At 45.4% G+C, this 71,641-nt stretch overlaps 1 protein-coding gene and 1 pseudogene across 3 annotated transcripts; one reads left to right on the forward strand and one right to left on the reverse strand.

Moving 5' to 3' along the window:
* Positions 1–677: 677 nt before the first annotated feature.
* Positions 678–45,035, reverse strand: BDH1 (3-hydroxybutyrate dehydrogenase 1). 3 transcript variants are annotated; one of them, XM_053564871.1, is made up of 8 exons: positions 44,820–45,035; positions 41,866–41,937; positions 31,593–31,718; positions 21,204–21,276; positions 20,033–20,143; positions 9,930–10,071; positions 3,393–3,545; positions 678–1,799 (listed from the first exon to the last, which is right to left on the reverse strand). In XM_053564871.1, exons 3-8 carry the CDS (start codon positions 31,673–31,675, stop codon positions 1,330–1,332), a joined length of 1,032 nt encoding a protein of 343 aa, XP_053420846.1. In that variant the 5' UTR covers positions 31,676–31,718; positions 41,866–41,937; positions 44,820–45,035; the 3' UTR covers positions 678–1,329. The 3 variants fall into 3 exon arrangements, with proteins under 3 accessions (XP_053420846.1, XP_053420845.1, XP_053420843.1); XM_053564870.1 differs by lacking the exon at positions 41,866–41,937; XM_053564868.1 differs by lacking the exons at positions 41,866–41,937; positions 44,820–45,035 and adding an exon at positions 39,171–39,474.
* Positions 45,036–60,965: 15,930 nt separating this feature from the next.
* LOC128567990 (importin subunit alpha-1-like) lies at positions 60,966–62,563 on the forward strand (annotated as a pseudogene).
* The last annotated feature ends 9,078 nt before the right edge of the window (positions 62,564–71,641 follow it).

Consider the following 71,641-nt stretch of genomic DNA (forward strand, 5'->3'; position numbering starts at 1 on the left):
CTGTAGGGAGCTCCGAGCTTGGGGCCCAGAGGCCAGCTCAGGATGCGAAGGGGGCGGGGCGCCCTCTAGTGGCAGGCCTGGTCCTCCCAGGGAAAGGCGGAAATGCCGGTTTGATTTGTAAGGCAGGCACTTGGGACCCTGCCCTAAGCCTGCAGTCACCCCCAGGATGGTGGTGCCTGGCTCTAAGCCAAACACCCGGGCTCTGGGCAATTGCAGGGATGGCAGGCTTCAAATCAAACCCAAGAAGTGATAATGTAGACTCTGCCTATCAGTAGCCTGACTACTTAATTAAAAATAAGGCCACAGCAGAAAGGAAAAAGCCACTCTGATCCCTGTAGACCAGGGGTGTGGGGAGGGAGGGGAGGGAGAGAGAGAGACTGTGTGTGTAAGCACCTTGTGAGACAAATAAGGGGCTCAGACCCATCCCTGGGGGAGAAGGTGCCACAGCCGCCTGCCTTAGCATCACTATTCCTGCCAAGGCTGTTCCATCAACACGAGCCCCACCCCAGGCAAAACTGAGAAAACCCAAACCACAAATAACCTGCACTCTTAGTCAAGGAGCACCTCCATACAAGTATTTTCTAAATCCTAAAAGAAATCTCTAGAATGATTCCTGTGCCCACCCACCCCCACCCCCCAAGCCAGCTGAATTACCAGCTGCTGGCCAGCCAGTCACACGGCACCATGGAAATGCAGAGATACACGGTGGGCTGGTATGTGTGGCTCAGGCAAGGACACGGTTAGTCAGAGGACTCTTGGTTGGATAAACGGATCCAAAACAGCCCTGGAATGCAAAACATGAAGTGTTGCCACAGCAGTGGCAGGGACACATGACTGGGACCATTTATAAACAATAAAAGGGTTATTTCTTGTGTCCTCTTTCAGCTAAAGATTCTTTATGTAAAAAAGAAAAAAAAATCCTTTTTACTCTTGAGGCTGGCTTAAGGATCAAATGAGATAAAATTTTTGAAGTGATATTTTGGCTTAAAGATGTAAAAGAATTGGATTCTATTCTATAATAAACCTGTTTTTAATATAAAGATGTTTCCCCAAAATCTTTGTATGAAATCAACTCCAGCTAGATGGATGTACCATGTTTGTTTTGCCCTGAGGTTTAGGGCCCCATGCCTGCCCTCCACACCCTGTTTGTGGAGCTAGAGCCACTCACTATGCAAACTAGTCAGGGAGGGTTATTCCCTCTGGTAATGAGTTCTCTTGTGGGACAGTGAATAATCCAGAAGTGAATAACCAAGGGGAGCTCCTTGTATGAGCTCCTCTCCTCCCCTCCTTCCCACCAGGGCTTCCTGACAGAGGCCACAGGGAAACTCTTCAGTGTATGTACAGCCTGTCAGAGACGGCCCCAGGCAAGTGGGTCATGATCTGCATTCGCAGCCACCAGTAGTAGTCCATGGGGTGGTAGCGGGTGTAGGGGGTGGCTGCGGTCAGGGCGTGTGTGACAGCATCAATGACAGGGGACGTGTCTGTGGAGCCACTCTCGCAGTAGGTCTCCATCTTGGCAATCTTTTCGTCAAAGTACTTCTTGCCATAGTCCCTGCGAACCACCTCGGGCAGCTCATCCCACATCTTCTTGGCGATGGCCCGGATGCTCTCAGGGCTGTAGAGGCTGGTGGCAGCGATGAAGTTGCCGGGCTCCACGATACTGACCTTCACGCCCAGCGGGTGCATCTCGTAGCGCAGGCAGTCAGAGAAAGCCTCTACCCCGAACTTGGTGATGCAGTACGGGGAGCGGGCGGGGTTGGCCATGCGGCCCAGCATGCTGCTGATGTTGACGACGCGGCCTGCGGGGGGTGGGGGGGTGGGGGACAGCAAACACCTGCTCAGCTGGCACTGCCTGTGGCAGGGGGCCAGCACTTGGAGTGTTTCCAGAGGCCTGGCTGGGACCATTTCTGAGCCACCCAGGGTCAGGGGCCTTCTCGCTCAGTAGCAAGGCCAGCTCAGGCCCACACGTCAGTGTCTTGATTTTCCCGGGGTACCCGGCTGTACCAGGCAGGACCGGGGAGGAGAAAAGAGTGAGAAGCAGGCCTGCATATCAGCAGGGCAGAAAATAATTGGCAACATTCCACTAACTCAAAAACCAGACAAAGCAGTGCCCAGTGACAATAATTTGGGGGTGAAAATGCAATGGGAGAACAAGGGAGGTGAGACAGCTGTGTCTGTGCAGATCTGAGTGCTCAGGATAGGCAAAGTCTGATGCTGGTCAGGGGGAAGTACAACCTAAATCCCCCTCCTTACCCTCACGGAGCTTAACATTCAGTTCAGCTAGTAAGATGGCCGGGAAGTAACATGCTAAGTCTGGGTGTCCACCCACTGATGGCAGTGCTAGAGATGGAGCTAGCAGCACAGAGGAGGGAGCACCCATGGGCTGCCACCATTGGAGAGACCCTTAAGGCAACCCTGGAAGGGGACAAGACAGTGCTGTTAGGCTCATTTCCCAACTCTGTTCCACCCTGGGTGAAGCCCAAAACAGCTGGCAAACAAGCACCTTTGAGTGGCAGGAGCAGAGGTTCTGAACCTGATTTCAGGGCTGGAACATGAGGGCAGAGTTTCAGGCACTGGAAGAGGCTCACCTCAGCTTCTCCCAGCCCTGGGGCAATGGGATTACATTTAGTCCAGCTGGGTAAGCACCCACAGACCTGGGAATGGCTCATCCTGGGTGTGCACCAGGAGGGACACAGACTATCCTGCACACTGTGGGGAGGCACCTTTCAGAAACCTCTAGGTGTGAAGTCACTGAAGGACTGAAGTTTTCTTTTAGAATCCTGCAGCTGCGCTTTTCATTCATTCATTCCTGTGTTTCTAGGACTTTGGGATAGATCTATGGATCTTACCCTTTTGCCACAATTGTTTGCTAACCTGGGGAGAAAATCAGAGTCAGTGACTTCTAAGGTAGTTTGCTTACATTTGGCTACCTAAAGTGGTTTGAGCATTTTCCAAATTTGTAGTCTTGATTATTATTATTAATTCTTAATACCACAACTGTCTCATTTTTTACTACAGTATAATAACCCATAGCAGTGATATGCCAAATTATACTTAACCTCCTCACTAATACCATCATGTGTACATAGAGCTTTGGGCAAAGGGTGATTATTTCCCCGGATTAAGTGGCCAGAGTGGATTGCTGTGGTAATCTTGCAGCCATTGGTGCATAGATGGCTGGCCTTTTTCTGAAAGCCTCACATCCCTTTCCAACCTGGCCATGATTCCTTTGGCTACCATCACCCCAGGCCCAGCATGGCCCCAGGATTCATGAGCTCAGACCTTGCTGGGATGTGGATGCTAGATCTGCTGGGAGAGGTATTTCCATTCTGAGCCAAGATGAACAGGTGGCACAGGTCCAGGGGCAAGCAGGAGCTCCCTCCCTCACTCACCTTTGGCCCTCCGGATGAGGGGAAGAAAGGATTTTGTCATCCGCACTGTGCCCCAGAGGTTCACTTCTGCCACCTGCTTGTATGTCTCCATGCTAGTGAACTCCACCTCCCCAAATGTTGAGATGCCTGCATTGTTAACTAGGCCCCACATTCCTGGAGAGGAAAGGACAGACCTGAGGTCACCATGTGGGCTCAGCTTCAGACACTGCCCATCAGCCTGCACCCCACTCCCCTCCCTGCTGTTGTCACTGCCTGGCAACATCCCAACCTCTTGCCTAAGGCTCTGAGGAAACTTTCTGGAGTCACTCAAGAATGACAGGAAATAGAGATACCTAAGGTGAGGCTACAACCCTCCCTTAAATCCAGTCCTCCTGTCTCATCTTCCTGACTTGATTCTCTGGGCCATCATGACCAACCTTGCCGGGACCCTCTGTCTTGAGTCTCACCTCAAACTTGCACTTCTGCCCCACTATACCCCACCTCACCCCGACACCTAAACATGTTTACTCATTCTTGCCTCGGAGTTTTCACTTACATTCTCCCTCTTTGCAAAAGCTTGGGAAACCTCATGTGTCTTCCAGGCAAACAGGACCCCTGCAGGACCACAGGGACCAAGCTGCTAGGACACACATCAAGTTAGAGCAGCGGTTCTCAACCTGTGGGTTGTGACCCCTTTTTAACAATGAAAATATATTGTGGCATTAGGAAGGCTGAGAACCACTGAGTTAGAGGCTCAGCCAAGCCTTGATCATGGGTCAGGCCCAGTCTTGCTCCACCCGGAGACCCTCCTAACAATCACTTTGTTCTCCCCCTCCTGTGAACCATGGCACTGTTTGCTGGCCATCAATGCCTAGTCCCACAGAGTTGAGTATAGGGTCGGAGGAAACGTACACTGTCACAGTATACTTGGGTTGATTGTTTCCTGCAAGGCTAGCTAAGTAAGGGACAGTTGGCTTTGGTAGATTCAGAGAATGTTAATGCTGAAAGGTTTTCTGGAGCTTATGTAGTCTATTAACTAATCTCAGAGCTAGGGAGACTGAGGCTGTGAGTTGAAAGTACAGGCTTAAGTTTACCCAGTAAGCCAGAGGCAGAGCTGGCAGTGGCAATGAGGATGTAGCATTGTTTTGAAGGCCCTCCGTGAGTTCAGTTTTGGTGGGGGTGCAAGGGCTGGCTGGGACAGAGCCTCAGGACAGAGCTGGGCCCTGCCTGTTGTGGAAACCCTCAGGGCTTAGTCTCCTGTGGCTGAAAGCCCTGTGCTCCTTGCCAAGGAGCAGCCTCAGAGCAAAGCTCCCCTCCTAGGGCCCTGAGCTGACTGTGGGAACTCAGCCCTGCTTCAATTTCCAAGTTAATCATGGAAATGAGTTTGCATAAATGACAAGTAATTGGTCTCTAGCTGCTTCCCTTCCGTGTTACCCAAATTAAAGCTCATCAACTGACCTCTGGTGCCTTCTCCTTCAATTATGGAGAACTAAGGGCATTTATTAAGTAAAGGAAATTGCTGGTTAACCAAGTGTCCATGAAGAGCTCATTCCTACTCCCCACAGCAGCCATGGGGATGCCTCCCTGCCACCTCAGGCTCACCCATGACCTCACCGTGGGCACCAGTGACTCGATTAGAGTCCTCCCGGACAACCCTCTACTCCTGTCCTCTCCCTTCAGACTTTCCCCTGGTCTCAGCCTCTTTTCTTCCCCAGAGGAGCAGGGAGGCCTCTCCCCACCTGTCATGGCTGACACCATCTTTGAAACCATAAGCTGCTCATCCTTCTGTCCCTTTTACACAACTTTAACTTTTCCCCTGCTCCTGGCTCCTTCCCTTCAATGTTGTACACATTAGGTGCTCAACAAATGTGTAGTGGGTGAATGAATGTCTACAAGTACTGGATCTCCATATCCTAAAGGACCTACTAGGACCATGGTAGCTGCTCTCCTTCCCTCCACCACAGGCTTCTGAGAACACACTCTGTATTGCCCATCTCCCCACCAAGCCAGGCTGGCTGCTCCTGAGCTGCACTCGCCAGGCTCTCCTGGGTACGTGTGAGATTCACATACCGCCCGCAAAGGCTTCACGTTCCTCAACCTCACTGGGAATAAGGGTGCTACTAATGCTCCGTGACACTGACTTCTCCCTTTTTGTTAATGATGACCTGTGCCCTCCCTGACACCTTTTTTCCACCTGCCTCCTCCTCCCCAGTGTCCTGTCCTGGACCTGCTTCTCCCAAATGACATACAACACTTAGGTGTCCACATCTTCTTCATGTTCCTAGAATTTTCTAGCTGTTTCGTGTTTGATTCATAAGGGACCATATCACATGCCCTAAAATGTGTATAAGTACAGTTCTTTTCCCACCTAAGAATAAAACAATGACATCTGATACTACCATCAACCAAAGTTTAATTAAATGTGATCTGTGAAAACACACTGCTTCTGACTTGACAAGCAGTAGTAGCCTGTGGACCCTGTCACTCCCTGGAGTTCTAAATAACGTTCCCGCTGGCATGGGTGACAGCTGCTTTCCTATACAGCCCCAACGTCACCTCCATGTTGATGGCTCCTGTGTCCCCCCAGGAGTCACGGCTCTCTCCTAACTCCATTCTCCTCCTGTCCCACTTTGCCTCAATGTTCCACAGCTCCCGGACTCACCCTAATCATAACCACACCTACCTCAGGCTCCCAGGCTACCCAAGAAGGCACTCCTCTTTGTTAATTTCACTTTCCTCTTTGACTCCCCCAGCCCCTTCACTTCTCAAATGAGCCACCAGGTACTGTTACTATTCCTGTCACAAGATTACAGCTGCCAGGCCTCAACCTAAGCAGTTTGCATTCATTAACATTCACCTGATCTTCACAACCAACTATTGAGTAGAGACGAAATTGTCCCATGTCTGGTTGAAGCAACTTAGGCTCAGAGAGGTTAGGCACCTTGCTCAGTACCGCTGAACAAACAGATGGAAGGATAGGATTTGGGCCTAGGTCTGTCAAAGCCCTCACACTTCTGCTACTGTCAGTTTTCTTTGCTGGGTCATTAGAATGAGGTTTTCCTTTCTGTTTCCCTTGCATTAGTGCAGGCCCTTATTACTGCTCTCCCATATTAACAGAGAAGGCTCCTCCCAGGTCTTCCTGTCTCACTCTTCCTCCTCCACCTCCATCCTTACCCTGACCCCTCAGCCAGATTCCCTCCCTGCTCCTAGAGTCCTCACTCTGTACTATGGTGTGCAGGGCCCTTGCAGGCTTCCCTCCCACCCCCACTCGTGTATTCTGCCCTCTCTGTGTGAACAGCCTGCCATCCCCCAACATCACAGCCGCTCCAGCCTCTGCCTGCTCCCCTGCCCCTCAGCCTGAGAGCTACTTGTGCTAAAATTCTACCCATGCTCCTGAAGTGATCAGATCTAGGTGTGAACCCTAGATAGCTCACAGAGCACTTGCCGCACTTTACAGATGGGCAAGTGGAGGCCCACACAGGTGAAAGTTCAAACCCAAGGCCAGACTTCTATTAAGAGGTGAAGCCCAGAGTAAATCTAGACTTCTTGCTCCAAGACTGAGGGAGTCCCAGATGTAAGGTCTCGTCCATCCATGGCATAGCACCCCCAGTGCTATTGCTGCTCCCAAAATCCACTGACTTGCTCTTGGCTGGCTTCTACTGACTGGTAAGTGATGGTGCCAAGAGCAGGTCAAGCCATGGCCTGCTTGCTGGCCCACATGCTCAGATAAGTGGGGAGAGCTGGGCACAGGCTCCAGATGTCCAGTCCCTCAGTGCCCTGCTGCAGGGGAAGAGCTGGTGGCAGATGGCTCCTGGGCTTTAATCAGACAATCTCCTTCATCTTGCCCCACCATGGCTGGCTCCCTAGGCTTTGGCAGCAACTGTTCCACAAAGCCAGGGTGAAGGGCATCAAACTCATCACCAAAATGTGCCCTGGTGGGGTGGGTGGTGATGTAGGGAACACTCCTCCTAAAAGGTTCCTATCTGGGTGGAGTGTGAATCAGAGGCAGCTCCTGCAGGTTGAAAACCTGGGAGGGCACCACCTGGAGTTCAAAGCTAGCATTGCCCGAGAAGGGGAAATTGCACTGGCCATGCCAGGAGAAAGACAGCCCAAAGGGGAGGAAAGGGAGAGGGGAGGAAAGGAGGAAAGAAGGGGAGAGAGAAGGACAGAAAGAGCGGGCACACAACCACATATCTTACAGATTTAGTTTCTTTTTCAGACCTAAAAATCTTTTCAAAAGATTTTTTCAAAATTTTGAAAAATCTTTTCAATAATCCTTTTCAAAGAAATGCAGTATTGGTTAAGTAAGGTCATGGTGAGTGGTTTGTCAAACCCTCTCCCAGTGCGTCATGAGGAAGAAGCAGCAGGGAGGGGTTTGTGCACCAGCGTCAGGGTGGGGTTCGAGTTTAGATCCCAAGAGGGGGGTGAGTGCCTTCCCCCTTCCCTCTGCGGCTGGAGCCCACCCTGCCAGCAGTCAGGCTAACTGGCCATTCCAGTACAGAGAATGGGGGTGGTCCTGCCCCTGGGGGTGGGAGCAGGGGACAAGGGCCCTGGGACCTGGGCAGCCTCAGCCCTGGTGCAGCCCCATTGTCTATTCAGGTCCCTGGTGACGCCCTTTCCATGGGTGTTTTAAATTACCACAAACCCACAGGCTGTAATGAAGAGGCTTTATGGCACCCATGCAGCTGTTTTCCTGCCTAATAGTTTATGAAGGCAATATCCCAGCTGCTCGGGGAAGGCAGGCAGAGGAGGCTTTACCACCCGGGAGGGGCAAAGCAGGCTGTACCTCTGAGCTGGTAATCATCCCAGTGGGACCCATCCTGCCTTCTCTTAATGGTACAGGAGCACTTAATTATTAAGCAGATGTTCAGTGACGTTGAACTCACAGGCTCTCCTCGGAGAGCAGAGGGGCCTGGGCATGATCTGGAGTGGGGGTAAGGGCGGCACTGGGCTGACAAGGTGGCCTATCAGTGACACGCTGACCACTGAGCAACAGCGCCACCCATAGCCCCTCAGCACAGCTTCTGAGGCAGCTGCTGGGGGATGACAACATGTCTACCTGACTGACATGTGCTCAGCACAGGGTGCCCAGCACAGGCTCTGGTCACACCCTACCTAGCAAAGTCACGACTTGGGAGAGCTGCTCCCACCCCATTCTGTGGGAAAGCAGAGCTGAATGAGGCAGACTCTTTCTGCCTAGGCCATCAGGGAGCTCAAAGGTCAATTCATGGAGCAGCTTCTTCATGGATGCCTCTGCACTGCCCAGCTCCCGGAAGCTCTGTCCATCACTGCTGCATTCCACGGGAATGGTGGCTGCCCTGGTTGTACAGAGCTCCTCCCCCAAAGTCCCCCACTGGCTGAACTGAAGAACACTCACATCCCTAAGCTTCAGGAGCCTTCTGCAGCATTTGGCCCTGTTGGCTAAGGGCTGACCAAGCTTTCTGTTCCTTTAACTTCTGGAGCTCTGTGTCCAACCTCTCTGACAGCTATCCCCTTCCCTCCTCTGGCCCTATGTGCTCACATTCCCCAGGAGTCCCTCTGTGTATCTCCCCAACTCCCAGCCTCACCTCCCACCATGAGCACCTGACCTCCCTGGTCATTCCCCAGAAGGGCACCTCAGCATCTCCCCAGCCCCCAATCTGCTCCTGCAGTGAAGGGTACCAGATCCAGGATAGGGGCCTCTCACCTTTCTTCATCCCGAGTCAGCAAGTCCAGCCAGCCTTGCCTTCTTAATACTCCTCAGATCCGATCTCTCCTTTCCTAACACCCACCACCCTAGTTTAGAATTCTCAAGCCCACACTTACATCCCCACTGCAGTGCTCAGAGTGAGCTTCGTAAGTCTGACCAGGCCATTCCCCTTGGGATAACCCATTTAGGGCTCCCCAGTGCCCTCAGGAAACAGGCCATGCTCCCCCACTGGGCATCCAAGGCCCTAGACAGCCTCCCTCCCCAGCCTCATTCACTGTTACCCCCCAACCAAACCTGACTCCTGATGCCACACGGCCTGTCATCCACAGCACACCCTGTGCTGTACCTCACTGTGGTCCAGGCTTCCCCTCATGGAGTAGCTCTCCTGCTCTCTGCCACAGCCTGCCCTAACTAGCCTGCTCCCACTGCACCCCTAAGACTGGACTAGCCCCTCTTTCCAGTGCTGCTCTGCCTCTCAACACTGGTTCCCTCATGTTGAAATCAATGCCCCCATAGAACCATGAAGTCCACATGGATAGACTATGCCTTGCCCATCTGTGTCCCAAGCACTCAGTCCAGCACCAGGCCCAGAGTGGGCATTCATGAGCATTGGCTGAACTGGCCTGACCAGCGCATATCCCTCCATGACACCTATAGCTTCTCAGCTCACCTCCTGGCTGGCACCCAAGGCCCTGGACAGCCTCCCTCCCCAGCCTCCAGGCTATATTTTACAATGCCCTTTTACACCAATATAGGAGGAAGAGTTTAAACAATAAAGAAAGGAGGCTTGTGGCAGGATGCCAGCAAATGGAGGGTAGTATTGAGGAAAGCCCAACACACGACCCCTGCTGCCCCAAGGGGTCCCCTACCTTTCTCAGGGTCCTTCAGGCTTGAGCGTACAATTTCCACCGCTTTCTCCACCTCCTCACTGCTGCAGACATTGAGTTGGACGGTTCTCAATCGGTCACTTTTCAGGCTGTCCAGCTCCTTGACCCCATCGTGCCCTTTGTCCTGGGGAGGAGAGAGGAGTTGGCTTCACTGCCTCCTTCCCCCCTGAGGCAGACTTGAAGGAAGATACTGCCAAGGCAAGAGCTGGCCCCAAGTGCCTGCCAAAGCCTCAAGTTTATGGACAACTGCACAGTGTTCTCTGCAGGCCCAACCATGCCTGCCCCACCTGCAATTCTACTGATCTTATCAAGCACCAAGTCAAGTGACAGACACAAAAGGATGGAAACCTTGCCCCAAGACCTTGCTGACAGGATTCTTTCTCTAATCAGGGGTTGCAAACTTATGGGAGTATCAGAAAATGGGAAGGGCAGGACCCTGGGGAAGAGGGCACAAGCCAGTTGTTGCCAGATGCTTAGATTTTTAAGCTAGTAATGGGAATTTCTATGGAAAATCTAATTGTTTAAGTATTAGCAACTCATGCACATTAAACAAACACACAAATAACTATGTGGACCAAAGCATGTCCACATATGACCAACAGGCTGCTAGTTTGGCACCTCTGTTCTAAGCCAAGCGTTCATCAACTCCAGATTGGTAAAAGGCCTGAGCTAGCCTCTAATCCCAGTCCAGTTACTCACCACCTCTGTGCGCCCAGGGGTTCAGTATTTCTGGCTATAAATAAGAACATCCCACCTGTCCTGACCTGCTCAGATTAATGGAATAAGGGAACATATTTTTAAGAAACCTGTTAAATCAGAAATCACTACAAAAATTCAGGTATTATTAAACATGAGGGAAAAAGCATCAGTCATTCAGCAAGCATTTCTTGGGCCTCTGTCCTGTTCTGGAACTATGCTAGGAACTGGAGACATAAGTTCCTGCCCCTGCCCTCAAAGAGTGTGTAGTAGAGGAGACTGATGAATAAGCAAACAATAGGCTAGGAGGCTTTGTGGGAGGTGGGAGGGAGCACAGATGGAGGGGTTGGCAAGGCCGACTTTTCAAAGGCAGTGACAGGCCAAGAGTGATGGTGGCTCAAGCCTGCTGTAATTCTAGCACTCTGGGAGACCAAGGTGGGTGGATTGTGAGGAGTTGGAGACCAGCCTGAGCAAGAGCAAAACCCCAACTCTACTAAAATTAAAAAAAAAAAAAAAAACTAGCTGGGCATCATGGCAGGCACCTATCGTCCCAGCTACTCAGAAGGCTGACGCAAGGGGGTCACTTGAGTTTGAGGTTGCTGTGATCCATGATGCCACAGCACTCTACCAAAGGGTGACAGAGTGAGATTTTGTCTCCAACAAAAACAAAAAAATCCCAAAGGCAGTGACAACTGAGGACATTAATGAGAGGGGGCCAATGGGGATAGGACACCCCAGAAGAGGCAAGAAGATACCACTAAGCCATCTGCTGCAGGCACCCTGGGTGCAGACACATGAGGTGGTGGATGTGAGGCTGCAGAGAGGGGCAGGGGTTCTTCTTGGGGGCTCTGGTGAGCTGCTGGCGGACTGGGATAAAAGCAGATGTCACTTACTGAGAGTTTACTGCGCTGACCCCCGTGCTAAGTGCTGCCGGCCTCTGCTTTACCTCACTCACCCTCGGATCATAAGCTTATATTACCACATTTCATGCTATTCCAGGACACTTTTTTTTTTTTTTTTTTTTTTTGTAGAGACAGAGTCTCACTGTACCGCTGTCGGGTAGAGTGCCGTGGCGTCACACGGCTCACAGCAACCTCTAACTCTTGGGCTTCCGCGATTCTCTGGCCTCAGCCTCCTGAGCAGCTGGGACTACAGGCGCCCGCCACAACGCCCGGCTATTTTTTTGTTGCAGTTTGGCCGGGGCTGGGCCCAAACCCACCACCCTCGGCACATGGGGCCGGTGCCCTACTCACTGAGCCACAGGCGCTGCCCAGACACTTTTTTTTTTTTTTACAATAGAGACAAAGTACTATGGATGTGAAAATTAAATATCATCAGTCTTCTGAGTGGTGATGTCTTTTACCAGACGGCTGGAGTGGCTGCCAGAAAATGAAGTGACAGTGTGTGCTCGAGGCCCACACTGCTGGTACTGAGGCACACGACCCAGCCAAGGGCACAGGGAGGAAGCCCAGGTGGTTGGTCAGCGTGTGTCAGGGTGCAAAGTTCTCTACAGGTTAGGCTGAGCATAGTAGGTGGTTAGAACCAGGACCACTCTAACCCTAGGACTGAAGAAACCACAGCATGCGATTTCAGAGGGACATGGGAGAAATGACAAAGGGACCATGTCAAATGGGGCTAAAGGCACTGGACATAATCCACTCTGGAGAGAAGACTCTGGTAGAATATGACTGAAGGAACCAGCCTGACCCATGCAGCCAAGAGAACAGAGCCAGAGCCAGGATGTCAAGTTCATCTTACAAGATTAAGAGTGATTTCTGGACTTGGCGTGGGCTTCCTGGGAGGAGGCAATGAGTGGTGGGATGTTGAGTGTGGGGAGTGGAGTACAGAGACAATGCCTCCATCAGTTGGCAGGTGAGTCTAATCTCCCCTAACAGCCCTTTCATCCCTAAACTGTCACCAAGGCAGCCTGGTTTTTCACCCAAAGGGAACCTCCCCAAAGGGCCTTTGAAGAAGCGATATGGTGTAACCCACTGAATCTCTGCCCAGCCTGGTACCAGGAATTCCAGCTACACCCACAGTCACCTTTGTACAGAGTAGCCAGGCTGGAGGCTCAATTAGGCTAAGACTGGACTCTGAAATCTCTGGGATCTGCCAGCCTTTCCAAGCAAAACAGCAGGTACTGGATTTCCAAAACAGAGTGCGGCTTGTGCTGCCATGCCCGAGAGAGCTCCACCAAAGAAGAATGAATCCCACCCTCAAGTCCACGCTGTGAGGGTGCAGAACCCACAGACACCTTGCTTTCCCACAGACAGGACATAAAGCATGTGTCTTGCTTTAATACAGTTTTCCCATGGTGGCTCCTCAATGCCCTGGAAGTGGGGCCCATGTGGTCTGAACCTCAGAACGAGTATAGATTCTAGCTTCGATGTGCGAGAGCCATCTGAACATCCTCATCGCAGGACTTTGTCAACCCTGTTACCATCGTTCAACCCCTCTCAGATCCCTGCACAAGATGTCTCCTTGTGCCTCTAGCCAGAATCACAGTGATGTCCCAGGAGTCCCTGGGAAGTCCCTCACTCCGTGGCAGTCTGGCAAGAAAGAGCTTTCTCTCAGAGGAAACCAGGGGTTATTCTTACTGTCCACAGCGTAGCATTCAGGCTCCCTCATCCTGCTCTGAGCAGCTGTTCCTGACAGCCAAACTAACAGGGACAGACACTGTCTGCCTTGCCCCCAGCTAGGCAAACTGGGAAAGGAAAGGAAAACTCCCCGACCACTGACCACCGTCAGCCTGCTGGCTGCAGACCATGGTGGCCACGCCCTTTAGGGATCCACCTGTCCTCAGGCCAAGACCACACTGTGGGCTGAGCCATCTCCCTGGCTCCAGGGTCTCTGGAGTCCCTGGCCACCGGCCTTGCTGATGTGTTGGTGCTTGTGCCACTGGTTTACTGATAAATCCACTTCCTTCCCTCATTATCCCTTTAAACCTGGATGAAATTTCAGGCGAGTCTTAGAGCTGTTCCACAAGTCTCTCTGTTTTTGGCATGGAGTCCTGTTCAGTTTGTTAATCAAATAACTCCAGTGCAGACTGGTTTAAAAATCCAAACTCTCAAAATTGCATCCAATTTAAAGCTTTAAAGGCCTCATTCTGGGACCTTTAGACTTCTTGTGGTAAACATTAACATACCATTCTGTGGCCTCCACACTCCAAGGCACAAGTAGTAAGCTCTCCCAGGAGTTCACCTAAAGCCTGCTCTTTTTACTTGAGACTAGAATATCACAGCACACCAACAACCCTTTCCAACTTGTCAACCTCTTCCACCTCGCAATATCCAGGCAGGTGATGAGCTGGTTCTGGTACAGTCTCTCAGCACTGAGGTGATCTAGCACTCAGAACAGGACACTCGGCTTGTATTCTACGTAAGGGTCTAATCATATGAGTTAGGAACGCTGGGAGAAGGGCAATTCCAGGGCACTGTGATATTTACAGGAGCAGAAAGAGGGGGCAGGAAAAAGGGATAGGGAAAACCAAGAGAGCCAGACGTCAAGAAAGAAAGAGTTACAAGCAACAGCGGTTTATTTGGTCAAGAGCTGCTGCTGGGTTGATTGTGCTTCCGTACTGAGAAGTGGCCAGTATATCCTGCAGCTACCTCCAACTACTGGCAGTGTCTCAATAGTGCCACTCCCACTTATTTCACAAGGAACCCCTGCTCATCCTTCCAGAGGGTGACAAGACACCACCTCCCACAAAAGCCTTTTCTGTGCTGCTATAAGAGCTGCTCCTGGCTGGCCCTCACTGTGAACCTGCCCTGTGTGAACCGTCTCCCTTTCACTCTGCTGGGCCCCAGCCACTTCCTGCAGTTTCTCAAGCACACCAGGCCACTCCCCACTCTGGCCTGGTGCTTGGCTGTCTCCTCTTCCCCTAGTCATCCGCAGCACTTGCTCCCTTACCTCCCTTGGGCAAGGGAGTTCCAATCTACCTTCTCCAGGTTTTTCCTCTCTCTGGAAAATTGAACGCCCCCTCCACCACGTTAACACTTTTCTCTTTGCTTTTTCTCCAGAGCTTTTATCATCCCACGAAGAAGCAATTCACTGATCTTATTCCTTGTCTATCCTCTCCTACCCCCACCACCCCCCCGCCCTTGTGGAGAATATAAGCTCCACAAGAGCAAAAACTTTTTACTAGATAAGATGTTGGAGATGCTGTATCTCCAACGGAAAATACTGCTAACTCACCATAGGTGCTCTGTAAACATCTGTTGAATAAATAAACACAGTGGTAGGGGCAAAGCCTGATCCAGGTAGGTTGATAAGAGAGCGGGAGGTAAATATGTGAAAATGGTATAAACAATCCTCTAGAGATAGTTTTCTACAAAGGGGAGCAGAGAAACGGGGAGGTTGTGCATACAGGTTTTGGTATATAGGTTTGTGTAGGTGTACAGGTGTGTGTGTGTACCAGAATGGTCCAGGAGAGAGTGTGGAATTACAGGTGCAGGAGGCTGGTGACACCCCCTGGAGCTAAGTCTTTTTTTTTTTTTTTTTTTGAGACAGAGTCTCACTATGGCGCCCTCAGTAGAGTGCTATGGTGTCACAACTCACAGTAACCTCAGACTCTTGGGCTCAAGCGATTCTCTTACCTCAGCCTCCCAAATAGCTGGGACTATAGGCACGCACCACAACACTGGGCTTGGAGCTAAGTCTTGATCAGCCCAAGGCCATGAGATCTGAAGCTGAGGAGGGCTGGCTCCAAACAGCAGGCAGTGTTTGGGTATAGATGTAGCCAGAATCCAGTCATGCAGCTCACATCTCAGAACCAGGCTGGAAATGAAGTCCCCCTTTCAATTCCCATGACACGTTAGCCAAAGTCTCCGCTGGCTCCACCTGCTTTCTCATTTGCATAACTAACATGAGATACCAGGTACAATTAGTCAAGGGGTAGACACTGACAGACACAACCTGGCAATGATCTTGTCTGGTCCTTTCTTCAAAATACCAGTAACCAAATCATAGAATCACTGCCGCAGGAGTGGAAGGACCTAAGATCACTAGCCCAATGCTATTATTATAAGTAAGAGGTAACTGAGGCCCAGGGAGAGGAAGTGTTTGCCCAGTTCCCAAGTTAGTGCTGATTTGGGGCTAGCACCCAAGCCCCTGACTCTCTCTACAAGGCTCTTCTGCAGCCCCAAGCAACTTCTACCCTACACTGTGGCAATCTGTGTAACTACACAAGCTAGCACAATGGCACAAACACGGGACATAGGACAAAGGATTAAGGCATTTTTGTGGCATCACAGTTCCTGCCAGGACTTGCTGCAGCAGGTCCACGTTATCCAGAGAACCCAGCTCCAAGCTTGAGCCCCGGCCACGGGAACCCTCCCAGCAGGTTCTTTCATACGGGGCTAGAAGGAGGAGACAATATAGCATTCTTTAGAGAAGACAGATCTGCACAAAATCTAAAACCTGCATTCCTCTCCAAGTAGCACTTTGATGTCCACAAAATTTTCCTAGGTATTACCAGTGAAAGCAGGCAAAAACATATGTGAGAGGCAACTCACTGTGGCTTTGTTCGTACAGACTGAGCATCCCTGATCCAAAAATCCCAAATGCCCCAAAATTGGAAACTTTTTGGCTGGCAAAAGGACACTCAAAGAAAATGTCCCCTGGAGCATTTTGGAATTAGGAATTTTTGGATCAGGGATGCTGAACTGCTACAATGCAAATATTTCAAACTCCAGAAAAGCCTGAAACCCAAAACATTTATAGTGCCAAGCATTTTGGATAAGAGATGCTCAACTTGTAATAGTCACAAAGTATGAGCAGCCTGTATTTAAGTTACCCTGGGGCAAGAGACTGGGAAGACTTCACCTTTTTACATAGTACACTCCTATTGTTTGAATTTATTATGACTATGTAATATTATTTTTAAAATTCAAAAGAAGTGAAGATTAAAAGGACAAACAAAACCTTCTCTGAGCTGGAATGATGTTGAGAGCATGACAATGCAAGTTACTTTATGTTTTATACTTGTTTTTATTTTTGAACAGATATCAAATTTTACAAAGGTATCAAATATAGCATAAAAATTATTATTTTTTATAAAAAAATATATTTTATACTAACAATCTCCTTCCTTGGGTTCCCATTAATTTCAAAATAAAAAAGGTAGAGACAGTAAGTTGTCCCAAACATCCTTTCTTCCCTTCTTCTATAGCAGTGGAGCACCTGACTTTTTAGTCAGACACATATTGTCTCAGAATACCCACTACATTTCCCAGCCTCTCTTGTGGCCAGGTAAGGCCACATCACTGAGTTCTGACCAATAGAATGTGAGCACAGGTGATCTATGGGCAGCTTCTGGTCATGCCCTTTAAGAACAGGGGTGTACCCACATAAGAGGAAATACAAACTAAAACTGCACCGAGATGTTTCTCCCCTATAAGACTGGCAAAAATAAAAAGCTTGAAGCACACTCTGTTGGTGAAATTGTGTGGAAATAGGCCCTCATGTACCACTGGTGGGAATGTAAAATTACACAACCCCTATGGGGGGAATTTAGGAATATCTTAAACAATAATAATATATTTTATTTACTGTATGACCCAGAGAAATCTTGCTCATAGGAATTTACCCAAAGCTAAATCCCCAACGATACAAAAATACATACTCACAAGGTTATTCGTTGCGGCATTATTTGTAATTGAAAAATGTTGAAAACAACCTAAATGCAAATGCTCATCTATAGGAGAATGGTAGAGTTACAGTCCACCCACTCAGTGGAGTACTGTGAAGCTGTTACAAAATAAAGAAGATCTTTGTGAAGTCGCATGGACTGATTTCCAAGATTTATTGTTATATTTTTTTAAAAAGTATAAAAGAGTATACGTAAGGTGCAAATATTTATGTAAAATGGGGGAAATGAAAAGAATAGAATGGACCAGACAGGAGGTGGGGGGCACTACTGTGAGTGTGCCTTTTTATATATTTTAACTTTATAGTCTTGTTAATAAGGCTTACATATTCAAAAATTAAATTACATCAACAGGAATAGGGGAAAACAAAACATAAACAAATAAATAGATGGCAATGTATTTTGAATAAATAACATAGTGACAAAGAAAAACAAGAATTGATCCAAGTAGCTTTTTTTTGAGACAGAGTCTCTGTCACCCTGAGTGGAGTAACATGGTATCATCATAGCTCACAGCAAACTCAAATTCTTGACCTCAAACAATCCTCCTGCCTTAGCCTCCCAAGTAGCTGAGAGTACAGGCACCCATCTTGATGCCCACTAGTTTTCTTTTCCTATTTTTTTTTTTTAGCAGGGGTCTCACTTTTGCTCAAGCTGGTCTCAAACTCCTGAGCTCGAGTGATCCACCTGCCTCGGCCTCCCAGAGTGCTAGGCATGAGCCACCATGCCTGGTCCCAAGAAGCTTTTAAAAATAGTACTTTGTATACTTTTAGTCAATAGCTAAAAAACATGTTAAGCTCTATTGTGGTGGCCATGGAGGTACGCTGCTCAGACCTGCCTTCTAGAAAGCCTACTGCGGGGCATTGATTGCCAGACCTTCACAGTTGCCACACCTTCATAGCCACCGCAGCGTGGATGTCACGGCCACGTGAGCCTGGGCTGCTCTCAGCCCGTGGCCGAGTGCTGGGCCATTCCCACCTGACATAGATCTCTTCTAACAGGCAACCTTTGGCTGAAGACTCCCCACAGTCCCAGCCAAAATAGCACTGCAGTCTGAAGCCCTGCCTCCCTAACCCTTCTGCTTTCCAGTTTCTTTCCACAGAACTGTATTGCAATAAAAGGTCTTCCCTGCCTTTTGCAGCTTCTTCCCCCTTTTTCCATTATGAGCATGCCCCCAATCAATCTCTTGCACATCTGCTCCTATTTTGGCATAGGCTTCTTGGAAAATCGGAGCTGATACCCCCACTTAGTGGGTTTTCAGTTTGTAGTGGTATAAATGTACCAATTCTAAAACTATTTGGTACATACCAGGGGTCCTCAAATGCAGCCCACTTAAATGCAGGCTGCTCAAATGAGTAAATATAATGATACAGTTAGGAGTCAGGGTTCCAACTGCAGGAAAAGAAAAAAACAAATGTGGAATGAGATAAGAAAGAGTGCTGCTGTGTTGAATTGGAATAGGAGGGACTGGAATATAAATACTCTTATATTTACTTAAACATAAAATAAATCATGACGTTATCGTGACATCATATATATGAGGAGATACGCATGGATAGTGTACACACATGTATATGCGTGTGATCATATATACACATCTTCTAGCTCCGTCCACAAAGATCAACAATGCCCCACACCCCATGAGCAATGAGCACACCGAATGCCCAGATTTTGGTTTCCAAATTTCATTAAAAGGAGCGAAGTACAAACACATGTCTATACAGAGACCTGTATATAAAAGTTCATAGCAGAATTACTCATAATAACCAAAAACCCAAACATTTCAATCCACATATGCATCAAGTAGTGAAGGGATGTTTAAACGATGTAGTACATTTATGTAATACCATCCAGAAAAAAATAAGAAAAAAGAAATAGACTACTGATACATTCTACAACATAAATGAATCTCAGAAACATGGTGCTGAGTGAAAGAAGGCCAGCACAAAAGGCCGTGCATTGCGTGATTCCAGGGATGTGAACTAGCCGGGGAATCTAAATCGAATGGACAGAAATCAGTCGCTGGCTAGGGTTGGAGGGGGGAGTGGAGATTACCTGTAAAAGGTGAAGAGGGAGAGTCTAAGTGATGGAAATGTTCTAAAAGTAGATTGTGGTGATGGTCACCACAAACTCTGCATATTAGGGAAACTGTCCCCCCCTTAATCTTGCAGCCTCATCTCTCAGTGCCTCCCTCCACGTGCTCTGAACTCCACTTGATGTGTCCCAAGGACACTTGTGCTTTCAGGCCTACGCTCTGGCTGTTGTTTCTGTCTGGCAGGTCATTCCTGCAGTCTGCACCTACGACAGCATCATTTATTCTCCATGACCCAGAACAAATGCCACCTCCTCTGCCATGACAGAATCGATCCTCTTACACTCACGGAACATTCTTGCACATCCCTGACAATCCTCGTTGCTCTAATTCTTCTGTTGTGTCCACACACAGCTGTCCCCTCACCACAGGACAGTGAGCTCCTGTGGGGCAGGGATCAGGTCTTGTTCTTCCATAGCACAGAGCAAAATGTCAGGCACATCATTAGCATTTGGCAAATGAATGGATGGGTGGACACATGGACAATTGGACAAAGTTATGAAGAACAAGTGAGACTAAAGCCAGTAGAAAAGGGACAGGCTGCTTTAAGCAACAGATGAGCCAGTTGTTAGGGAAGCTATTTTTTAAAAAAACCACAAAACAGTGACTATGTGTAAAGGACAGTGGTGAAGAAGATGACCCATTACTTACCTTCATCAAGCAGCCAGCAAACACAAGGAAGCCTTTTGAATGTAGATGCTTGGCCAAGGAAAACCCAAATCCAGAGTCACAGCCTGTGACCAGGACAGCTTTGCTGCCAACCTGTTGTAGAAGGTCAGACCCTATGTTAGGAATCCAGGGTCCTGAGGCAGACTGACCCTCAGGCTTCTCACCCTCTGGGAAGTAACAGTTAATGCTTCTTGAGTGGCATAGGCCTGGCCCTCCCCACCTGGTTCTTGCCGTCTGGAGAACCATCATATAATGAGAAAGCCTGAATCAGAATGAAGGGACCAGATTTTAACTCACACCCTGCCAGAAACTAACAATGTTGCTTGGGGAAATCACTTCTGCTTTCGGGATCTCAGCTTCCTCCTCTGTAATCACCATTATCATCACTGTCATCATCATCTTTACCATCAAAGCTAGTGTTTATTAATTACCTACTATGTGCAAGGCACTTCACATAAACTATTCTTATTTAACATTCTCCATGTAGCAAGTATAATTATTATATCATATTACAAGTGGAGGAACAGAGGTATTATTCCAATGCCCAATGTGGTTAGTGAAAGAGCTGTAATTACATGCAGGGTGGAGATCTCAGAGTCTAAACCAGGGGTCCTCAAACTACGGCCTGTGGGCCACATGAGGCGGTATATTGTATTTGTTCCCATTTGTTTTTTTACTTCAAAATAAGATATGTGCAGTGTGCATAGGAATTGGTTCATAGTTTTTTTAACTATAGTCTGGGCTTCCAACGGTCTGAGAGACAGTGAACTGGCCCCCTGTTTAAAAAGTTTGAGGACCCCTGGTCTAAACTCTTGATGCCTAAGTTGCTGGGTGGGATGGGTTGATTGCCACCAACGCTGAGCCCCCTACCCCTGAGCTACCTTTAGAGGAGGGCTTGAGTGCTACCAGGACCCTCGGAGCCATTTACCCCTCCCTGAAAGTACCATCAGTGAGATCATACACTCTCATTCCTGCTTCCCCTAGACCCATAAGGGTCTGTGATCTCACTGATGGACTTTCCAAGAGCGGTAAGTGACTCTGAGTGTCCTGGAAGCACTCAAGCCCTCCTTTAAAGGTAGCTCAGGGGCAGGTGGCTCAGAGAGAAAGATTCTGACCATCTGACTGGTTCCCAGGTAGCTGGGCTTCTACTCACCGGGTCCACCTCCCCAGCATACGTCCGACGGCTCATTGGGATAAAGGAAGCAGAGCAAAACAACAGTGACTGTCTGTGAGAGAAAAGGAAGCCGTGAGCATGGGGCTGGGGTCCCATCTAGACCTTGTTCCTAGGGCAGAAGCAACTGGGAGAACCCTCAGCCACCCCCCAGACTAAACCAATTACTATCTCCCCACACCAGGCTCCTGGAAGCATCTTGCTGGTATAGCTAAGAAAGAGGCCTTCTTTTTCCCAGGGCTGCCAGGCTGATGGAAAGTGAGCTGGCGTTTCTCTGTTGATCTTTGCCACTGTATAGGAAGAGCCTTCCCGAGAATAAAGCCAATCAGAAGTTACTTTTGTTGGGAGGCTCTGTCAAAACTTGGTTGTCGTGCCCCACTCCAATAAAGTTCCACTTTCTGCTTTTCAAAGTGACATAGAGGTAACATTTCAGATTAATCCAAGTATGGATTAGCTTTTTGGCAATAAAGCTTTGATAAAGCCTTCTCCAATGCAGTGTCTTAACCCCAATAGTTTAAGCTCCAGTGTCTTAACTCTTTTCACTTAAACTTATTATTTTGCCAGTGTCAAAGCTCTTTTCACTTAAACTTATTATTTTGAAGTAATTGTAGATTCACAGAAAGATGCCAGGAACATTTTACCCAATTTCCTCTAATGATACGTAATAGCATCTTGCAAAACTATAGTTACAATATCACAACCAGGATATTGATATTGATACAGAAAAAATACAAAACATCTCCATCAGGGTGATCAAGGGGAGGATCATTCATGTTACCCTTTCATAGCTACACTGTAGGATAATATTTAGAAATAAACATATCCTACATCAAGCACACAAAGTGAATTCAGTGTAAGTTTAAAATGACTTGCTTTTCTTCCAGAGGCTTAAGGGACCTGGACCCCCCTGGGCTACACGCAGAGTTGGTTTCTCTGGAGTTATTCCATAAGCCATTTCTCTGAAGCTGTACACCCCGTGAAGCCTGAGATCAAAGGGCATGCCGCCCTTCCTCAGAGACACGGGCCAGAGGGACCCACTTCCTTCCCACCCCACACCCCTCTGTAACCACTAACCTATTCTCCATTCTCTACAATTCTTTGGGGACTGGGTTTTTCATTTAACATAATTCTCTGGAGATTCATTATTGTGTATCAATAGATTTTTCCTTTTTTTGCTAAGCAGAGTCCCATGGCATGGGTGTAACACAGTTTGTTTAACTATTTACTCACTGAAGGACATCTGGGTTATTTCCAGTTTGTGGATATTATGAATACAGCTGCTATAAACAATACTTTACATGTATTTCTTTTGTGCAAATGTTAAGTTTTTATTTCTATGAGTAAATGCCCAGGTATGTAACTGCTGGGTCAGATAGTAAATACATGTTTAGTTTCTTTTTTTTTTTTGTGGTTTTTGCCTGGGGCTGGGCCCGAACCCGCCACCTCCGACACATGGGGCTGGGCTGGCACCCTACTCCCTTGAGCCACAGGCGCTGCCCTGCATCTTTAGGTTTTTTGTTTGTTTGTTTTGTTTTGTTTGTGGTTTTTGGCGAGGGCTGGGTTTGAACTCACCACCTCCAGCATATGGGACCAGCACCCTACTCCTTTGAGCCACAGGCACTGCCCTGCATCTTTAGTTTTTTAAGAAATTGTTTATCAGAGTGGCTGTAGCATTCTCCATACCCAGCAGCAACGTATGAGTGACCCAGTTTCTCTATATCCTTGCCAGCATTTGGTGGTGTCACTATTTTCTATTCTAGCCATGCTAAAAACCGTATCGTGATATTTCATTGTGGTTTTAATTTGCATTTCTCTGATGGCTAATGATGTCAAACATCTTTCCATGTTTATTTGCCATCTGTTTTAGTCTGTTTGGGCTGCAAATGCCATAGATAAGGTAGCTTATAAACAAAAGAAATTTTTTTATTTCTTACAAGTCTGGAGGCTGGGAAGTTCAAGGTCAAAGAGCCAGCAGACTGTGTCTGGTGAGGGTCACTTCCTTCATAGACAGATGTTTTTCACCATAACTTCATATGGCAGAAGGGTAAGGAGGAGTCTCTCTTGGACCTGTTTTATAAGGGCACTAATACTGTTCCTGAGCTGCCTTCATGACCTAATCACCTCCCAAAGGCCCTAACTCCTAATACAAATACCCGAAGGATAGGATTTCAATATATGACTCTGAGGGGAACACAAATATTTACACCACAGCACCATCTGTATTTTCTTTGGCAAAATGTCTCTTTATGTCTTTTGTCCATATTCTTTTTTTTTTTTTGTAGAGACAGAGTCTCACTTTATGGCCCTCGGTAGAGTGCCATGGTGTCACACAGCTCACAGCAACCTCCAACGCCTGGGCTTAGGCGATTCTCTTGCCTCAGCCTCCAGAGTAGCTGGGACTACAGACACCTGCCACAACGCCCGGCTATTTTTTTTGTTGTTGCAATTTGGCTGGGGCGGAGTTTGAACCCGCCACCCTCGGTATATGGGGCCTGCACCCTACTCACTGAGCCACAGGCGCTGCCCCTTTTGTCCATATTCTAATTGGATTAATTGTTCTTTCACTATGGAATTTTGAGTGTTTTAGGAGCACTAGCTATTTCTTTGTTATGTGTGTGGTAATGCAAATCTTTTCTCCTAATTTGCAACTTGTCTTCTTAGCCTCATAACAGGGCCTATTATAGGGAAAAGTGTTTCATTTTGATCAAGGCTGGTTTATAGATTTTTCTTTTTATGGGTCATGCTTTGGGTGTCAAATCTCAGAACTCTTGTCTACCCCTAGATCCCAAAGATTTTCTTCTGTTTTTCTCTAAAAGTTTTATGTTTTACATTTTAAGTCTATGGCCAATTTTGATTTAATTTTTGTATAAGATCTGAGACTTTGGTCAAAGTTTGTTTTGTTGTTGCTACTGGTTTTTGGCTATAATTGTCTAATTGCTCTAACACCACTAGAAAATTTTATTTTTTTCCTCCATTGAATCGCTTTTGCACTTGTCAAAAATCAACTGGATGCTTTTGTGTGGGCCTATGTCTGAATTCTCCATTCTGTTGCACTGATTTGTGTGTTCCTATTTTTCTTTTCCAAAATTGTTTCAGGTATTCTATTTCCTTTGCCTTTCCATATAAATTTTAGAATAATCTTGTCTTTACAAAAAATCTGATTGCGATTTTGATAGAACTTGTATATGAATTTGGGGGGAATTAACTTCTTTCCTTTGTCGAGTCTTCTAATCCCTGAGTACAATATAGGTCTCCATTTATATAGATCTTTGATCTCTTTCATCAGTGGTTTGTAGTTTTCAGCATACAAACCTTATCCATGCTTTGTTGTATTTACACCTAAGATTATTTTTCTTGAGCAACTATAAATGGCATTATTTATTATTTTGATATCCACATGTTAATTGCTAATATATACAAATACAATTGATGGGCGGTGCCTGTGGCTCAAGGAGTAGGGCCCTGCCCCCATAAGCCGGAGGTGGTGGGTTCAAACCCAGCCCCAGACAAAAAAAGAAATACAATTGATTTTTGTGCGCTATCTTATATCCTGTGACCTGGCTAAACTTATTTATGAGTTTGGGGGGCTTTTTGTGAATTCTTTGAAATTTTGTTTGTAGACAATCATATAATCTGCAAACAAAAAAATCTATTTTTTCTTTTCTGATCTATATGAATTTTATTTCCCTTTTTTTTTCCTTATTGCCCTGGCTAGTATTTATATCACTGTATTGCATAGGTGATGAGAGCAAAGATCCTTTCCTCATCTCAGGGGCAAAGCGTTCAGTCTCTCACCATTAAGTAGATGTTAGCTGTAGGTTTACTGTTTTATACCTACACCTACTTCCTTCCCACCCTTATCAGGTTCAGAAAGTTCCCTCCTATGTTCATTTTCCTAAGATTTTTTTTTTTTGTCATAAACGAGTGCTAAATTTTGCTTTTTCTGCATTGATAGATAGGATAATATGATTTTTTTTGGATTACATTGATTTTCAGATCGTGAACCACTCTTGGATCCCTGAAACAAACCCACTTATTCTGTCTTACTAGGCTCATCCTCTGGCTAGAGAGAGCAGACTTTTGTTGGGGCCTTTTGTGTCTGAGTTTATGGGCATCCCTGCCAGCTTCTTTGGCTCCACATCTGGGATATATGAAGCAAAAAGAAAACTTCGAGAACTCATTATCATGTCATTTCTTGGGTCCTGAAGGCCCTATGTGGCCTTCTTCCTCCTCTCTACCTTTTAGAGTCTTTTTATGCTTGTTTTATATAAAACTCAGTATTATTAGTTGTACTAAACAGTACAAATTAAAAAAAAAAAGCACATCCACTCTATTTTCCCAGAAGCAGAAGTCCTATTAGTTTTTAAATAAATATCAAACCTGTAATGGAGGAGGTAGGGTAAGTGAGAAACTGGTAATAGGGGAAAAGAGGTGGCAGATAGACATACTTTTTCTGTGAACCATTTCGTGCCATTTGAATTTTATACCATGTGAACATACTGTTTTAAAAAAAATTCATTGAAGTTTGATATTTCACATTCTTCAAGAATGTGGGGTTCACTAGACAGAAATAGGATCCACTAAGGAAATCTTCCAGGGTAACCCCCTGCCCTTGTGATGTACCACAGAAAAGTATCTGTGCGTATTAAGTCCTTGTGCACTGATGATCTCAAGTGAGCAGGATGCTTAGTGTATTCAAAGACAGTGAAATGACTTTAACCAAAGACAGTCACTGTTTTCCCACGATCCCCAGTGTTGTTCTGCACAAAGAACAAGAAGGTGTCCCTGATGGAACTAGACTATTTCTGCTTCCCTCCTTAAGGGCCACCCCCTTAGTATTAACCTGATATTTTTTTAAGGAACTAAAAGCTTTCAGCAAAAGAAAGAGCTTATTTCAGACTGACTTGCTTTCAGACTTCCTCTAACACACCTCCCCATTCGCAAATATATCCTGACTGACTCCGGGCTTTTAATGCCAGGCTCTGACACTCATATCCATCTGTCAATGACACATTTCTACTTTTACAGAGAGCACAAGGCCCCATCCTGCCACACCTAATCCCCGAGAAGCAGAATCCTGACACGGTGGGTGAGGCAGGGCTATGAATCCCCCTGGGCAGCTCGGGCTGGCATGGGAGTGCCCTCCTGGCACTGCCTGTCTGCTCAGCCTTTCCCTCCTGGCCACTGCTGGGATTGCTTTATCCTGCTCCAGTTTCTATCTGTGGAGTTCCTACGGTTCCTGGGGAATCTCTGTCTTGGGGCTGCTTCTCAGTTTGTGGGGGCCTTGGCCCTGAGAAGGTATTAGCACCTTGAAACTCAAACTTTAATTAAGAAGCACCTGCAGAGCTTGTTACAAGGCAGACTCCCAGGTTCCTCCCATTGACATTCTGATTCAGTGGGAAAGGTTTTGCCAGAAGTCTTCATGTTTAATTCACCCCAGATCAGGAGCAATTGTTCTCAGGTGCTCCTTCCTGACCATTTGGAAATGTAATCATGGTTCTGTGGTTATGGTATTAAAACATGTTCTTATTGTTTAGAGCAGTGATTTTTCGACTGGTGTGCCGCAGCACACTGGTATACTGTGAGACAATCTTAGGTGTGCCACAAAAATTTTTAAAGATCATTCATTAAATTACTTTCAAAAGAAGCTCAAAGCACAGTAAGTATATTATTTTTACTACTTTTTTTGATCAACATAATTTAAGTGTGCTGAGGAAGTTTAACAATAGGTTCAAGTGTGCTGGGAGATAAAAAATGTTGAAAAACACTGGTTTTGAGAAAGATACTAAAATATTTGTAAATAAAAAATTATATCTAGGAATTCACTCAAAATAACCCAGTAAGGGGAGGGGTGGGGAGATAGACGAAACAAGCTTGTCCATGTGCTGATAATTATAGAGGCCAGGGTGTAGGGTACATCAGGGATCACTATACCACTTTCTACTTTTGAAGATATTTGAGATTCTCCATAAAAGGATTAAAAAAAAAAAAAAACCACAGGGAAGCTTTTAAAACTATTTCCTCACCTGGCCTTGCCTCTGAACACTTAAATCAGAACCTCCAGGCATAAAGCACAGGGTTATTGCACCCCCTACTCCCCACCAAAAATGACTGTAACCAGCAACCAAAGTTCAAATCCACTGGGGAGGAGGAAAGGGAAAGACTTTCCCCACAAGGGGTTTCCTTTTTTGAGCCTCTTTACTGCCAAATCCCTAAAATCTCTGTAAACAAAGTCAGCTCTAGGCCACAGCCCAGCTGTGGTAGACACTGCTTTTTGCTTGCTAATATCCATTCTTCTCTTCTATCTCACTAACAAAATCTGAACTTTGTCTGAGGGTAGCAACATGCCCAACCCTTTCCAGACTACTGCCCAGAGTGGTCATGTGACCCACCTCTGGCCAATAAGGTGCAAGCAGAAGCCACGATCATTGCTGGGACAGTCTTGCTTTCCTGGTGCAGGTGCGGCCCCTCCCTTCCTCCATGTTGCTTTGCTTCTTTCTGCCTGCAGTGAGGGTGGAGGCTCTCATGTTACATGACATGAGAGCCACCCTCAGGATGACAGAGAGAAAGAACTAGGAGTCCCTTGAAGCCACACAGCCCCAGACTTCCAGGGGGTTCTGCTACTCTTAGAGTGAGGCAATATTAACTGATACACTGGCCTACCAGCGCTAAGAGTGGCCCTATGGGGTTAGGCACAAGCTCCATCACATAAAATAGTGTGTATTTCCCTGGACAGTCCCCTCTGGCCAGAAGGATCCTGCAGTGACAGCAAGCAGCTGGTCAGCCAAGTTATACCAATAGCTAGGTCATTGTCATTGTCACGGGTGGTATGTGTTAAACTCAAGCCAGTCATTACACTTTCTGAACAATAGATTCACAGGTGTGACTGCCAGATTTGGAGGAGAGCTTCCTGATTTGTGCCCTAACCCAGAAGCAGAATCAGATGGGGCAGGAGAGGTACAATCTAGCACTTACTCAAGGGCCTGTAGGAAAACCTGCCAGTCCTCAGGGTCCTGGCATCCAGGAACTTGCTGGGCCACGTTTGAGAACCTCCCCTGCTGGCTCGGGCATTCATTTTGGCTTCCTCCATATCTTACCGGTCTTCTTTCTATCCCTTGTATTGCTCCCAGCACAAATCAGCAACAATAACTAGTAACCCAGATTACTGCCTAGAGGATCCATGAGTTGATTTGACAGGCTTAATCTAAAAAGATGAGATTCAGGAGGGCCAAATATCAGTGGCACAAGTGCAGCTTGGCTTTACAGCAGCACCACTGAAAAAAATTTAGTCTGGTTGACCATGAAGCACAAGCGTGGTGTGGCTACCAAAAGAAGCTATGTGAGCTGAGACCCAACAGGAAAGAAACTAGGATAAGGGAGGCAAGAGCCTTTCCCTACTCTGCCCGGGTCAAGATGCACCTGAAGTATCATGTATCACACCTGGGCTGGCAGAGCTGAGCACCTATGTGCGTGACTAAGATCCAGGAGGTAGAGTTCTGGGTGGGGAATGCGTCAGTAAACCACCAGCCTCAGGGGTAGCCACAGCCTCTGGCAAAGTTGGAAATCCAAACTCTGAGGGCCATCTAGAACCATCTACAACCAGCACAGAGGGTTGTCAAGTGTTGGGGCAAGGGCTAGGGCCACATTGGGCCACTCCTGAAGAGGTTTTCATCTGGACAGAGGCATGTAAACAACAGTAGATGATTTGCTCAGGGCACCACATCTTAAGGAGCACAGGCTAAATGAAGATCAGTCCAGAGAAAGACTTAGATGCCAAGTGGGAAAACCGTGGGAGATAAGCAATGAAAAAACATGCAGATTGTCTAGGCGCAGTGGCTCACGTCTTTAATCCTACCACTCTGGGAGGCTAAGGTGGGTGGATTGCTTGAGCTTGGGAGTTCGAGACCAGCCTGACCAAGAGTGAGATCCCATCACTACTGAAATAGAAAAACTAGTCAGACGTTGTGGCGGGTGCCTGTAGCCCCAGTTACTTGGGAGGCTGAGATGAGAGGATCACTGAAGCCTAAGAGTTTGAGGTTGTTGTGAGCTGTGACATCATGGCACTCTACCCAGAGCAACAGAGATACTGTCTCGGAGGGGAGGGGAGAACATGCAGATGGAGAAAGAGAAGGCAGGTGGATGGGTATTGGGGTGGCATGGTGTCCCTGGAGAGAAAAGATGAACTTGTTTGGTATGAGGACAAAAGCAGACCCAAGAACAAGAAGTGGGATTTACAGGAGAAAAGATTTTTGTTAACTGTGAAGAACTGTACAACAGAGCAGTCCAAAGACAGGAGGCCTGCTATGAAGTGCAGACCTCCCCATCACTGGGCGTATAAGGCTACTTGTTAAGGATGCTAATTGGCAGAATTCACAAGTGTAGAGTGCATTTTGAGACCCTTTGCAACTGAGATTCACGTCAAATGATGGAGCCCAAGTTTTCCCCTACCACCAAGACCCTTTGTCCGATCCTAGGCATAGTGATCAAACACCATGCCAGGCTCCTTCTGCACCTGCGTCCCCCTCTATTCTCCTGAAGCCCTCACCCTAAGGACACTTAATGCACACTGACTCAGCTCTGCCCTGACCACTCTGTCCTCCACGTCCTTCAGTGTAACCAAGGCTTCTCAGTCCATCCAGAAGATTCAGAATTCCCTGGGATAGCCTTCTTTCCTCTCAAGGAAAGAAAGTTTCACTTCCTTTTAATTTAAGGACAAAACTTTTGTAAGTATTTTAACTTTCTTTGGGATTATTTTCTCTTTTATAAAAAATAATCTCCAGAAATCTCTAAAAGCCACATTTGAGACAGATTTTGCTACTTTTATAAATCACTCACTGGAAAAATAAAATACAGAAAATCACCTTTCTGGTTTTTTTTTTGTTTGTTTTTTAGAGACAGAGCTTCACTTTATCGCCCTCGGTAGAGTGCTGTGGTGTCACAGCTCACAGCAACCTCCAACTCCTGGGCTTAGGTGATTCTCTTGCCTCAGCCTCCAGAGAGGCTAGGACCACAGACGCCCGCCACAATGCCTGGCTATTTTCTTTTCTTTTTTTTCCCCCCAGTTTTTGGCCCGGGCTGGATTTGAACCCACCACCTTCAGCATATGGGGCCAGTGCCCTACTCCTTTGAGCCACAGGCGCTGTCCATGCCTGGCTATTTTTTGTTGTAGTTTGGCCAGGGAGCCCTTCAACAGAGCTAGGTTCCATTCCTTCTTGGATAGCAACGCCTCCTGCCACCTTGGAGAACTTGGTCTTTCTAAACTCTTCTTACATGGGGTCCTCTGATAGTTGAAGCCCCATCTCCAAGCCACACCTCTGCATCCCTTGGAAATGCACTTAAGCAAATGCTGCTAAAGCTTAAATGCATGTTCTTCTCAACATATTTACTTTCATAGAAAATATCATTTTTTTCAATTTGACCTAACATTTCAATTCTACTCCCCTCAAATATAACAAAGAAAAAGGCATTTCTTTATGTTTTCCTTCCTCGGGCTGCAAAAGAGTAAAATGTGGCAGCAGAACCCACTGAATACCCTGGGAAAAGGCAATTCCAGAAGTTCTCAAAGAAGAGCTATTTAATCTGTACTCAGTGGTTCCTTTAATCACACAGAGTTCAGTGAGGTCTCAGTATATTTCAGTTAACTGTTTTCACGTGTAAAATTTGCAAAGCACAGTTATCCAGGCAACCACAGTAATGAGACTCATGAGCAAGAGGAGCGTGATGAACCTCCCTGTGCATGAAGTGCTGGGCAGGGCACCACCTCACTGCTTCTTGCTAAGCTCATACCCTTGAGGAAACAGCACACAAACCCAAATGGAGAGACATTCTGCAAATAATCAGCCAGTACTCTTCCACAGTGTCAAGGTCATGCACAAAAAAAAAGAGGAACTATCCCCAAAAGGAAGCGACTAAGGACACATGACAAGTAAATCCCACATTCTGGATTCTGGATTATACCTTGGACCAAAAAAAAAAAAAGCCCATCTGTGGGTCATTTGGCAACATTTGAATAATGTCGGTAGATTAGTTAACAGTGTTATGTATCAATGGTAATTTCCTGATTTTGATCATTGCACTAGGGTTTTGTAAGATGTCAACATTTGGGGATGTTAGGTGAATGGGATCTGGAACTCTTGGTGCTATTTTTGCAACTTTTATACAAGTCTAAAGTGATTTCAAAACAAAAAGATTTTTTAAAAGCCCTTATGAAAGAGATTGTTCTTTGCCCCATGAGTCCTGGGAAGGTCTGTCTTCCTAGGACATCTTTGGCTTCCCTTTGCTGGGAGACACGTGCTGAGACACAGCTCATCGCCCCCTGCATCACCCCCGTGTGAACAGCTCTGCTTGCCCATCTTCACCCTTGTTGCTTACCTTGTGCCATTTGCTCTATCACAGACACTTAGGGTTTTTCCTGGGAGCTGTGACAGGGGTCTGGAGAGGCGGATGGCCAGCATTGTGGTAACAAGAGATACAATGGCCCACTTCCTCCTGCTGGTTCTGAAACACAAATGCATCCTCAGCATTACCTTGTGGCCTTCAAGGGATTGGGTTAGAGTGGCCATGTTTCTTTCAGGTCCAGTCCTGGTGCCTTATAGTCCCCTCCTATACCTCTGTCTCAAGCTGCAGCACCATATGTGATAGGCAGAATCAGGAGCCAGGATGTCTGGAAACTTGCGTTGTGCCCAGGCCACCAATGCACTGGGCAACCCTGGACCCGTCATCACCCACTTGTAACATGAAGAGGTTGGTCCAGGGCAGTGACCCTCTAACCTGGCACCTACCAGGAGACTTGGGGACCTAACCCCTTGGGGACTCAGACCCAGTGCATCCTGCCCCTTGTCCATGTTTCCCATACCTACAAAAACATACACCTGTGGTGACCCAGGCCCCAGCCTTCACTACTGATGTGCTCACATGCCTCTGCAGGCAGCTCCTCCAGCCCCATGCCACATTCCACGTCTCCCACCTCTCCACCTCTCTCCCCCTGCCCTGACACGGGGGCTCTGTCTCTGAGGCTGAATTTATCAGTAACTCATTACAGCATGGAGTCCAGAGCTACAAAATGAGAGACATAGTCAAAATTAAAACACACACAATCTCAGCTCGGCACCTGTGGCTCAAGTGTCTAAGGCACCAGCCACATAGACCTGAGCTGGCGGGTTCGAGTCCAGCCCAGGCCCACCAAACAACAATGACGGCTGCAACCAAAAACACACACAATCTCCTCATTCGAGGTTAAATCAACCTATTGCAACATGCCCATGTTTTTGGTTTTGTCACCTTATGTTTACTTAGCACTGTGACTAGCCATGATTATTGACTATCAATCACCGGGTACATTAGCCACCTCCTGCTCTGGTTAACATTGGCTGTTCTGGGCCTAATGGAAAGGAGTGGGGGCTGGGAGGGACTCAAGTGAGGCAAGGAGAGGCTGGGGGAGCTGTTGTTCTTCCAGGTAACTGGGTTCTGGCTTCTCCCTGCCCTCTAGGGTGTAGTTTGTCACATTGTTCTCTGGTTTTATGAGGTGCTGGCTGAGAGGTGGCTCTCCCCTGCCTGTTTGCTGCTACCCCAAACCTGACTGATCCCAGCCTCTAGGCCAATAGGTTAGCAGTAGGCTTCTTAACCAGCCAACCATGTAACTTGCACTGCAGGAGGCAGGTGGAGTGTTTAATCTATCTAATCTCCAGGAAAGGAAAGCAGGCTGGGGGCCTTTGGCTTGCATCAACTTTGTGCTTTTGCCCCCATGCACCACACTCCATCCTGAGCACTGCAGCCAGTGCTGGAATCTTTATAACACCAGCTTATGTAGTTCTCTGCTTAAAGCCTCCTCTCTGTGCCTGCTAGGGCTGGCCCCCACCTCTCTTTCCAGCCTTCCTGGGCCACCCTCACTTTGCTCATGGCACCAAGGCTGACCTTCTGAAAGCTCCTTGTGTATTCCAAGCTATCTACTGCCTCGGCACCCTGGCCGCAGCCTGGATGCTGAGTCCTTTGACCCTTCCAGTGTCAAAGTCTCTGACCCATTACAGAAGCAGCACCCATGCAGAACGCAGATGTTGCTCTCTCTGAGATGACTCCCGTGGCACCTCTCAATCCAAAATTAGCTTGTTTGTTTCCATTACCTTCCCCTACTAGATCATAGGCCCAGTGAGGCCAGGAGCCTCAACTATCTCAATCATCATGAAATCCTCAATGCCTAGGACAAGGAGGCACTTAGGAGGGGAAAAGTGGCCAAAAGGGAAGTTTCATGTTTCCATGGCAAGTGCCTTGCAGGCAGCAGCAGAAGCAAGCCCGGACGGGCCCTTCATGGAAGGCACAGGTTCTTGTTAGCTCCGACTTTTTAACTGGGTGCCCTCGGCCCTACCCAATACTGACCAGCTGGCAGAGAACACAATCTCTATCTCATCCTGCCAGGACTGTATTCTGAGGCCACCACCACAGGGTGATTTCAAATTGTCTCTAATTAAACTCTAGTCCCTCCCTTTGGCTCAATGCTTGTGGCAGAAAATGGCTTAATCTCCAAATAGAAGGCTGCTTTGAATTTTGTTTTCCTTCAAGTCAGCAATACCTAAAAGTACTGGAGTCAAAGTAGTTTAAAGTGCGTAAAAACTTTGTCCCTTGAACAACACACTATTCACTGTGTAGACTCCTATATGTAGAATTATGGAAATTTAGAGTTCTTTTTCTTCTAAGTTTCTGAAAATTCGCTGTAGGCACTGGGACTCCCAAGGACTCTTTGTTTGCCTTTGTCTTGTGCTGAGCTTTATTCTCTGTCAACGTGAAGTTCTCAAACACAAAACGCTACTCATTTGCCTTTTGGTGTGGGACAGAAGTGTTTGTGTGAGGTGGGAGCTGCAAGGAGAAAGCAGAGGACCCAGGATGGGAGAAAGTCTCCTTAGCCTTGAAATGCAAGTACTGTCTCAGAGTGACTGGGCACAAGGGTTTTGATTCCCAGGAACTCCAAGACACTGTCACAAAATAAATCAATCTGTAATTTCACATGTCAATCTGTAATCTCAGACAAATTTTTCTAATGCTAGGAACATGTGGGCCTCCTCTCAAGGCCACCCCCTCTCCATTGTCAATGCGTAACTCATGATAACCCATGAAACTCCCCCCATATATAACCCGTGAAACCTCCCCATGCATAACCCTTGAAATTCTCCCCCGCCCCTAAAAAATAACAAATAAAAATGTGCATGCATCTTTGTCCCAATGCTGGGCTCACCGTGTTGCATTCTGCATGACTACCTTGCAGAAGACATAGCTGACTGCTTTCCTGGTGGGTAGCAGCAGGATCTACCCTAAAAGAGGCAGACATTCCTAGTACTGACATTCTCAGATGAGGCAGGGCATCCACAGGAAGCAGGAACAAGGAGGCAGGCCTTAGGAAAGAGGACTCCTGTGTTTCTGGACATAAAATCTAGATGTGCCATCGGCATACCAAATGGGGGTGGGGGGGGAGAGATCCTGTTCCACAGAGGAGGGCAAGCTAGGTTTAGGCAGGGACTCACACTGAAGGGCTTAAGACCAGTAAGCTTCTGTATCAAATTCCAAAGTCTGACAGCTGGCAGCCTGCCTCCAATATGTTCTACTTGGATGATTTGTTTGGCCAGCCTAAGGTTTTGATGTAACTAGGCAGTTAAGTTATGCTGGAACTCAATACAGTTTGCACCTACTATCTTAAAACTATCTACATTGCCTCTGTTAATTGCCTGGCATTTGAGTTTTGAAATCCCTAATCAGACAGAAGGATATTATCCAGTGGCCATTTCCCCTCTGATCATTTAGTATAGTCTTGCTTGAAAGGCCCAACCCAGCTCAGCTGTGCATGATAATGGGCAGTTAATGGGATCATCCTTGAGGTCATACAAAAGGGAAACCAGACAAGTTTTAAATCCTCATTCTGAAAATCACCTACCATTCCTTTGAGACATAACTATCTGGAACAAAAGTCTATAGAAACCAAGGATTTAACTACACAGCCCAGTTAAGCAAAGGTGCATCTAATGGAAACAGCTTGACTAGCTGGAGAAATAATATAGGCTTCGGATTAGAATTGGGTCTAATTCTAACTGGAGGCCAGTTCTCCTCGGTTAACACATCACATTCTCTGCGGTGGTCACTTTTTGGAGTCTGTCCTGCTTACCTAACCCCCTTGCCTCTCAGACCTGCCCCTCCTCCACAGATTTGGCCTCTCTGCCCCTGTAGCCAGATCAAGAGACTGCTCCCTTGGCCATGGAAGACTGGGTCACAGAGAGACACCAGACCCAAGATGAAATCATCATTTTGTCCCCTGGCACTGGGAAAGAATGCAAACCAGGCCTTCAGGAGGGCCCTGAAAAGAGAGAGAGAGTGAAATCCAATCCAATCTGGGGGAGAGAGAAAGAGAGAAAGCACGAAGGCAGGAAGGCAGGGAGAAGCAACAGCAGCAGCTGCCCTCCTGTCTTCCAGCTCTGCAAGGCATGCTGTGTCCTTATTCTCTGTTACGGAAGTGAGGTTAAAGATTCTGTTACTTGAAGCCAAAATGATATTGACTAAGCAGAAAGTAGGTTCTTTCTGCAGAACGTTCTGAGAATGCCTCAGGGTAGACCTTGGAATGGCAGCAGGAACATGTGCTCCCCCATTCCACTTCTCATCTGCCCTTCCCCAAAAGAGAGTGTTGCCAGAGCTGTCAAAACTGCCATAGTTACAATTACCTAGCAGATCAAGCAGCTATTCTATCCTTAGGAGAAATGGGCTTGCCTACCACATTCAAGTCAGACCACCAAAAGATGGAGACTCAGGACTCTGGTCTTGGTGTGTTCTCACCACCATGGTGAGCACTCATGGCTTTAAATATGATTGACATGCTGCCAATTCCCAAATGCTTATCTCCAACCCAGCCTTCTCCCTGTCCTCCAGATTTATCTGCCCATCTCCACCTGAATGTTTAATAGGTATCTCAAATTCAACCTGTCCAAAACTGAACTTGAGATACTGCCTGGAAAATCTGTTCCTCTAAATCCTCCCCATTCTTGACTCCTCTCTTTGGTGCACACTTCACAGCTCAGCTATCAGCAAATCCTACTGCTGCTGCTACCATCTTCATCTAAGCTTCATCCTTTCTTGTCTGCATCACTGCAATAGTCTCCCATCTACACTCCCTGATTCCACCATGATTTCCCTTCATATTTTACTTTAAAGATTGACTACAAGACCCTGCATGTTCTAGGTCCCCCTTACCTCTCTGACCACATCACCCTCTTGTTTACTGTGCTTCGGTCACAGTGGCTTTTTTGCTGTCTTGGGGATATGGCAGGCCAGCTTCTGCTTCAGGGATTTTTGCCCTGGCTCTTCTCCCAATACAACCGCAGGGCTCCTTCCCTCATTTCAGTCCTCCATACAAAGGTTTACTCAGTAAGACATCCAGCCCCTGGCCACCCATCAATTCCATCCCCACCCTGCAATTTTCTATCACCTTTCTCTGCTTTCATGTTTATTTTCCTCCTTGGCACTTAACACATCATAACATTGTACATATTGTATGTATTTTAGCTTGTTTTTTGTCTTTCAGTCCCATTAAGATGCAAGCTCTTTGAGAAATTTTTGTTTTGTGCACTGCTGTATCTCTAACACATAGACGAGTGACCAGCACACAATAGACACATACTATTTAAATAAATTAGGAATTTTAAGCATAGGAGTTCCATGAGCAGATTTATATTTTAGTAAAATAACTTTCATTAGGTTAATAATAGATCAAGGATGGCCAAGAGCAGAAGCAGGGAGACCAGTCAGAAGCTATGGATGTAATCCAGATGTACAGCTACACATGTTGTGCACTGCACAACTCCAGTGAAATGTGAAAAGGTTGCTCCTTAGAAATGTATAAAAAGGCTGCCAGCCCTGGTAGAAACTATGGAGGCTCTAATCAGAATTGGCTGGACTCTGGCTTTATTTTGAGTGTAAAGCTGACCACTATTTCCCAAAAGATTGAACGTGGGATGTAAAAGAAGGAAGAATCAGAGACATTTCCAAGATTGCGAGCATAGAGGTAAAAAAAATTGACATTAGTACAATTGATGAATTTAGAAGCCTTTCTATACACAAGTTCTTATCACATTTCAAATCAGAGTACACAGTTGGGGATCCTAGTCTTCACCTAGCCCCTCCAAATCATGTCTCCAACTACATTTTTCTTATCTACTTTTATTAAACCATTTGCTGCACCATCCCCCAACCAGCCCTGTACTATTTCCACGCTTTGCTCATCCTATACCAAATCTGTCTTCATCTGACCAAGTCCTAGCTGGTTCAAATAACATCTACTGTAAGCTGCCTTTCCTAACTGCCTAAATAATAAAATAAAATAAAATAAAAATCAGTTTTTTGCCCAATCTACTTCTAGTCCTTCGTTAATATCCTGACATTCATAGTCAGGACAGTATTTGAGGGGTTTCTGTTTGTAACCATTGACAAGCTCCCAGTCAACCACCAATCCCCAACTGGACTGTGAACACCCCACAGACAAGACCCACAACTCGACTCAGTCTCCTGGCTCCTCAAAATGCCTGCTCCGGCACCTGGCAGGAAGTGGAGGCTACACAAGTGTATTGAGTGTGAAAGCCACACAAATTTCAAAGGTCAGCTTTCTTGCCTGCCAGAGGTATATATGCTTTGTGAAGGATGGGGCTCCAGCAGGCCTGGTGAAGGGCACGTGCCTTGTCACGCGGATCTTGGCAAAAGCCTTCTGTAATAAAATATAAGCCTTTGCAACCCCTGAAAGTATGAACTGCTGGCTGATTCTGGATCAGCTGACTATGGATAGGTTTTGGCTCACTGGATGGAAAAGCTCGCGCAGAATTCTACCCCAAGCGCAGGGACAAACCCTCCTTAAACTGGGCGCAGTCCTGAAGCGCACACCCAACGCGAAACGAGCCTCTGCGTCCCATCAGGATACCTAGTCCACAGGCGCTCCGGCAATCTACAGCACATAGGCTGAGCGCCGGGACGCCCGAGACGCGCAGGCGCCGCCTCGCTCCGCGCCAAGGGCAGCGCAGCCAATCCCAGAGCCGCCGTCCCTAATTGCCCGCCCAGGGCGGGGAGTCAAGGGGCTTGGCTAGGGCCACGCTGCCTATAGTGTGAGGCGCCACAGCCCAGACAAAGCTCTATTTTCCTCGCTCCAGTGAACCGCCTTGACTATCCACCTGGTTCTACCGGCCTGAGCCCGGCCCAGGGCTACTCCAGACTCCCCGGCCGCCCCGCAGCCCCTCCACCTGGCCGGCTCCTCCCTCTGTGACCCATTCCTTCTTTTAGTGACCGCCGGCTTGAGTTGAATTCAGAGATCTGAATTGGCGGCCTGACCGCTGTTCCGAATCCCTCCTCACAGAGCAGCGGGCGGGAAGGAAGCATTCCCCAAGCCCCCGAGAACAGAGCCTGGTGGAGGACGCAGGAGGATTGGGAGGAACGCTGTCAGAACCAGGGAGATGCGGTCGGGAAGGGACCAGTGCCTAGAGCCCGGGGCTGGAAGGCAGGACTACTGGCTTCGGTCCTAGCTTTTGACTACGACGTGACCTTGCCGGCCCCTTCCTATCCTTGGGTCTAGGTCCCCGTCTGTAAAATGCTCTGGCCTAAGAGCCACAGGTCCGCGTGTTCAACCCAGGGCTTCCTCCTGCTGGAGGAAGAATAAATAAAGAATAATGTCTCCATGCTGCTGGAGAAGCAGACAGAGGAACCAGGAGGGCAGCGGATGAGGACCCCTTGGAGCTGGAACAGATCGGGGGGAGATGGGTCCATCTTTCATTCTTTATCCTGCCGTAGCCACAGGGCTCGGCCTATAGGGCGCAATGACCCTTCCCCGTCGGTATCCTGGTTACTGGGCTGAGGGGCCGCGCCAGGCTAAAGCAAATCAGCCCAAGGCGCTGGGCCGTCGCGTCCGAGTTGCGGAGATGAGGACCCTTACTCTCTTACCAAAGCCAATCCGGCAAGGGGGCTCCGCTGCACTTCTGGCGTGGCAGACCGGGTGGGGGCGCTGCCGCGGTTTCCTTCTCGAAACTCCTGTAACGGCTGTCCTGCGGCCTCCCGCCTCGGCCACCAGGATGCCCCTTCACACTCCGGGCGTGCACGTTCGGGCTGCGCCGGGCTGGGCGTGACGGAGGGTGTAGCAGAGGCGGGGAGTGCTCCTGCGCCTCCTCCTCTGCCTTCAGGCCCCCGAGCGGCCCGGCCCTCCTCCCGCGGAGGTCCTCGCCAGGCACCCAGCCTAGGATTAACCCACTCTTGCCCGTCCTTCCCCGGCCCTAAACCGGGCGCACGTCTACTCCACCGCCATCTCCCTCCTGAACCCAGGACAGCGGGGCAGGGAGGTGGAGGGTGTGGAAAGGTTTCAAGAGAAGGAAAGTGAAGGAAACCCTGGTGAGGACGAGGGTGTGTTTACTGTCTTTAGAATTCTTCAGGGTGGGTGGCTTTTTGGTTTTTAGGCTTCTTTTGATCAGATGGAATTTATTTAAAGACTTATTCCTAGGATAATTTAAGAATAACAGAGCTACCCAGAATGTCAACAGTGGAACACTGAAGGACAATCCAGAGCTACCCAGAATTTCAGCAGTGGAACACTGGAGGACAATCAACCACAGAATCAGGCTTCCCTGCCAATGCACCTACCCCCAACACACTACAGTTTTCAGGGTGAGAAACAGGCTGAGGAGAGAAGATAATCAAGGCAGATGAAAGGCAGAGCTATGTTTAGGTAAATTACAGAAAAGGATTGAATAGAAAGGAGCCAGGCAGATGAAAACAGGGTAGAATTATTGGCCTGGTGAGGCAAAGAAACCTGTTAGCTCCATTCCATGAACTTCTTGAGAACTGAGGCTGTCTTCTTTGTCCTCAGCTCCTGGCACATAGAGCCTTGAAAACCAGGAGAATCAGAAAGGGAGGATGCACTTGATTTTGTGTACTCACTTCTCAGACAAACTCAAGCCAGAATATTTGCTTCAGGGACCTAGTTTCAGCACTATGGACATGACAATAAATCAACCAGGATACACTTTGAAGATTATGCATTGCTAGAAAAGCAGTTAAAGGAAGAATGAATCTTTCCACTTAGGAAAACCATAGATCCTGACTTTGAACTGAGAATTAAATGAAATTATAGTTGTATAATATTTACAGAAGACAACGAAAGGACATTTGACCTCTCCAAGGTACTACAATCACCTCCAGAGGCTGGTGTCACATCTCCCCAGTCCAGGATTGCTGTGGCAGCCAGCTGCATACAGGTGTAACCTGAGAGCACTTGGCCTCAGCTGTACCTGGGATCTCCCTGTTTCTCTGTCACTAGGACCATTTTAACACTAGTATACCTGGAAGTGCAAACTAAAAACTAAAGGGACAACCTTGACCAAGGGCAGACAGGGGAGCTGGTGGAAAAATACTCTGTTCTCCATTCTTGCAGTTGGCAATTCTGAGGTACACTCCTAAAATAACATGCCATTTGTCCAGGGTGATGATCAACTCGATGAACTCAATAACATACTCTTAACTGCCTTTAATGTTCCCTTCTTCCATATTTGACGCCTCCCAGTCTGCTCCTCCCATTCACTGGGATTTTTTTGTGTAGCTTTGACAAGATTCTAAACATTTATAGTTTGCTAATCGCCTTCCCTGAAAGAATGTTACATCATACCTTATCAGACCACATAAGCAAGTTACTAACTTCAACTACTAGATTCCAAAGCAAGTATATGCTCAAAATTCAGATACTTTGAGAGCTTAAGTTGTGGCAAGGCCACTCTGTCCACCTTCAGGCCAGTCTCTGAATCCTTGCTCCCTAAAATCAGCACCACCCTCCAGCTTATCTTTACGTTATATTAGTTATATTAGTCAAACTGTCTCTCCAGAGGCTCTCCTAGAAAGGTACACCTCAAACTCTGATCAGACTTTACACCCATAGAAGCCTGTTTCCATCCTAATTGAGCAATCGAACTTTAAAATTGGATTCTGAGTGAAGTTGGTACTCATCTATTATGTGGTTAATGTATCTCATCTATCAAATGTATTCCCCGTAAAGATTGTTATTAATTTTCTACCCCTTTTTAAAAATTGTATATATACCATGGAATACTATTCAGCCATTAAAAAGACAGAGATTTTACATCTTTTATATTTACCTGGATGAAGTTAAAGAGTGTTTTCTTTACTAAAGTATCTCAAAAATGGAAAATCAAAGCAGTTATTTAATGTACTCAATACTGATATGAAGCCAGTAGACAATCCAGTACATGCCCACATAGGAGAAAAAAATCATTTCAATTCAAGTTGGAAGTGAGGAGGAATGAGGGAGGAAGAGAGGAGGGGGAAGGGTGCTCCCATTGAACAGTCACAGTGTGGGGATGTTTGGCACACCTTTTGGGTGTGGGAATGTTTGGCACACCTTTTGGGTGTGGACGTAACTACAAGAGGGACTCTACCTAACAAATTCAAATTTTTGACCTGGTTGTTTGTCCTTTAACATTAACCTGAAGAGAAATAAAAAGAATGGAAAAGCAAGCACCCCCTGTACTCAGGACAAATTTGAAACTAGATGAACAACTACAAACCCACAGGAGAGAAAAACACAATCAAATTTAAGTAGGGGGGAAGGGAGAGATGGGACTTAGTAAGCTCTCACCTTAACAGGTACAATGTAGAGGTATACGGCACACCTCCTGGGTGAATGACTCCATTGCAAGTCAGAGGCTACCTAACAACGCAAACAATGTAACCCAATTGTATATACTGTTATATTAAAATGAAATTTTAAAGAAGAATAATCTGTTTGTACAGAGCAATAAACCATGTGATAGATTAAATTATACTTTGATCATCACCTTAACCATGCAAAACAGATTCGTTCCCCAAATAAACTACCTGCTTTGGGTGGGGGAAACCCAGATTAAGCCAATACCAGTGGTTAACCTGAATGAGGGAATCTCACATTACCTTTCTTTTTTTTTATTTTTTATTTTTGGCCGGGGCTGTGTTTGAACCCACCATCTCCGGTATATGGGGCCAGAGCCCTACTCCTTTGAGCCACAGACACTGCTGTCACCTTACCTTTCAAATTTTATTCTCACCAGACCATTTCTAACCTACCAAGGAGAGGTTAATTGATGTTTTTGGTTTAGGCTTCTGCACCTTATTTCACAACTGTTCTCCCCTCAAGGGCACCACTAATAAACTCTCTTGGAGAAAAGCAGAAAATAAAGGAGGCTCCCAGGAGGAAGGGCCAGCTGAAAGGTTGGGATTTACAGAGTCAGACAAAGCCAGTCTTAGCCCCCGCCCCCTTTCCCCTCTTTCTAAGACCTGACTGTTGACTTTGGAACTGGAGAAACCCTCAGGTCCAATTTGTGAGACTGAACTGTGTAAAGCAGAGAGGAGGAACCAGTTCAGTCCTGACACGGCCTGTGGCAAGATTCAGTCTTTCCTCTATTCCCAGTATAAAGCAGTTCCTCTTGGCCCAAGTACAAGGCCAGGGGCCAGAGTCTTCAGCACCGAGTACACCCTCTCCTTAACACCCAGAGGGTGCTGCTAAAAATTACTGAGGCAAGAGAGTAAAGGCGGAGCTAAAGATCTGTCCTGGCCACTCTGTGTAGGCATTAGCCAGTCTGTAACACTCTTACCTCTGCTGTAGCAGATGGCTCTGTTATCTGTATATCTTTCCCTTGGTATGCGCTGGGCCTAGATAGTAACCTTGTAACTTCCCTCGCCTCCGAAGACAGGTAGCCCGCCCGGTGTCAAGGGCGTGGCCCAATCTGACCTTGAGTCCCCCGACTTTCACGTTTGTCACGTCCCTCACATCTTTTATGACTCTCACATGCACCCTAGCCCTAAAAAACTTATAAAAGAAAGGCAAGCGATTAAGTCGGTGGGCTCGGTTTTTGAGACACTAGTCCGCCGGGTACCCGGGCCGGAATACACTCGCCGCTACCTCTATCAACTGGTGCCTGGAGTCTTCTGTCTGCGTCGGTTTTCCTGCTACATTACTAAGCTAGGTTTGGAAGGAAAGTAGCCCTCAGCCCCTACCTTCAAGGAGGGAAATGAGACAGGTTGTTAAGCAAAGTTCTTTTGAGGCCATTGAGATCTTTGGAGAGGGAAGAATACTAAGAGGTAAAAACACTTCTGTGTCCCACTTCTGCCCTTCCCACCCTGAGCTGCAGCAACCCGTAGTATTCATTCACATTGATTGTGCCCTTACTATATTCCGGGAATTGCGCTGTGTTCTTAGAATGCCACGATAAATCAGCGCAGGGTTCCTGTTATCAGTGATACTACAACTTAGAAATTCACGGCTGATCACTCTGTACAGGCAGTCCCCTGGTTACCAACGACATAGATTCTATAGATTTGTTCTTAAGTTGAATTTGTACGTAAGTCAGAACAAGTCTATTTACCTATTACCTATATGAGCCTCGTTCCTAAGTGCAAGGCATACGCACGTGAGTCAGATGTTTGTAACTCCAGGACTGCCTATACCAGACACTGCCTCAAAAGCCTTCTGTGTATTATTTGACTTCATCTTACAACAATCCTAAAATTAACCTAAGGTTATCCCCATCTTGAAGTTGAGTAAGTTGAGGCTTAGAAAGGGCAAAACAACACGATTAGGAAGTTACAGAGACAGATTTCACCCATCAGTTTAAATTGTCCTTCATTTCAAAATGCCTTCACAGAAACATCCAGAATAATGTTTGACAATATGGCTAAGAGATAGTATGGACAAATCCTGTCCAGTTCTGTCCTACTCCAATGATTAGATTTTAAGCACACTACCAATTGTCCTGTGGTTCTTTCTTTGAGGAAACAGATAGAAAAAAAATCCCAGTTGAGAAGGCTATTTGGAGTATAAAATTTTTATAATCAGTTGTGCAATTTTTCTGCAGGTAATCCAACAGAAGCTGGAATTTCTTTTTTTTTAATAATATTTTCTAAGTTAATTTTTTTTCAGTTTAAGGACTTTATTAATATGCTTTGGAGCATCTGATGATCAGTCACCTAGGTTTTTATAGTTTTTCTTCAGCTGATTTATTTTATTTTATTTTTTTTGCAGTTTTTGGCCGGGGCTGTGTTTGAACCTGCCATCTCCGATATATGGGGCCAGCGCCCTATTCCTTGAGCCACAGGTGCTGCCCTGGAATTTCTTTCAATGAGTACAAAGAGGATGTCAGCTGTGAATGCCCTCAAGTAGGAAAGTTGTAGGTTCTAACTGACCTTGTAAACTTTGAAAGACAAAAATATGTGACAAGATTCTCCAACTGACTAATTCTCTGAACTTCGATTTTTTCAAAAAATTTCGAATATATTACAATAAGCTGTTTTTAGAAACAAGATACAAAACCATGTGCTTATTTTAGTTAATTATTTCCCCAATTTTACTCCCCAAGAATAACATTATTTCTGCTTATTGCTACCAGGACCAAGCCTGCTATTTCAAAAAGGAAATCTAATAGAAAAGCTGCTGCCTCTCTGTTTTGGGGGTGCCGGTACCTCTTCCTAAAGGTCTACCCACTCCTTCTGTACGTACACCTCCCTTCCATCAGGTTCTCCCCAAGGCTCCAAGCATTTCCTTCTGCGGATAGCTCTCACCTTAGAGGGTGGATGCTGCAAGTCTCCCTCAGCACAATCAGCCGCAATCCTCTCCAAGCAAGTGACCAGCCAGATACCTTGAAGCCCTCTTAATTCTCAGTTAACAGGCTGTAATAGACACCCCTGGATACCTCTTCCAGGCTATCTATGTATTTTTTCAATGCTTGCCACTAGCTAGGAAGGGAAATTCTCACACACAATAAAAGTAAAGCTACCTAATGTTAAAATATAATTAGGGGTTCTGGAACTTGTATGTTTATCATTGAACAGGCAAAGTTCAGCTTTGTAACTATTTGTTTTCAGCTTAAAATGTCTGTGAGTTTGGCCTTATGACAAGCAGAGGATCAAGGGTAGATGCTGCTGCTTAAGGGTACATTAAAAAAATGATGGCAAAGGGCAGCTCTCAGTGACTCCAGTTTGAGCTCTGCCAGGTATGTGTGGGCATGAATGAGCATAGGAACCTGCCTGAACATGATGAGAAATATTCAGAGACCACCCTGAGCATGACCTGGAATCAGGACCTGAGAAGATTTCAAGACAGGGCTGCTTGTAAGAAGGTGGGGCCAAAACTATACACACTCAATGTGACAGTGGAGGTCAGGAGGACTATGTCTGGAATAGAGGAGATCCCTTAGTGCATTTCTTAACATTAACATGCCCTGGGATTAAAGTCAGTGGAAAATTGCAAGGCAGGACTGCTAATGGACCTGAGTGTTCAGTTTGAAGATTTGGGTCACCCCACCAGCTCAGATGCTTTCAGAGGGCAAAGAGGCCATGGAATGGGTAGTAAAAAAAGGAAATTATAAAACTAGCTATGACCACATGACCAGTTATAAAAACAAGGACTGTTGAGTGTTTCTTTCTTTTTTTTTTTTTTTTTTTTGTAGAGACAGAGTCTGACTTTATGGCCCTCAGTAGAGTGCCATGGCATCACACAGCTCACAGCAACCTCCATCTCCTGGGCTTAAGTGATTCTCTTGCCTCAGCCTCCCAAGTAGCTGGGACTACAGGCGCCCGCCACAACGCCCGGCTATTTTTTGGTTGCAGTTCAGCTGGGGCCAGGTTTGAACCTGTCACCCTCAGTATATGGGGCTGGCGCCTTACCAACTGAGCCACAGGGGCCGCCCGAGTGTTTCTTTCTTATTTTGTATTGAGTATGTTTGTGTGTGGGGTGTGTTTATATAGCACATATCTTTGTTTTCTCCCCTTTCTTATCCCTTTATCATATAACATAAGTTACATTACTTTATCTTATAGTATTTAAATATTGGTAACTTTACATCATAATATTTATTTTCCAGGCTATCAAAGAGGAGAGTAAACATCACCTAAGGGCTTTGCATCCTCTTCTGAGTAGAGGGTTAAATGCAGCAGAATATTGGTGAAGGAAGGGCAGTTGTATCACACTGGAAGTAAGACCTTGTTATTGTCTTATTTGGAGATTAAGTATGTGTGCCAGGTTGACAAGGAATGGACTTGTCATGGTTAATTTCATGTGTCAGTGTGGTTAGGCTATAGTGTCCAGATATTTGGTCAAACATTCCAGGTGTTTTTGTAAAGTTGTTTTAAACTGAAGGTCCATTTAAACTGACCGTGATGAAGTTTGTGTAAAGGAGATTACTTCCTTAATGTGAATGGACTTCATCAATCAGTTAAAGGCCTTACTAGAAAAAGACTAACCTCCCAGGAAGAGAGGGAATTCTGCCAGCAGAGTGCCTCTGGACTCAAACTGTAACTCTTTCCTAAGAGTCTCCAGCCTGCCAAGCTACCTTGCAGATTTTGGACTTGCCAAGGCTCTGCAAGTCCATAGCCAAGTGAGCAAATTCTTTAAAATCTCTCTCTCTGTGTCTCTCAATTTATATAAACACACACATATAGCATATATATATACACATACTGTGTGTGTATGTCTATAGATACATACATTACACACATATATATTTGTACATACTATATATAATTTGGTTCTGTTTCTCTGGAGAACTCTGACTAAAAGACTCACACAGAGTGTTCTGTTTCCCTGATTGGATACTGGCACAATGTTGAAACAGATTCCTCTATGTGGAACTGGTCTCTCCTGGGTCTGTAGTATAGGTCAAGGTAGGAGCAGGTCTCAGGCCAAGCTGGGACTGGTAAGACTTGCTTTTCACCCTCTCCATCCTCTGAGGTCTCTAGAGCTCTTGCCCTCCAAGTGCTCACAGCCTAAGAAGGGAAGCAGGCAATCTACTGCTTACTCCCTTCCAGGGCCCTGTGGGCTTGGGAGTACTTTAGACATTGGCCTCCAATGGATCAAATGAACACATGGAATCAATCAGGGGGCTGGGAGTCAAAGAGGTTCTAAGAAGAATCACATGAAAAGGGTTGAGGGGCAGAAAAGACCAGGGTGGGAGATCCCAGAAGGGCCACATACTGCACGGAAGTTTTTGGTACAGATGGACCACAATATACTTGAACAAATGAGCAACTCTGCAGGTCTAAGCATTCTTAGAGTCAACAAAAGCAATATCCATATGTTTTTTTTTTTTTTTTTTTTTTTTTTTTTTTTTTGCAGTTTTTCTGGCTGGGGCTGGGTTTGAACCCACCACCTCCGGCATATGGGGCCAGTGCCCTGCTCCTTTGAGCCACAGGAGCCACCCCAGCAGTATCCATCTTTTGCTATTATCTTGCCCTGCGTCCTTCAACTTTTTCCCTGGACCCCCAATTCTGGGTATACAGAATCACAAGGCAGGCTGGGATAATATTGGAGATTGCTTAGAATTCTTATTTCCCAACATTTTTATCCAGCCTGATGCCCTTTCATGTTCCCAGGAACTGGGAATCCAAGGCATGTAATCAGGAGATAAGGTCGGGAGACAGAAGAGCCCAGCACAGTGGTACCAGCACTTGTGAAAATCTGTGATGAGCCAAACTGATGAAAGGACGGAGCACTCCATTTAACTGAGAAATAGTTAAGCTGGATGTTGAGTTAATGGTCTAATTAAATATTACCATACAACAGGATGCATAGTGACACATAAAAGTGGGCTCTAGATAGCCACACTGTGTACAGTGAAGTCACGCTTATGTAACTGCCACTTGGCATGTTGCCACTTTTGTTCTCCTGGGTATAAAGGTGCACAGGGCCTTTCCCCTGCACAGATTGTGGATTGTGGATCACAGATTGCGATGTGTAACTTAGCTCACTGGCCGCCAGGAGCTAGGGTGGATCTAGCTTAGCTGGGTAACTTAGCTCACCAGCCACCCGTGAGCTGAATAAAGCACGTTCACTTGCCCTCCAGACCTGAATTTTTCTGCGCTCTGGCTGAATTAGAACCCTGGCATTACAGTGTATCACTGAACATTATAGGTAAATATTAACTCCCTCAAATATCAATAGCCTCTGCTAGCAATGAGCAACTTGGTATGTGTACAGTCACAATTGCTTGCTCCTTTTCTAGGAGAAATCAATCTGAATATGACATCTTAGTTTTGGCCAGAAACAGTAAGAAATTCAATCTAATGATCTTTAATTAGAATAAGACTTTGCAAGATGCCTCTAAAAATCTATAACTAAACAAACTTGGGTACCACACAGTTGTAGGTATTTATTCCCTTAATAAAATTGTCATATAAAATGTATCATTTGCTCTTAAATTCTCAATGGCATTTTTAGCAGTGGTGTCCTCAATCCTTAGAGAGTGTCTAAAACCTTGCTTTCTTGACTACTGTGCTATCTTGCAAGTCCTTTGGATACGCTAAACTAAGTTTTGATGGTCTTTGAGAATAAGGCAAAAGAACTGCCCTAGAAAGACAGTGACCCTCTCAAAGATCCAGGTTATTGGTGGCCAGGCCAGCTGGCAGGGATATCAGGCTTTGGCAGGCCCTTCTGCAAGATGCACCTGTGCTTCCTGCCACCACCAAGCCACCTGGCTCCAGAATCATATAGCCTGTACCAGGGAGCTTTGAATACTCTTGCACTGTTCATGGCAATTCCCCGAGTTTATTCTGATCTATCCTGAACATCCCAACTCAAGTCTTACTTTGCTGTCTTTGGCTAATCTAACCTACTCTTTAAACCTAATGACATCCTTTCTTGCATTTTTGTTTCCATTCTATTGCTGGACTACACTGGCCTGATCATAGCTTACTGTAGCCTTAAACTCCTAGGCTTGAACAATCCTCCAGCCTCAGCCTGAGTAGCTTAGAGTACAGGTGCATGCCACCATTCCCAGCTAAACTGAACACCAACTCTGGACTGTTTTCAGTGGGAATGGGGCCTAGAGCCCGTGGTGAATGCAAAGCCACCTGCCTTTACTATTCTCCTACCTGTGTACTCCCCCCAGCGTTCTACTGCCCTTCTTTTTGTGTCTGCAAAAACAAATTCTCTTCTTTTACTTCCTTATTCCAAAAGTAGAACTTTATTCATTCAGCAGACACTTACTGAACACGTCTTATTGTCCAGGTATTGCTCTGAGCCCTGGGGATATTGCTGGGGGAAAAATATATACAAATCTTTGCCTTCATGGGGCTTAAATTCTAGTGAGGCAGACAGAAAATAAGATAAATAAGTAAAGATTAGTATTGAAGATGGTAGTAAGTTCTATGGCTAAAAATAAAGCAGGAAGGAAGGTTAGGAAGTTTCTAGCCATGAAGGGATTGTGGTATGTGAAAGGGTAGAAATTTACTAGGGCTCGTGGTGGGTGGAAAAAGAATTCTGACGCGAAGATTAGGATAGAAAGAAGTACAAAGTTAATTTATTTTCCCGAGAAAGAAAAAGAGAGAGAGAGAGAGAGAAGGGAGTGGCCATGGTACACAGAGGAAGGAATGAAAATGGCAGGCCAGAGAAGTAGCTCTGTGTTTTTAAAGGGTAAAAATGACTTTTTTTCTCTCTCTGCTTTGGCAGGTGGATAACAGGAGCGGCTGCAAACTTGTTGCAAGTTCTCTTTATTTTCTTCTTTCTTGTTTCTGTGAGGCCGACATTATCAGAGTCCTTGGAATTTGGCAAGAGCTGAGGCAGAGAGGTCCTACTGTGTGCTTAGAGCTCTTCAAGGCTGAGAAACAACTCTTAGTGAAAACTAGTTAGGCCACCAGTGTTTACATTACACAAAGGGTAGCTGGGTTATGAGTTTTCTCTCTAAAGGGGCAATTATGTGCTGTGAGTTTCTCTTATTTTTTGCTAATTTTCCTCTGTTAGATAGGTTATTATTAAGCCCACCTTTCAGTGCTATCATAGTTGAACAAAGACGTGAACGCGATTGGGTAGCGAGTCACACAGATACCTGGAGAGCAGGCATAGACCCGGGTCTGGTTGGATGCGATGTTTATACAATTTTGGAACCCTCTTTAAGAAACAGAATGTAAAACTATCGATACAACATTGGGCACGAGGTCCAGGAGAAGGCCTAGGTAAGTAGAGGGGTGTAAGCTGCGATAGCCCGGCCTCTGGCGAGCATCCCTCCCTGAGAGAATGGCAGGTGGCCCGGGAGGGAGCATGCGCAGTCAGGTTCATTGACACTAGGAGGCCAGGGCAGCTGGAGCAGAGTCAAAGAGAGGAGGAGCAGGAGGGTGGGGGGTCGCAGGGGCAGTTGGGGCCAGACTACTGTAGAATGTTGGACTTCGGCTCTACTAAGCTGGGAATCACTGGAGGTTTTTGAGCAGAGGAATAACATGATCTTAACTTGATTTTGAAAGAATTCCTCTGGCTGCTATTTTGAGGATAGATTAAAGCAGGTCAGGGATGGAGGCAGAAGACCAGTTAGAATAACAGGAGAGAGAGCACGGTGGCTCAGGCCAGCGTGGTGGTGGCAGAGCTGTGAGAAGTGGGCTGATTCTGCCCAAGCCTGGAAGGTCGAGTCCATGGGATTTGCTGCCAGAGCAGATGTAGGGTAAGGGAGGGAGGGAGAGGTTGTGGATGACTCTGAACATTTTGTTGAGTAACCAGAAGAATGTGTTTTCAGTAAGTGCATTAACTGAAAAGAGGGGAAATTTGAAGTTTGAGAGAATGTTCTAAGCAAAAAATGAGAGTTCAGCTTTGAACATGTTAAGTTTGAAATGCTTTTATATCCAGAGGGAGAGATGGAGTCTGCAGTTCAGTCTGGAAGAGAGCTGTGCAGGAAATAATAAATTCTTAACCTGGATTAGATCACCAAGGGAATGCATATGGTGAGAAAAGAAGTGTTCTTAGAGTTGAACCCTGAGACCCTCTGATATTTAAAAGTCTGAGAGGAGAGAAAGAGCTGGCAAAGGAGACAAAGAACAGAGAGGTAGGAGAGAAGAGTGATCTGCAAGCCAGGTGAACAATGAATGTCAAAGAAGTGGAAGTGATCAAGTGTTGCAAATGGGGCTAATAAATCAGAAAGTGAGGACTGAAAATTGACCACTAAGTTAAAAACATGCAGAGCTCACTGGCAATCTTGAAAGGAGCAGAAAGCCTTATCAGTGAGGATCCAGTCCTTAGCAGAGTGAGAAAATCAAACCTTCAGCCTAAGATGTCTGGCTGTGCTGCCTTCAGCCCTGGTAAACAGTTAACATCTTTATATATAGATATTATATTATTAAATCATAGCTGTGTACATTAATGCGACCATGGGGCACCATACACTGCTTTTATAGACTATTTGACACATTTTCATCACACTGGTTAACACAGCCTTCCTGGCATTTTCTTAGTTATTGTGTTAAGATATTTATATTCTACATTTACTGAGTTTCACACGTACCCTTGTAAGATGCACTGCAGGTGTAATCCCACCAATCACCCTCCCTCCGCCCATCGTCCCCCCTCCCTCCCCTCCCTCTCCCCCTTCCCCCCATTCTTAGGTTATAACTGGGTTATAGCTTTCATGTGAAAGCCATAAATTAGTTTCATAGTAGGGCTGAGTACATTGGGTACTTTTTCTTCCATTCTTGAGATACTTTACTAAGAAGAATATGTTCTAGCTCCATCCATGTAAACATGAAAGAGGTAAAGTCTCCATCTTTCTTTAAGGCTGCATAATATTCCATGGTGTACATATACCACAATTTATTAATCCATTCATGGATCGATGGGCACTTGGGCTTTTTCCATGACTTAGCAATTATGAACTGGGCTGCAATAAACATTCTGGTACAAATATCTTTGTTACAATTGATTTTTGGTCTTCTGGGTATATACCTAGTAGAGGAATTATACGATTGAATGGCAGATCTATTTTTAGATCTCTAAGTGTTCTCCAAACATCTTTCCAAAAGGAATGTATTAATTTGCATTCCCAACAGCAGTATAGAAGTGTTCCCTTTTCTCCACATCCACACCAACATCTCTGGTCTTGGGATTTTGTGATATGGGCTAATCTTACTGGCGTTAGATGATATCTCAAAGTAGTTTTGATTTGCATTTCTCTGATGATTAAAGATGATGAGCATTTTTTCATATGTCCGTAGGCCGTGCGCCTGTCTTCTTCAGAGAAGTTTCTCTTCAAGTCCCTTGCCCAGCCTGTGATGGCATCACTTGTTCTTTTCTTGCTTATACGTTTGAGTTCTCTGTGGATTCTGGTTATTAAACCTTTTGATCTGTTCTCTGGGAGCTTCCGTCTTCACGCAGGGCTTGTGGACCATTCCTGCCTCTAGGTTTTTTGGACTCTACGAGCAGAACTCAGACACCTGGGCAAGGATTTTACCTACTGGAAGCAACTAATCTCCTACAGAGTTTAGATTCTATAATTAACTGTGTGGGGAAAAGAGACAGAATAACCAAGAGCCTTTAAGGAAAGAAAAAGAAGTAAACTTGAAACAAAATGAGTTACTATTTTTAGTGTCTGCTGTCAGTAAGTAAATACTGGCCTTCCCTTGTGAGCTTAGCTATTAACAATACTCTATCAGTGACTGCAAAGCCAAAGCATGGTGGTGGGAACACAGCTAGAATGACATTATGTTGATTTGTTTCCGAAGAAACTTTCCTATTTTTTTCCAAGTAAAAATAGGCAATCATTTTCTGTGCCAAGTTTACCAGAAAAGCTAAAAAGAGGTTGCTTTAGGGTTTCTAGTATTTACTTCTAACTTGATGTAGTTTATCTTCAAATGTACACAGTTAGCACAACAGCCATGCAATAGTTTGATTTCTCCATTCTTGACTTTTTTGTTTGTATATTTTGCTTGAGCAAAAGCAAGACCCTGTCTCTAAAAATTAGCTAATTGTTGTGGGTGGCACCTGTGGCTCAAAGGAGTAGGGCACCAGCCCTATATGCTGGAGGTGGCAAGTTCAAACCCAGCCCCAGCAAAAAAAAAAAAAAAAATAGTTAATTGTTGTGATGGGTGCCTATGGTCCTAGCTGCTCAGGAGGCTGAGGCAGGAGGATCGCTTGAGCCCAGGAGTTTGAGGTTGCTGTGAGCTATGATGATCGCTTCTCAGCCTTTTGGCTAAGATCAAGTGCTGTGAGCTATGATGTCATAGCACTCTACCCAGAGCAATGAAGTGAGACTCTAGCTCAAAAAAAAGTTCCCCCAGGTGATTCTAATATGCAGCTTAAGGCTGAGAACCACTATCCCAGAGGGAAAATACTTCTGTCCTTGATTCTCTCTTGGCCTGTCTCCATACTCTCTCCTGTTCTCCTTCTTGTCTTTCTGCCCTCCCTGTTCATGCTATGGCAGCTTGTTCCCAAGCTTAGATTGGCATGCTGACTGTTCGAGCTAAGGAATGAACATATGGGCATCAACTCTCCCTGGTGTGCCCCTTGCCAGCCAGGGCAGGAACTCAGCCTTCTGCTTTCCCTCTGTGATGTGAGTCAAATAAATTCCTGCTCTCTTGACAGGAAGTTATATGTGAAATAAAGACTGAGGAAGGGCACTTTGAGTAGTTCAGAAAGCATAGGCAACCAAAGCAAAATGGACAAATGGGGTCACATCAAGCTAAAAAGATTCTGCACAGCAAAGGAAACTGTCAAAGTGAAGAGACAATACACGGAATGGGAGAAAATATTTGCAAACTACCAACTTAACAATAGATCAATAACTAGAATTTATAAGGATTGCCAACAACTCGATAGGAAGAAATTAAATAATCCAATTTTTAAAATGTGCAAAGGATCTGAATAGACATTTCTCAAAAGAAGACATACAGGTGGGCTACAGGTATATGAAAAAATGCTGAACATCATTAGTCATCAGAGAAATGCAAATCAAAACTACAAACCCCAGTCAAAATGACTTTTATCAAAAAGGCAATAATGAATGCTGGTGAGGATGTGGAAAAATAGAAAACCTCATACACTGTTGGTGGCAATGTAAATCAGTGCAACCACTACGAAAAATGGTATGGAAGTTCCTCAAACTAAAATGAGAAACACCATAAGATCCAGCAATCCCATCCAGTATATCGAAAAGATCTACACTCCCATGTTTATTGTAGCACTGTTCACAATAGTCAGGATATGAAATCAACCTAAGTGTCCATCACCAGATGACTGGATAAAGAAATTGTGGTATAAATATATGATAGAATATTATATGGCCAGAAAAAAGAAATGCAATCCTGCCATTTGCTGCAATGTGAATGGGACTGGAGAACACATGTTAAGTGAAATAAGCCAAGCAAAGAAAGACACGCCTTGCATGTTCTCACTCATATGTGGGAGCTAAGTATTTAAAAAATTGATCTCCTAGAGACAGAGAATAGAATGATGGTTGCTAGAAGCTGGGAAGTGGGGGATAAAGTGGGAATGGTTAATGGATACAAAAATACACTTATATAGATAGAATCAACAATATTTGATAGCACAACAAAGTGACTATAATCAACCATAAGTCAGGGCATTTTTAAAAATTACTTAAAAAGCATAATTGGAATGTTCCTAACACAAAGAAATGTTAAATGCCTTGGGTGTTGGATACCCAATTACTCTGATTTGATTAATTCACATTGTATGCCTGTTTCAAAACATTACATGCACCTTATATACAACTACTGTGTACTCATAATAATTACAAATAAAAAATGGAAAAAAAGAACGAGATACATTTTTGAACTCAAGAGACTTAAGAGATAACTGCTGCTTCTTTAAAACAAAACTAAAATGGGCCATCAGATTGCAGTGATAAAGTTTGGGTCTGCCACATATGATGGGCTTGGTAAAGGTAGTTTTTATTATCCAGAAGTGGTATTGGCTGGCAAACCATTAGACAGAAGTCATACTACGCCTTCATTGTTTAGCAAATCCAGGTGCAATAGCCACACCTGAAAAAAGCAGTGGTTTTAGGAGTTTGGAAAGACCAGGTTGCAGGCTGGTTGCCTTGAGTTCTCTTCTCTTCTCTCTTTGAAACCAGGTAGGGCCCTAAGAACAACTTAGAACAGAGGTTCTCAAACTTTCATATGCAGCAGAATCACTCCCAGTTTCTGATTCAGTGGGTCTGGGATGGTACCCGAAATTTGCATGTCTGATGAGTTTCTGGGTGATGCTGAAGCTGACCAGCCTATAAGATCCATTCGCCAGAGAAGGAGAAGATGAAAATAAGGTTGTGCTGGAAAACCCACTGGCGGAACTAGGCCCCGAGGGCTGTGTGAAACCAGAACCAAGAACGACTTTTTTTTTTTTTTGCTTTTTCTTAACTTGCAAAAAGACAGGTATCTTGTTCTTTTCAGACAAGTAAACACCACAAGGAGATGATTATTTTGCTAAAAGAAAATTTGTTAATAACTTTTTTTTTTTTTAGAGACAGAGTCTCAGTTTATCGCCCTCGTTAGAGTGCTGTGCTGTCACAGCTCACAGCAATCTCTAACTCCTGGGCTTAGGTGATTCTCTTGCCTCAGCCTCCTGAGTAGCTGGGACTACAGGTGCCCACCACAACGCCCGGCTATTTTTTGTTACAGTTTGGCAGGGGTTGGGTTTGACCCCGCCACCCTCGGTATATGGGGCCAGTGCCCTACTCACTGAGCCACAGGCGCCACCCAACATTTTTTTCTTGTTAGCAAAATCACTTTGTTGTTAATAACTTTTTTATGAAGATTATTTGAATCACCATTTCTGGCCTCTGTATTGGGCTACCACACCCTCTGTGTTCCAAGACTCAGGCCTTTGAATTTCCTCCTGCATCATCCTCCCACCTCCCACCTCCCACTGATGCCTGAAAGAATCTCAGTAATGTCTGGGTGAACAGCAATTTGAGGTTTTGTTATCATTGAGTAATATAATTAAACAGGAGTCCAGTTGATTTTGCCACTAACTAGCCAAGTCCTTTCCTCCCTCTCTGGATGTTGGCTTCCTCAACAATAAAAGGAGAGGTTTGGACAAGAGAGTATGCATAAAAATGATAATTTTTTGATTTTTATAGTTTATTTGGCATTTGTGCACATATTATCTCAGCTAATCCCTGTAAAATAATTTTTATTCCATTCCCATCTTTCACAGAGAAGGAGATAGAATTAAAAAGCATAGTCATTTTTGAGGACTAATATTACAAAATGGTGACATAGAAACTTCTGCAAAGACACCACTGAGGACAGAGTCCTTTATGTTACTCCGTGTCCCTTATGTAACAATTTATGGGAAAAGTTCCTCATGAAGATTAATGCCTGATAAATATATTCCTAGATATAATATGTGTCATTTGATAAGACAACTTTCTAACACTTCCCATTTTTCTTTTGTTTTAACTGCCAAGAAGCTTACCACTAATTATGGCAAGATGGTAATGAACACTTAAATCTGAAATTCTTGGTAACATTATTTCTCATATCCACAAAATCCTAATGCCTAAGTGTTTTTTCACATAGACTATCTGTTAACAGGGTGACTGTGTAATTTATCATATAAATGGAACTCTTTTCAGAATGAAAAAGAACACTATTAGTAGTTATGCCAGGGCAACAGAAGTAAACCAGGGCTATCTCAAGCAAACTGAGGTGGGGGGCAACCCACCTATAACTGGGAACGGGGTGGCAAAAATTATATACAAATTTGACTTTGTTGGGGCAGCTGTTGGGGTCTCATTAAACTCAGTAAAATCAGGTAGCAGTGGAGATAGATTATAAGTGTTAGGAAACAGTAACAACAAAGGTTCTAAATGTATTTGTGGGATATGTGACTCCTGTCGCGTATCCCTGTGCCACTTCATTTCCCAAAGCATCTGCCTCCTAAGCACCAGTGACATCAGTCCCGCAGGCAATTGCGACTCTAAAATTCTTTATAAGAGGAGCATAGGCAAGGCAATCGGTTTAGAAGTGAAGGACAGGGGGACTTTAATCCAGAATTGTGTGGCACTTTACTAAAGAAGGAAAAAATGTGAATGTCCATCTCAAGGAATGGTGTCCCAGAAAGCCAGTCACCATGCAGTCCTGCTCGCTCGCAGAGCATGCCATCCAACGCATGCCTGCTCACAGCCTGCTGAGCTTTCCCTGTGCAGAGGACAGGACTGACCTTGCCACCTCTCCCCTGCCTGCAGCACCCAGTCCAGCTGCCTCGTTCCCTCGCTCCTCTGCTGGAAAATCCCAGGCACTCGCAGCGGCAGGAGGCGGCCGCGGCGTCTCTTCTGAGAACCAACACCAGAGGTCGCCCTTCTCCAACCTCAGACGTGGTTCCGGGCAAGGTGACGCTCCCGCCGCTCCGCAAACGCTCTACGGGAAGCGGACCTCTTGGCCTTGGCCGCGGGCCACCTGGTCCGCCCTCGCCCCAGGTGGGAAGGCGCTGCTCCAGGGCAGGCGAGGTGGGGGGCTGCCAGGGAGGCCCGCGCTCGCTGGGGGGGACGCAGCGCCGGGCTGGAGGCAGGGCGGGTGTCTTCCGGTCCTTTCTCGGCTCAGCCAGCCCCTGTGCTCCGGGAGGAGTCGAGAGCCGTGGGACCTGCCTGGTGGTAAGGCTGGGAACGACTAAATCCTTTCCACGAGGGGTGAACTTCTGGGAGCAACCAAAGCCTGTGCAGCCTGCAGACCGCACGATCAACGCGTGTGTGAGTTGTAAGGGCAGACGCGCTACTCCCCCTTTAAATTGACCTATTAGTCTCGTCCACACACACACAGACACACTGTGGGGGAGGCTCCAGTCTCCATAAGAGTCATTGTGGGCGGAGCTGCCGGGCTGCCTGCGGTTCTCTCTTCCCGTGTTCTTCCTGGGAGAACCTGTATCTCAGAGGCCCGGCTATCTGTGTAAGAAGAGAGGGTGCCCCCAGAAGACAGCTCTATGATCTTACTTTTCTGGTCATACCCTGTTTTCTTTTTTCTTTTTTTTTTTTTTATTGTTGGGGATTCATTGAGGGTACAGTAAGCCAGGTTACACTGATTGCAATTGTTAGGTAAAGTCCCTCTTGCAATCATGTCTTGCCCCCATAAAGTGTGACACACACCAAGGCCCCACCCCCTCCCTCCGTCCCTCTTTCTGCCCCCCCCAACCTTAATTGTCATTAATTGTCCTCATATCAAAATTGAGTACATAGGATTCATGCTTCTCCATTCTTGTGATGCTTTACTAAGAATAAGCCAGAGGGTTTGTTCCATGTGCACGTGAGAGTGCTGAGCTTTGGAGAGGTTGTCTTCACAGTTGATAGAGAGACTGGTCTGGAACCCAGGGTAGCTCACTCCAAAACAGTTTCCACTCACACTGGGAGCCCTACTTGCCTTTTTCAGCAAAAGATGCAGAAATGAAAAGATAACTCTGCCTGGGCTGAAAAGTTTTAAACTAGGCAGGGGCCTCAAAACAAAAGCAAAACAACAAACAAGCAAAAGTGAGCATTACCTCTGAGTCCTGGAAGCAGTCAGATACCAACGCAGGCTGCACCCCTGAGCCCTCTGGCCCTGGCCTTTGGAATGGGGCAGAGAGGTCAACTGCTTGCCTCTACAGCACCCCAAGCTTCTCTTTATCCAGGCCCACTGCAGGCCTCGGCCAGGCTGGTTCCACACCACTGAGTGCTTGATGAGTCCAAAGTGAAGTGCAGCCATTTGTGTTCAGCGTGAGGACAAGAATTGGTGCCACATAGCACCCAAGGTACCTGGCACATGGTAGCCTCTCCTCTTCCCATGGGGAGGATATAGGGCAACCCGCTTCCCAAGTGGAAAATGAGGTAGAGATCCTCTCTGGACAGACATTCTAAGCTGGGCATCCTCACATGGTACAGGTCCTACTGATGCTGTTGATCAGTGTAATTACAGAACCTAAGTTATTACTCTCTACATCTGTTATAGCCTGTTGAGGGCAGGAACCATGGCTGATTCATCCTGGTATCACCACAAACCTGGGCACAGGGGGTCGTGATGGGTGCTTTAGGAAGTTATTGTCCATCAAAGGTGTCCAAATTAAAGATGCCGCTGAATTGAATTAAGCCACAGTGACCTCTCTTGAGAGAAATCTATTTTTCTGGAACACAGGGAGAATGCTTAGCTATAACAAATCAATGTTTTGAAACATAATAAACCTTTAAAGTCATCTGTTTTAAGTTTTTTAAAGTGGCTTCTGACAAAAGGACCTTTCATAGCAGTATTGAATGTCTCCCAAAAAGCACATGTTATCATATTTCTTCTTAGTTTCTCTCTCAAGAATTAATGACTTTTTCCCAAGAGAGGGCGTTCCTCAGTGTATTTCACCACTCTGGAGAAGCCAGACTGTGCCAGAGGGAGGAAGCCATGAGAACAGGGTGCTGTTCAGCTCAGCCCTTCTTGACCTTGAAAAGCTTTTTCATGTCAGAAAATAATATAAAATATTCCTAAGACTTTTGTGTATTTCTCCTTGCTGGTGGACATAAGCAAGATTTCTTCTATTACCAAAATGTCCCTAAGCCCCAGCCTGTGGCTATAAAGAAGGTCATGTTAACATAAGTCACATTTTTACTTTTCATCACCCTACCCACACCTGCTGATTCAGGATCTCAGCCCATCCATCCAGTGTCTCCCAGCATCCTCACTTGTTTGTGGGAATGCCCAGAGTAGTTTAGACAGGGTAGGGTCAGCTCCTTTCCACCTTCACTCCAGCCACTGCTCACGTTCCTTCATAGCTGCCTCCAGCACTCCCAAAGAGGCAAGTGACACTGATAAGGCACCAAGTGTCTGTGGCCCCTACCAACTGACACAGAGGAGCGGGAGAATGCTCTTCTTCGAGAGGTTCACGCTCTGTCCTCAGGCTAGCTTTTGTTGCTAACATGTCTTTCAGCCTGATACAAAGACAGAAAGTTTTCTGCCCTATAGGGTTTTCTAGCTGTGAGGAGTCAGTGACATGGTGGGGAGGGCACTGATCTTGGATTAGGAGACCTGAGTTCTAGCCTGGGCTCTGCCATTTTTGGCCTTGTGATGTGGCACATTTCACTTTACCATCTGTCTTCAGCATCTTCATCAGTACGGTGGGGATGAAGATTGGTGCCCTTCCTCTTGGCTCTCAGCGAACATGTTACAAGAAGTAATTAGGTAATGGATATGCAAGCACTTTGTAAGCCAATTGGCACTCCACAGTGTAAGCAATTATGAAACTTGAGGAGGTAATCCTTGAAGGAAAGATGCTGTCAGGTCATTGGGTTTCCCTTTTGGCTTCCCTTCCAGAGTAGCAGCACATGCGTCCCATCAGCATATCCATAAACAATTACGGAGCAGCAGTAAGGGTGCTCCAACTATAGACCCAGCGCTGGCTCAATCTGCCTTCATATGTTCGTAAGTTCCTCGAAGTCAAAGGACCTACCATTTTTCTGTATGCCTCTGGTGCTTTGCGTGTACAGGAGACATTCAGGGAGCACACATTAATTTTTCAAAAGCTGAACATATCAGGGAGTGTATACTGTAAAATTGGTAGACCACAAGCTTAGTGTGAGTCTGATAATTTAAAAAGTAAATATAGGCTGGGCACCCATACTCAGTGGTTAGGGCACCGGCCACATGCACGGGGCTGGTGGGTTCAAACCCAGCCCAGGGCCTGCTAAACAAAAAACATAGCCAGGTGTTGTGGTGGGCACCTGTAGTCAGACCCAGCTACTAGGGAGGCTGAGACAAGAGAATTGCTTGAGCCCAAGAATTTGAGGTTGCTGTGAGCTGTGATGCCACGTACTCCACAGAGGGCGACAAAGACTATCTCAAATAAAAAGAAAAAAAAAGGGATAAAAAAGTAAATATAAACACCGTGTTCTGCCTGAGCTGCAGTGGACGTTTCCAGGGCAGCCGACCCAGATCTTCTGAGTCCTGCACCACCTCCTGGGGAAGCTTGAGCTAGCTGTGCAGCTAGCTCCCTTTGTCTCATAACCATGTCCACCAATGAGAATGCTAATTCACCAGCTGCCCGACTTAACAGGTTCAAGAATAAGGGAAAAGACAGTACAGAAATGAGGCGATGCAGAATAGAAGTTAATGTGGAATTGAGGAAAGCTAAGAAAGATGACCAGATGCTGAAAAGGAGAAATGTAAGCTCTTTTCCTGATGATGCTACTTCTCCACTGCAGGAAAACCGAAACAACCAGGGTACTGTAAATTGGTCTGTGGATGACATTGTCAAAGGTATAAACAGCACCAATATGGAAAACCAGCTCCAAGCTACTCAGGCTGCCAGGAAACTACTTTCTAGAGAAAAACAGCCTCCCATTGACAATATAATCCAAGCTGGTTTGATCCCCAAATTTGTGTCCTTTTTGGGTAGAACTGATTGTAGTCCCATTCAATTTGAATCTGCGTGGGCACTAACTAACATTGCTTCTGGGACATCAGAACAGACTAAGGCTGTGGTAGATGGAGGTGCTAGTCCAGCATTCATTTCTCTGTTGGCCTCTCCCCATGCTCATATCAGTGAACCAGCTGTGTGGGCTCTAGGAAACATTGCAGGTGATGGTTCAGTTTTCCGAGACTTGGTTACTAAGTATGGTGCAGTTGACCCACTGTTGGCTCTTCTAGCTATTCCTGATATGTCATCTTTATCATGTGGTTACTTACTATCTTACCTGGACACTTTCCAACCTTTGTCGCAACAAGAATCCCGCACCCCACTAGATGCTGTGGAGCAGATTCTTCCTACTTTAGTGTGTCTCCTGCATCATGATGATCCAGAGGTATTAGCAGATACTTGCTGGGCTATTTCTTACCTTACTGATGGTCCAAATGAACGGACTGAAATGGTTGTGAAAACAGGAGTTGTGCCCCAACTTGTGAAGCTTTGGGGAGCTACTGAATTGGCAATTGTGACTCCTGCACTAAGAGCCATAGGGAATATTGTCACTGGGACAGATGAATAGACTCAGGCTGTAATTGATGCAGGAGCACTTACTGTCTTTCCCAGCCTACTGACCAACCCCAAAACTAACATTCAAAGGAAGCTACATGGACAATGTCAAACATCACAGCTGGCCGTCAGGACCAGATGCAGCAAGTTGTGAATCATGGACTAGTCCCATTACCTGTTGGTGTTCTCTCTAAGGCAGACTTTAAGACATAAAAGGAAGCTGTATGGGCTGTGAGCAACTATACAAGTGCTGGAACAGTTGAACAGACTATATACCTCTTTCATTGTGGCATAATAGAACCATTGATGAACCTCTTAACTGCAAAAGATACCAAAATTATTCTGGTTATTCTGATGCCATTTCAAATATCTTTCAGGCTGCTGAAAAACTAGGTGAAACTGAGAAACTTAGTATAATGATTGAAGAATGTGGAGGTTCGGACAAAACTGAAGCTCTAAAAACCATGAAAATGAGTCTGTGTACAAGGCTTCATTAAACTTGATTGAGAAATATTTCTTTGTAGAGGAAGAGGAGGATCAAAATGTAGTACCAGAAACTACCTCTGAAGGCTGCACCTTCCAAGTTCAGGATGGGGCTCCTGGGACTTTTCACTTTTAGATTGTATAGCTGAGGCACAAAGTTGTCGTGTACTGCGTTTGGTATAAGTTTGTCTTACTTACTATTTCTCTACTACAAACTTTTTTAAAAGGTGGTTTGTTATTGTAGCACTTTTTACAACAAAACTGTACTTGAACAGTTCCAAACTGTACATACATACTGTATGGAGCCTATCCTCTGAAAGTGTTTCTTATTTCTATGTGGAATTTCATATCTTGCAGTGTCCTGTAAATAAAGATTAAAGTCTAAAAAAAAAAAACAGTAAATATGCAATGTCTAGTCTCAGCTACTGACCTTAGAGATGGTCTCTCGCAGTCATGCTGAAGGAGTCATGATCAAGACCATTCACTGCAATATTGTCTACGATAAGGAAAGTTGAAAACAACCATGGATATACCCATGACAAGAGCATGAATAAACACATTGTAGAAAATGTGGATTGGTCAATAGGAGTTAAAATGAATCAATATAGATAGATACATTTCAAGAACTTAAGTTATAGAAAAATACATTTCAGTGTATCACTATCTATGTGAAGTTTGAAACATGTAAAGCAATTCTACGTGTTGTTTTGTTTCATACATTTAGTTATGTAAAAACATGCATGGAAATGGCTCAGTGAGTAGGGCGCCGGCCCCAAATACCGAGGGTGGCAGGTTCAAACCCAGCCCTGGCTGAACTGCAACCAAAAAAAAAAAATAGCCGGGCGTTATGGCGGGCGCCTGTAGTCCCAGCTGCTTGGGAGGCTGAGGCAGGAGAATCGCGGAAGCCCAAGAGCTGGAGGTTGCTGTGAGTCCTGTGACATCATGGCGCTCTACCGAGGGCAGTAAAGTGAGACTCTGTCTCTACAAAAAAAAAAAAAAAAAAAGACCCAAGTCATGATAATGTCTTCTCCAGGGAAGAGGGGATGTGGAAGTGTACATTGGGAGTTTCGATTGTAACTGTAAAGTTTCATTTTCTTTAACAAGTCTGAAGTAAGGCATCAGATTGCCAAAGCAGAGTGATAGGTTCTTAGGTGATTATTTTGTTCAAAAATTTTATATATCTGATACGTTTTACAATTTTGAAAGCCCTTTATGAAGAAAGAGAACAAAGTTTTAAAAGAAGTTTAGACTCCATTAGTAAAAGCAGTGTGTCTGATGGGAACAGTGCTCAGACAATTCTGCCCAGTGGTGGCACCACACTCCCCAGGAAGCCTGACAGACCAGAGCCCAGGGCAGGCCTCAGAAGCCATCTCAGGATAGGTAAGGAATAGGAAATACTGAACTTGGAAGAGTGAGGATTCCAGGGGGCATATGACCATAGTCTTCAAATAGCTAAAGTGGGGCAGATTTGCTTGCCACAAGAAGGCTAGGAAAAATAAAATATGAAAAATAGGCCAGGCACAGTGGCTCTTGCCCGTAATCCCAGCACTTTGGTAGGATGAGGTTGGAGTATCCCTTGAGCTGGGGAGTCTGAGAAGAGCCTGGGAAACAGAGAGACCCCTGTCTCTACCAAAACAAACAAACAATAAACAAACACACAACAAACTAGCTGGCATGGTGGCACGTGCCGTAGTTCTAGCTACTTGAAAGGCTGAGGCAGCCTTGGTGTATCCGTGCTTCCCTGTTGCGTTCGCGTGGCCGTGTGGTGGAGGGAGTCTTCTCATTGTTGCTGCATGTTCTTGTGTGCGGTTGTGAGCATGTCACAGCTTGAATTACAGCAGCCAAAAAATTCGTAAAATTTTATTAAACTTGGCAAAAAGAAGTGGGAAAAAAAAAAAAAAAGGCTGAGGCAGAAGGATCCCTTCAGCCCAGGAGTTTGAGGTTGCAGTGAGCTATGATAGCACCACTGCACTTCATTCTAGGTGACAAGGACCCCACCAATATAATAAATATCATTTCATAATATACGTAACGTAACATGACACAAAGTGGGACGGGGAGAAGATGCACTCTGTGAGGGAGTGGGATAAAAGAAAGGAGTGGGGTAGAAGTTGGGAAGGAAGGAGGCAGACTGACCCTCCTAGTCATCGCTGTCAGATTAGGACCCCAACTGCTTGGTCAAATCATGACAAGGAAAAGTTGCTGATTTCCAAGCTCTGGAGATGTGATAGGGAGGATTCTTATCCTCTGTCAAAGGTGGCCTTAGATAAGCTATAAGATCCTTTCTAACAATGAGATTCTTAAAAATTCAAATTTGTATGAGCCTATTGCTGTGAAACAGTTACACTGCATTCATTTTTGACATCCCAAAAGATAACAATAATAGATACCCAATCCTAGTTGATCAGCTCTTCTGGGGGCTCTATTCTCCTTTCTTTCCCTTTCCTTTCCCAAGGGGGTGGCTGCGTGGAGTAGTGTTGCCCTGGTGTCCGTAGTTCTCTCTGCCTGGCGTGGTGTTGCCCTGGTGTCCGTAGTTCTCTCTGCCTGGCATGGTGTTGCCCTGGTGTCCGTAGTTCTCTCTGCCTGGCGTGGTGTTGCCCTGGTGTCCGTAGTTCTCTGCGTGGCCTGGTGTTACCCTGGTGTCCGTAGTTCTCTGCGTGGTGTGGTGTTGCCCTGGTGTTTGTAGTTCTCTCTGTAGGCGTGGTGTTGCCCTGGTGTCTGTGTTCTCTCTGTAGGCGTGGTGTTGCCCTGGTGTCTGTGTTCTCTACGTGGCGGGGTGTTGCCCTGGTGTCCGTAGTTCTCTCTGTAGGCGTGGTGTTGCCCTGGTGTCTGTGTTCTCTACGTGGCGGGGTGTTGCCCTGGTATCCGTAGTTCTCTCTGTAGGCGTGGTGTTGCCCTGGTGTCTGTGTTCTCTGCGTGGCGTGGTGTTGCCCTGGTGTCCGTAGTTCTCTCTGTATGCGTGGTGTTGCCCTGGTGTCTGTGTTCTCTACGTGGCGGGGTGTTGCCCTGGTGTCCGTAGTTCTCTCTGTAGGCGTGGTGTTGCCCTGGTGTCTGTGTTCTCTACGTGGCGGGGTGTTGCCCTGGTGTCCGTAGTTCTCTCTGTAGGCGTGGTGTTGCCCTGGTGTCTGTGTTCTCTGCGTGGCGTGGTGTTGCCCTGGTGTCTGTAGTTCTCTGCGTGGCGTGGTGTTGCCCTGGTGTCTGTAGTTCTCTGTGTGGTGTGGTGTTACCCTGGTGTCTGTAGTTCTCTGTGTGGTGTGGTGTTGCCCTGGTGTCTGTAGTTCTCTCTGTAGGCGTGGTGTTACCCTGGTGTCTGTAGTTCTCTGTGTGGTGTGGTGTTGCCCTGGTGTCTGTAGTTCTCTGCGTGGCGTGGTGTTACCCTGGTGTACGTAGTTCTCTGTGTGGTGTGGTGTTACCCTGGTGTCTGTAGTTCTCTGCGTGGCGTGGTGTTGCCCTGGTGTCTGTGTTCTCTGCGTGGCGTGGTGTTACCCTGGTGTCTGTAGTTCTCTGTGTGGTGTGGTGTTACCCTGGTGTCTGTAGTTCTCTGCGTGGCGTGGTGTTGCCCTGGTGTCTGTGTTCTCTGCGTGGCGTGGTGTTACCCTGGTGTCTGTAGTTCTCTGCGTGGCGTGGTGTTACCCTGGTGTCTGTAGTTCTCTGTGTGGTGTGGTGTTACCCTGGCGTACGTAGTTCTCTGCGTGGCGTGGTGTTACCCTGGTGTCTGTAGTTCTCTGTGTGGTGTGGTGTTGCCCTGGTGTCTGTAGTTCTCTGCGTGGCGTGGTGTTGCCCTGGTGTCTGTAGTTCTCTGTGTGGTGTGGTGTTACCCTGGTGTCTGTAGTTCTCTGTGTGGTGTGGTGTTACCCTGGTGTCTGTAGTTCTCTGTGTAGAGAGAGAGAGAACTCGTCTCTTTGCCTTCCCTTTCTTCTTCTCTCTGTTTCTCATTTTATTTTTGCTTCCCCATCCTCACCCACCAACACTTACACTCTTACTTCATCTCTTTTTTTCCCCTCAAAAGCATTATTTTGTGTATGCATATTTTAACCTGGTTTATTTATATAGCATAAAATTTTAAGGTTCTGGGCAGTGCCTGTGGCTCAGTGAGTAGAGTGCTGGCCCCATGTAATGAGGATAGACATTTCCAACCCGGCCCTGGCCAAACTGCAACCAAGTATAGCTGGGTGTTGTGGCGGGCGCCTGTAGTCCCAGCTACTCAGGAGGCTGAGGCAAGAGAATCACCTAAACACAGGAGTTGGAGGTTGCTGTGAGCTTTGATGCCACGGCACTCTACCAAGAGCGATAAAGTGAGACTCTGTCCCTGAACAAAAAAAAAAAGGTACTTTTTTTGAGAGAGACTCTCATTATGTCACCCTCGGTAGAGTGCTGTGACGTCATAGCTCACAGCAACCTCAAACTCTTGGACTCAAGCCATCGTCTTGCCCTAGCCTGTCAAGTAGCTGGGACTACACACATCTACCACAATGCCCAGCTAGTTTTTCTATTTTTCAGGGTCTTGCTCTTGCTCAGGCTGGTCTCAAAGTCCTGAGCTCAGGCAATCCACCTGCCTCAGCTTCCCAGAGTGCTAGGATTACAGGCATGAGTCACCAAGCCTGACCTAAGGGTATATTTTAAGGGGCAAATGTATTTTGATAAATGTATTCACTTGGGAAGGCACCACCACAATCAAGACAGAGCCATTCTATCACCCTAACATGTTCCCCTCTCACGACCTGAGCCCATCATCCATTCTCTGGCTCCTTGTAACCCTAAATTTGCTTTCAGTCACTATTGTTTTGCTTTTTCTAGAATGTCATATAAATAGAATCACACGATATGTTGTCTTGTGATTGGTCTCTTTTACTTGGCATAAAGCTTTTGAGATTCATCTGCAATTGCATGTATCTGTAATTCATTACTGTTTGTTACTGAGTAGTGTTCCATTGCATGAATTTATCAAAATTTGTTTATCTGTTCACCAATTAACGGATATTTGAGTTGTTTCCAGTTTGGATCAATAAGAATAAAGCCACTATGCACATTCACATAGCAAGTCTTCACATGAACATTTTTTTTTTATTTCTCTTGGGTTCTATTCCTAGGAACAGAATTGCTGGGCTATCAATACATATGTGTTTACATTACACATACATGCAATTATAGATACATGCAATTGCAGATGAATGTCTTGTTGCTCCACGTCCTCACCAACACTTGGTACGGTCAGTTTTTAAATTTTTAATCATTCTAGTGGGTGTGTAGTGAGATCTCACGGTGGTTTTAATTTGTATTTTTCTAATGATTAATGATTTTGAGCATTTTCATATGCCTTTTAGCCATTTAAATATCTTCTTTGATGAAGATTCTGTTCAAATCTTTTGCCCATTTCTTTGAGTTGTCTTCTCATTACTGAATTGTGAAAGTTCTTTATATACTTAGACTATAAGACATTCATCAAATGCAAAGATCAGACATCTTTGCAAATACTTTCCTCCCAATCTATGGCTTGTCTTTGTATTTCCTTAACAATGACTTGAAGAGCAAATGCTTTTAAATTTAATTAAGTACAATTGGTAATTTCTCTTTTTTGGTTTATGCTTTTTGTGTCTTAAGAAAATTTTATCTAATGCAAAGTTCACGAAGATTTTGTCCTATGTTTTCTTCTACAATTTTTAGACTTTTAGCTCTAAAAATTATATTTAGGTGCCTGACCCATTTCAAGTTAATTTTTATACCTGGTGTAAGCTAAGAATGCAGTTTCTTTATTTCCAAATGAATATCTGATTCCATTAGCACTATTCTTGACTTCTGCTTAAGAAGACTATCCTTTCCTCCACTAAATTACCTCATCTCCTTAACCAAAACTAACCAACCACATATATATAGGTCTATTTCATTTTTTCTTGGATCTACATGTCTTTCCTTTATGATCCTGCCACACTGTCTTGATTTTCATAGCCATATAGTAAATCCTGAAGTCAGATAGTATGAGTTCTCCAACTTTGTTCTTTTTCAAAATTGTTTTAATTATATTTCATTGTTTCTAATTCCAGATAAACGTTTAAATGGGCAGTTCAACTTCAGCAACAAAAACAACAAAACCTGTTGGAATTTTGAGATTGTGTTGAACTTAGATTTGATTTGGGGAGAACTGACCTCTAAATGGTGATTGAGTCTTCTTAAGACACGAGTCAGAAATAAAGCAGGTAGCGAGGGGTCAGAAGAAGGCCAGCAGGTTAATAAAGTAACAAGAACGTGAATATGCTTAGCTGTTATTTTACCTTAGTCATGACATCTTTATCTAAGGTAAAGGGGGAATTCCTCTCATTTGGACATGCACACAGTTGAGGCAACAGTGTCTCTAAATGAACTACTCTTATTAAGGTAGTAAAAAAAAAAAAAATCACACCCACCAGCACCATGACAGTTTACAAATGCCATGAAAGTTACCCCTTAAGTTAAGAAAGGGGAAGATTCCCAGGTCTAGGAACTCTCCACCTTTTCCCTAAGAAATTTCATGAATATTCCACTTCCAGCTTAGCATATTATTATGAATTAGCATAAAAGGGCAGACCATAACCCTGCGGTGGCCCTACTCTTTATTGAAGCCATCTGCTCCCTACCATCTTTGAGAATGTACTAACTTCCTATGCTCTGTCTTTAATAAATTTCTTTGCTTTGCATGTGTCCCTGAGTTCAAATTCCTTTTTGCAGGAAGTCAAGAACCCTCTGTGCTGGTATCATTCTGATTATCATCTGTGTGATGTATCTTTTCTTTTAGTTTTAAGCCATGTCTTTATGTTTGAAGATTTTGTTGTTTTGTCGATAGCATATGTAATAACTAAGTCTTACTTTTTAAATACAGTCTGACAGCTATTGTAATTTAATTGAAATATTTAGATTATTTACATTCGATATAATTTTCAGTATAATATGGTAATAAAATGGAATAATAAAAAGTACTCAATCTATGCTGGGCACGGTGGCTCACACCTGTAATCCCAGCACTCTGGGAGGCCAACTTGGGTGGATTGCTTGAGCTCAGGAGTTTGAGAACAGCCTGAGCCAGAGCAAGACCCCAGTTTTTCTAAAAATAGAAAAACTAGCCAGGCATTGTGGTGGGCATCTGTGGTCCCAGCTACTTGGCTGAGGCAAGAGGATTACTTGAGCCCAAGAGTTGGAGGTTGCTGTGAGCTATGATGCCACAACACTTTACATTGTGACAGGGTGAGACTGTCTCAAAAAAAAAAAAAGTGCTCAATCTAAAAGAAGACAGGATGGGGAAAAGAACAAACAGCAGATGTAATAAGAAGAAAAAGCTAAGTTGGTAGACTTAAATTAGTATATTTTTTAAAATATGACTATTACTACATAAATAATTTTTAGTTGAATGATTTTTTTTTCTTACAGAACTTTAAAGATGCAACTTAATTCTTTCTGGCTTGCATAGTTCCTGGTGAGAAGTTTGTTGTAACTTTTATCTTTGTTCCTCTGTGTTTATTATTATATTTTTCTTTTTTCTGGTTTCCTTTACGATTTTCTCTACAACTTCGATTTTCATCAGTTTGGCTATGTGTTCTGGTATGTGTATTTTCTTTGTGTTAATCTTCCAGTTTTCTCAGCTCATTGTCTTTGAGGATATTAGTCTTTTATTTATTTGTTTGTTTTTATCTTTCATTAACTTTGGAAGATTCTCAGCTATTATTTCTTCGAATATTTCTTCTTCCCATGTTTTCTCTTTTATCTTCTTTTGAGGCTCTACTGGCTGTATATTAGTTCATTTGCTGTTGTCCCAGAGCTCTTGGATGCATGTTTTGCATTTTTACCTTTTTTTCTCTTTGTATTTCACTTTGCATCATTTCTCTAGACCTGTCTTTAAAGTCACTGATTCTGTCTTCTGGGTTCATTTAATTTTTGTTAAGACTGTCAAAGTAATTCTTAATTTCTGATGTTATGTTTTTCACGTGTGACATTTCCATATGACTGTTTGGACTAGTTTTAATCTCTTTGCTGAAATCTCTTATCTGTTTATGTTTGTTGTATACCTTTTTCACGAGTTCCTTTCATATATTAATTATAATTATTGTATGATTTTTCCTATTTCCTTTACTTAGAAATTTACCACAAACTTAGTGGCTTAAAATAACAAATTTATTATATTATAGTTACAGAAGTTAGCAGTCTACAAGGCTAAAAGCAAGGTGTCAACAGGGCTGGATTCCTCTCTTGATCTGCTAGGGGAAACTGTTCCTTGCCTTTTCTAATTCATGCACTTTTGTCATTGCTGGTTAGTGCAAATCCCCTTCTTTATTTATATATTCCCTTTTACCCCAACTCCCGCTCTCATTCTTTCCCCTGTATCCTATATAGGGTAAACATTCTAATGTGTTTAATATGAATCTTTTTATTTGTGTTCTTACAAAATGTATTTGTTTCATATGCATATGGTTTAATTATATAAATGATAGTGTGGCTTATACCTTATTTAGTTTCTTCCTGTTTACACTCAGCATTTAGTTTTAAGATCCATTGTTTGTCATTATACAAACAGCTAATTTTTTGCTTCTCATTGCTACATAGGATTTCAAGGTGTAGATACATCATAATTTATCTTTCCATTACTTCAGTAATAGACACCTTGATTGCCTCTGGCTCCACAAACATTGCAATGAATATTCTCTTACATGATCCCAAAGGCCTGCGTAAAATTTTCTTTGCGACATGCCAAGAAAAGAATTACTGGGTCGTAGTGTCTGTACAATTTGATTAAGTCCTGATTCCCCCCAGAATGACTGCATTAGGGCCTCATCCCACCAGCAGTTCAGCAGGTTTCCTGTGACTCATAGCCCCATGACATTTGGCATTATTCAGCTTTTTAACATCCGCCAGTCTGGTAGGTATAAAGTGATACCTCTCTGTTAATGACTGACTTGTCTGTTTGACTTTTATCTATGTGACCCTCAGTTGATCTTTTTTCTCTTGTGTATCCTCAATTGAAAATGTTTCCCAGGAGCTCTTCAGAGCTTCCCACAGGTATCGTTTGTTCTTTCTGCCTTATTGTCACCATGATGGCAATCAAAGCAAACCAATCCTTTGCTCCAATGATTGACTGTCACAGTGAGTGGTATTATACGCATGCAGGTGTCTGAATTTCAGATGGAAGCTGCCACCAGCAAGATTTTTTATATCATGATATTTGTTTTATTTTTAATTGTAATAAAAAATT

Source organism: Nycticebus coucang, chromosome 16 (genome assembly GCF_027406575.1).
Source record: "Nycticebus coucang isolate mNycCou1 chromosome 16, mNycCou1.pri, whole genome shotgun sequence".
Classification (NCBI taxonomy): Eukaryota; Metazoa; Chordata; class Mammalia; order Primates; family Lorisidae; genus Nycticebus; species Nycticebus coucang.

Bases quoted from the DNA above. Each gene is read 5' to 3' on its own strand.
- BDH1 (XM_053564870.1), bottom strand. From the start codon at position 31,675: ATGCTGGCCATCCGCCTCTCCAGACCCCTGTCACAGCTCCCAGGAAAA. The intron at 10,072-20,032 runs GTAAGTAATGGG...TCTCCTCCCCAG, and splicing joins TTGCTGGCTGCTTGATGAAG to GACAAAGGGCACGATGGGGT. The intron at 3,546-9,929 runs GTAGGGGACCCC...TTTCCTCTCCAG, and splicing joins CCTGAAGGACCCTGAGAAAG to GAATGTGGGGCCTAGTTAAC.